Raw genomic sequence first — 60,948 nt, 5'->3', positions numbered from 1 at the left:
GGCAAGGGCTAGGAGAAGCTGCCGTAGTGAAATCCTTAAGTACTATGAACCACTTAAGTAACGTTGCTTAGACCTGCCTTTTGTGGAAACGTCCACAAGCCTCCCTTTTCTAAAACTGTTCTGTTTTAGAGTTACTGAGAGAGCAGTGGACTTAAATATTAAATTTTTTGGAGAAATAATTTTTTTTTAACTTTTTTAATGATTTTTTTTCACTTTTTTAATGATTTTCATTTATTTTCTTTCCATTTGCAAATAACTTTATAAAATAAATTAGTTTTAAATCAAATAAAATTAATTATAATTTTTTAATTGAAAAAAAAAAAAAAATAAATAAAATAATTGTATAAACTTACTTAAATTAGTTAACATGCTAAGTATTTAGTCTAAAAATATGTATCTATCAAAACTGGTTTCAATTAACAAAATTTTCAATTTCAAATATTTTTGAAAAAATTCTTTGCGCCAACTTAAAAATTAAAATACGTTCTTTGGTTTATTTAGCTGTGATGTAATCAATAAAATTTTGCATAAATATACAATTTTTAATAGTTACTTCTTTTTCTAAAATATTATTCAAGGCCAAATGTTGTGTTAGAAGTTCCAAATTTTCACAAAAGTGTACATATTTACAGTTATAACTATTTGTGTTCAAATTTTTATTATTTGAGCAAATTTTATTTTTATTTTTTACTGATAAATAAATAAATAAAGTAATGCATTTCTAATGATTTTTGTATTAATTTTAATTAATTAAGTATATACAATGTTTACATATACATATATGAGCTTATATAAAACAATTACAATAATAAATAGCTAGAAAATCAAAGACTTTTAACATTTGCATTTCACATTCACTGGCTAAATTAAAAAAATATATTTTCCTAACTGCTACAACTTAAACCACTTAACAATTATTTTCGAATGTCTGCACTTATGTATATATGTATTTATGTATATTTGTGTGTACAAAACTTTGGCTTAAGCGACTTAGTATTTCATCGGGCCAACTCAGACCACACAATACTTGACGTATGAACTACATAAAAGTAATTGTTGTTAACTATGATTTTTGTTTTTTTTTTTTTTTTAATTATTGATAAACTAATTTATAGAACACAATAAATATAACGCACACGTGAATAAAATGCATATATGATGAATTTCATATCAAAACCTATAAAAAAGGCATATTTTGAAACCGACGCCCTCATATTTTGATGAGTGTTACCAAGATCTTAAAAATTTGTATAAAAAGAAAGAAAAAAATACGCCATTTTAATTTTTGGATATGTTATATATATTAAATAGACCTTTCTAAAAAAATATATATTTTATTTTAAAACACTTGACCTTTGAAGTTTGTTTTTCAAGTTTAAAATTTTACATAATTTTTGATTAACTACAATTCTAAACATGTAACAAAAATTATTTGAAACACCGCGAAGAATTTTATAAGTAGAATTCTCACGATAAGTGAGAAAATATTTCACAAAAAGAATATTGCCATAATAAAGAAGACGTTAGAACAGAAAGAATTCCCCAGAGAATTGTTTAATAAACTTATTCACAACTTTTACGCAGGAGCCAAAAATGAAAACGTAGGTGAAAAAGTCAATAAATTATATAAGCCAGTATCGTATATTGCCGGATTGGCAGAAATAATGAAAAGTTCGAACCTATTTGACAGGGAAAAATACACAATAGCATTCACATACAACAATTCACTCCGACAAGTATTTAACAATATGAAGGACCCAATTCCAAAGTTAGAGAAATCTAATTTAATATATGAAATTCCATGTAACGGCGACGGATCCCACGTATGTGGAAAGGTATATGTGGGGACAACAAAACAAAAACTGAAGACAAGGGTTTCCGGTCACAGGTCCAATATCAAGCTAAGAAACAATTCGTCGGACAACAAGACTACCTTGTCATCTCATTGTGCTGACACTGGACATTACCCCGATTTCGAAAATGTTAGAATTCTCGATAAAGAAAAACACTACAATAAACGATATATTTTGGAGATGCTCCATATTATGAACACCCCTAATAGAATGAATTACAAGTCGGACGTAGACCAATGTGCCTACGCATATCGCAATTTAGTTTCAAAGCAGCAACAACACACAGGGCAAATCACAAAACGTTCATCGAGAGCGCCACAGCCCAGCAAATATCCCGCTGTGAACGAGATTGGGGACAACAACTAATGAAAGGGGGGGAGGATATTATGCACATTTTGCTTTGTTGCATTTTGTCCTGTTTTTTTAAAAATACTCTGTGTATGATTGTTGTTGTGTAATTTTGTTTACTTATACGGTTCCCTAAAATTTGTTTATACTTGCGGTACTCTAATTGTTTACTTTCCTTTTCCACCTTCTTCCTATTATTTTGTTAGAACACCTGATTAGTCGATCAGGCATTTCCATGCAAAAACAGTCGATCTAGTGTTATAAATGTATGTATGTATGTGATATAAATTATATACATATTTCTGTTTATTTTCTTTTCATGTTGTGTTTTTAAAAAAGTCTTGAAAATGACTTCAGATTGAAGTCGAAATATCGACCAAATAAATATATGAATACTAACACAGTAACACATTCCTCGAGCTCACAAAACGCTACATTGTTTAAAATTTTATTTTAGAAAAAATTTTTTACAGTGTATGTTTTCAAAAGCCGATCTGAATACCTTTTCAATGGTACCAAGATCTTTGAAATCGGTTGAGCCATTCCGTAGTTATGACATCTCAAAACTACCTATTACCGTCATTTTTCACAACCTTGACACCTTGCCACGCCCACAATTTTTAAAAAATGCAATTTATAAAAATGAGGTTGTGTTTGTATAGGTAAAGTGTACCTGTATGAAAAATGTCATCAAAATCTGAGGGGGTCGGATTCAAAGCATTCATCATATGTAACAATGTATGTGTGTCAATTATTAGTGCAGCTTAGTGTTGTCTTTAACTATAGTCATTATCTACAGAACCGTTACCTATGCGGCATAACCAATAAACTAGCAGTCTCTTGATAACATTGGACCTCTTGCGGCCCATAGGCGTGTCTTCAGCAACTACTGCTAGTAACTTCCATTTTGACAGGCGGTAAACTCTCTTCATGCCGACTCTCACGATGTCGACGCAAATCGACTTTACGTTGAAACGATTGATCGCAGAGGCCACAGCCGAAGGGTTTATAGCCAGTATGTTTGCGCATGTGCGTAATAAGGTTAGAGCTTTGACTGAAAGCTTTTAGGCAAACAGTGCATTTGTGTGGTTTTTCACCTGTAAAATAAAAAAGAAAAGAAAAAAGATTAAAATCAAATTCAATAAATTCAACGTAAATGCTTGTCGAATAAAAGTTATCAGTAATAGCTCTGTGGAAATGGGGTTGTATGCAATTGTGTATTCAAATTGACTTTTATATTAAGATATTGGGTCAATTAAAAATATTAATTACTATCTATGCATGCATATGCTGGTCGTTAAGGGAAATGCATAGTTCAAAAAATCGCTTGGATGCATTTTTCACCCTTCAAGGGTTGGCCAGTGCAACAAATGATTTTTACACTTTTGTGCAACAAAATCGCGCAATTAGTCAAATTAAATCAGATAACGAAGCTATACATTTATATAGACAAATATGTACATGGAAACTAGGGCTAATACGAAAGTGAGCTTATCGATACCGAAGTGGTAGTTGGATTTGGAAAATTTGATGCAAATGTATATGCATGTATGGGTGATATCTAATAAATTAATATAATTTTAAAGCAGTTGGTTATTGGGAAATATGTCTGTCGCAAGAGGTGACTAAACTCCATAGACCAAAAAGGTTCGACACGTTCATGTTAAACCAGTTTCGAGATCGTCGGGCTTCAACATTAAGGGTTTAATTTTTCTGAATGTACTGGATCAATATTCGGGAAAATACCATCTTTGTCGACAATTCTCCTCAAAACTTCCGGCGAGTGCCTTTATCGCTACAAGTAGGAAAATAATGTTAACAGACCCGACAGACGTTGTCTGACCAGACTTGCATATCTTTTAAATAATTTAAAGCACGGCGGTCACCGTAGTGTGGTGGTAGCGTGCTTCGCTTACCACACCGAAGATTCCGGGTACAAGCCCCGGGCAAAGCAACATCGAAAATTTAGTAAAAAAGTTATTCTAAGCGGAGTCGCCCTTCGGCAGTGATTTGACAAACACTCCGAGTGTATTTCTGCCATGAAAAGATTCTCAGTGAAAACTCGTCTGCCTTGCAGATGCCGTTCGGAGTCGGCATGAAACATGTAGGTCCCGTCACGCCAATTTGTGGGGAAAATTAAAAAGATCACGACGCAAATTGGAAGAAAAGCTCGGCCGAAAATCGCTTCGGCGGTATTCCCGCCTTGCATTTATTTCTTTATTAATTTTATAACTCACTCACGTGTTTGCTTCTAATGCCTGTCCACTTCCTTTATCATATTGCCCCTACTTCCTTTTTTTCTCCCTTTTCTTCACTTTATCCTCTCTTTCTTCATCTAAGTTTTTTCTCGCCTTCTTCGACATCATTGCCTTCTCTTTTCGTTTTACGCCTGCCCGTTTGACTCTCACACTCTCTCTCTTCTACCAAAATGCTCTACCTCCCCTCTATCTCAGCCTTTGGTCTCATCTCATCCTCATCCTTAATTTTATAGCTTCAATTCAAAATAATCGCTATCACAATCGAATTTAAAGGTTAATGTAATCGAAAGTTCCAACCTTTTCCGAATATTAAACCCCACAACATCTCTAACAGCAGTTGACTTAGATGTTCTTGTATTTGTAAACCTGCCACTACATAGCTGAGTGTTTTAATTGTTGGCAATATTGGTCGCTTGAGTGGAACGAGACAAGTCCTTTCACATACAAACGCTAGGGGGGAAGCAAGCTCATGATTGTAAGTGCACTAGTGCAATATTTATAGTGCAATTTTACAGGGTGTTAAATAAACTTGCTATATGACATGTTTGCTTTCCATCAAAGGCGATATCAAACTTTAGACTTTTTGATAAAATCAGACATAATTTGAGTATTTTTAAGAAAATTAATTTAGAATTGTGTAAGTGTGAATAGTCGCTACATTTTTTGCCTCAAGTTCTGTTATTTTTAAAATTTTGATGTAAACGGTTTTCCGTGAAAACTACTTCAAGCCTTAACTCAGCGACTCTGTTTTGTTAAACCTTTTTAAAACGCTCGCATTTAACATTTTTGATGTTACTTGTCTCAGTATATAAAACTGCAACCTTTGCTAAAGTAGGCCAGCAAATTAAGAACTACAACACAGCTTTCTGTTGTTAACAAAACACCCTGTAAATGTAAGTTGCCATTCAGTAGGTGTGATTGTTTCCTTTTAGTGCTGATTAAATGTGGTGATAGGAAAAACTTTAAGCCTTTTTTGTTACAAGCCATGTGTTTCTAAAGTGTTCGAAAAATGATAACGGCCAAAAACATTACGACTAAGAGTACCTACTTTACACTGCAACAACTGTGTTATGTTCATATATGCATATAACTGATTTTATATAGATGGCATGATTAAGAGCGAGTATCGTCGCGAGCATCGGCTTCTTGCGAGATTCTCGAATATGGAAATACTCGTAAGGCAAGGCGAACTTGTCGAGCTTAAGACATCTTCTCGAAAATAAGCTAGAAGAATGAATGCAGCGACTTAATTGAATGCAGTGACTTAATTGAATCATTAGAAGCTCGCAAGCTTTAACACTCAGAGAAAAACGGCTTTCTAAAATCCAGCACCACCGGACTCAATTCAAGCTTTTCATGGTCTTACTTTTTTGTTCTTGAAAAACGAATGACCTGTTCTCAAAACAACAACCTTGTTCTTTAACTGACAACCATTTCCTTGAAAAGAGAACGGCTGGTCTTAAAATATGAACAAATGTTCTATTAATGAGAACAATATTCTTAAATTAGGAACAATGTTCATAAATTAAGTTCAAGAAAAAAGAAACGGTATAATTCGTGTGTACTACAATGTTAAATACAGCATGTGGCACGAGCTAGCAATCAGTTGTAGTGGCCCAGCGGCTGTGATGTTGTGGTTGCGATCGTGTGGCGCGAGTTCGATCATCGTCAAACTCTGAAGTTTTTTAAAGCATTTTTTTTATATTTTATTTTTTAACTCTTAATTCTCGTTGAGTTCCATTCACATATGCACAGGTAATTCTCAATCTTGTTATCCAATGTTTTAAATATATATTCAGATTGCATCATCAAATAAGAAGAATTTCTCAATAAGAGAAAGATGAAAAAATGCATATTATACTTTTTTTTCTAATATTTTCGAATTTTAATAAGACCTGTTTTTGTTATTAATATTTTTTATTAATAACAAAAAAATTATTTATTAATAAAAAAATAAATAAATGGTACCTTCCCACTCCCACCAATGATCAAGCACAAATCGTTCTTGAATTGAAACCGAAAACTGTTAAATCGACCACAAATCGTTCTCGAAGCGTGCGAACGAAAAATCTTAAATCAAGCCCAAGTAGTGTTTGAAATGAGCACAGAAGGTTCACACATCAATAACAACGTGGTCATAAAATACGAACGGTGTGCTAGTAAAACCTGTTCTTAAAACAAGCCCATCGGTCACGAGTTAAGAAAAAACGTACTTAACAGACTTTTGTCAACGAATGTTCTTAATTTTGAACTTGTTTCGTTCGTTTTAGAATGATATTTTTTCTGAGTGAAGGATCTCGAATTTCTTGCTGGTGTTCTAGAAGAAATCGTAACCTCTTTTACGATTATTCTGCTTGAGAACAGCCAACATATAATAAATATTGACATACTTAGTTATTTAGGTATATATTCTTGTTCTTGTTTTTTTTTGTTATCTCAAAGTTTGAGCTCACCTGTATGTATGTATGTATGCTTCTTCATGTCAGATTTTTGATGGAATCGTTTTCCGCAGTAATGACAAGGATATGGCCGAGTATCACTGTGTATCAATAAATGTGTTGATAGTGTTGACGAACGTTTAAAAGATTTACCACACTGTTTGCACTGTAATCAAAATTTGCAAAATAAATTATTTATTAGGTATGAATAAGACTTTTCAGCTTTTGATTATATGCACTTCTCAAATTTAGAAAAATTAAAAAATAACAATAATTATCATTAGAAAAAAAAATTATTGTTCTGGCCTTAAGCTCGAATCGAACCTTGAATCATTTATCAATAGGCCGATAAAAACAAAAACAATTATATGCACTTAAGACATCTATTACGTGAGTCGATGAATTTTTTTCTAGATTTCATCGCTTCACGGAACACAAATTGCCCAGTCCCCTCCCCCTGATAACAATGTTTCCACATAATTGTGAAATATCTAAGATTTAAGGCGCAATAATCGTTATTATTTTGCTAAACATTGTTATTAAATAAAAAATATTTAATATTAAATACTATTATTCAATATTAATACAGAGGAAAGCTAAATAACTAAATAAATAAATAACTAAAAATGCTTGTTTATAAAGAAATCTCGTTTAACAATATTTGTGCCTAACTTAACAATGAAATGAACTAAATTTATACAGCTTGCTTAAATTTTATAAAAAGTAGGCGTTGCTTTTGAATTTCGCAAGACCCCCGTCGAGTGCCTCTAAACTAGAATTAACACAAGCATAGTCGAACTTAGACGAAAGTACTAGACTGTTTCGGTGCCCATATGGAATACAACATAAGTTCTATCAAAATGAGATATTTCCTTGAAATGGATACACCGCTGTCTGTTGAAACAAGAAGGATTATGTATGAAAAACACTTGTTCCGTTTACACGAGTTTAACTGTTATTTTCAGAGTTATAAACTAAAAGTTCTGATTTAATAATTTCTTTCGGACTAAAAAATTAAAACTATAGAAAATTTTTTCTGAAGCACTTTTATTATATAAGGAATAAAAGTTTGGGTCCCTGCTTAAAATCACTTAAGAAAGATGTATAGCGCTTTTCAAGACCAGATTAGACTAAAAAGCGAGTACGGCTGTATATACAAGGTTTACACAAAACGAATTTTCTTACAAATTCCTGCTAAACATTGTTATTAAATAAAAAATATTTAATATTAAATATTATTATTCAATATTAATACAGAGGAAAGCTAAGTAACTAAATAAATAAATAGCTAAAAATGCTTGTTTATAAAGAAATCTCGTTTAACAATATTTGTGCCTAACTTAACAATGAAATGAACTAAATTTATACAGCTTGCTTTAATTTTATAAAAAGTAGGCGTTGCTTTTGAATTTCGCAAGACCCCCGTAGAGTGCCTCTAAACTAGAATTAACACAAGCATAGTCGAACTTAGACGAAAGTACTAGACTGTTTCGGTGCCCATATGGAATACAACATAAGTTCTATCAAAATGAGATATTTCCTTGAAATGGATACACCGCTGTCTGTTGAAACAAGAAGGATTATGTATGAAAAACACTTGTTCCGTTTACACGAGTTTAACTGTTATTTTCAGAGTTATAAACTAAAAGTTCTGATTTAATAATTTCTTTCGGACTAAAAAATTAAAACTATAGAAAATTTTTTCTGAAGCACTTTTATTATATAAGGAATAAAAGTTTGGGTCCCTGCTTAAAATCACTTAAGAAAGATGTATAGCGCTTTTCAAGACCAGATTAGACTAAAAAGCGAGTACGGCTGTATATACAAGGTTTACACAAAACGAATTTTCTTACAAATTCCTGCTAAACATTGTTATTAAATAAAAAATATTTAATATTAAATATTATTATTCAATATTAATACAGAGGAAAGCTAAGTAACTAAATAAATAAATAGCTAAAAATGCTTGTTTATAAAGAAATCTCGTTTAACAATATTTGTGCCTAACTTAACAATGAAATGAACTAAATTTATACAGCTTGCTTAAATTTTATAAAAAGTAGGCGTTGCTTTTGAATTTCGTAAGACTCCCGGCTAGTGCCTCTAAACTAGAATTAACACAAGCATAGTCGAACTTAGACGAAAATACTAGACTGTTTCGGTGCCCATATGGAATACAAAATCTGGAGAATTTGTAAGAAAATCCGTTTTGTGTAATCCGTATTCGCTTTTTAGTCTAATCTGGTCCTGAGAAGCGCTATACATCTTTCTTAAGTGGTTTTAAGCAGGGACCCAAATTGTTATTCCTTATATAATAAAAGTGCTTCAGAAAATTGTTTTCTAGTTTTAATTTTTTAGGCCGAAAGAAATTATTAAATCAGAACTTTTAGTTTATAACTCTGAAAATAAAAGTTAAACTCGTGTAAACGGAACAAGTGTTTTTCATACAGAATCCTTCCTGTTTCAACAGACAGCGTTGTATCCATTTTCAAGGAAATATCTCAGTTTGATAGAACTTTATGTCGAAAAAACAGGTGCAAGTTTGCTATGAAAAGGTATAAGTTTGGAATTGTGAGAGTTGGTCTTAGTTTTTCCATGACAAATTTCTGGTAAAGTTTCCAAATTTTTTAAATGCCTGTAAGCGTTTCAAATCTAAACATTAAGAAGAATGTACTGGTAAAAAATTCGTTTCATTTGGATGAGCCGTTCCATAGTTTTAGGACCGGTATTTGATTTATTCTCAAAAAGTAAAAGTCCCTATTTAACATTTATTTTCCGACTTATAAAATAAAAGTCCAGGTTTTACTTTTATTACTTCCTTTGTATTAGGTCGGTTGAATGTTTGTCCGCTTTTCATACAAATCTTGCAATCGATTTTTAAGTAACTTCTCATTGAGCTACAAACGTGAAACTTTACACATAGGTTAGAACACCGTGACAATGCAACAAAAGGAAAAAAATTCGTTAGGTGGCTCACGGATCGAAATAATTAGATAAGAATTTGAAAATTTTCAAACCAGCTTTTAAGTAACTTCTCGAAGAGCTAGAGTTGAAATTCCAACTTAATTCAGAGGTCGATGACACGATACAAAAATATTCGGTAGGGGGCGCACGGGATGAGATATTTAGAAAAACCGTACGAAACGGAGGGAATTTTGGGATTGATTTTTAGGTAAGTTCTCACTGAACTACAACTGTAAAACTCCACAGATAGGATAAAACGCCGAGAAAATTTAAGAAAAGGAGAAAAATTCCGTTAGTTAAGAACTTTGAAATTGGTGTTTTGAGATCGAGTTTAAAGTAATTTCTCATTGAGCTACAACCATGAAACCTCAGAGAGAGGTTAAGACACCGTGACAAACGAAACAAAAGGAGAAAAAATCCGTTAGGTGGCGCACGGATCGAAAAAAATTAGATAATAATTTCGAAATTTTAAACCGGGTTTTAAGTAACTTCTGGATGAGCTAGAGGCTAAAAATTTGGAGCTTATTTCCGAGGTCGGTGGCAGCCGATGACACAATACAAAAAGTTTCGCTAGGGGACGCACGGTTTGAGATATTTAGAAAAATCGAACGAAACGGAGGGAATTTTGGGGGGTTGATTTTTATGTCGGTTCTCATTGAGCTACAAGCGTAAAACTTAACAGATAGGTTAAGACACCGAAAAAATGTAAGAAAAGGAGAAAATAAAAATAAAATAAAAACATTTTAAGCACTTCCTTTATATAAATGGACAAAAATCAGCGAAAAAATGTCTCCTTATATAAAGACATATTCTTGCTAAACATTGATTTTTAAATTTTCACATAGAAATTGCAAAAATATCCATGAGAAGCAAAAATATAAAGGTGGCGCGCAATTGATTGACTAATAAAATCTCCTTTCCTACCAACTTTTCAATCCAAGTAATGTGCGCTCCACTTTTATATTTCTATTTCTTATAAATATTTTTGCAATTTCTATGTCAAAATTTAAAAATTAAAGTTTAGCAAGAATATGTTTTTATATAAGGAGACATTTTTCGCTGATTTTTGTCCATTTATATAAAGGAAGTCCTTCAAATTTTAAAATTTTTTTTTATTATTTTTGGAAAAAGTTCGAAAATTAAAAAGGCTGAACGATTTGCAATAAAAATTCCATCGGCACCGCGGGATCCCATAAACTTTCACCTAGGACAATTGACCCAGACTTTTTCGACGGAAAAAAAATTACTATTATACTAAAATGAGTACCTGCTTTTAAGCTTTTGATGGTCGCTTTTGCATAGCAAGGTAAAACGTGAAGCATACTTTCAGAGACTGCAGCTGATTTAAATGAAAAAACTGTGTAAAGGCTTATTAGAGAATATATAAAAATCGTCTAAACCGAAATAATGGAATATTGAAAGAATAAAAGAAGATTAAAATTTAATGCCATTCTTCTACAAAGTTTTTTGATTCATTTTACGAAAATATGCACGTATTTTTGCTTACCCACCAGTGAAAACTATTTATGGGGCTTATTTGTACGGCTGTAGTACACATTTTTTAGAACAAAATCCAAAAAAAAAAAAAAATAAACATTTGTACAAATCTAAATATTGATACAAAGAACTGTTTTATTAATACAACGGGGTTTTATAGCACACAGAAATCAGTATTACATTAGAGTGGAAATTATTTGTTTGAAAAAATAAAGCAAGATTTCGCTTGGATGGAGTACAAGAATGGCGCTTGAAAAAATGTTGCATACTTAAAATGGAGAGACGGTTCTGCAATGGTCTTAAAGGTGTGATTTTTTCTCGAACTAATAGTTTATAGTACTTTAAGTACTTACGAAGGTACATATATGACAAAAAATTAAAAAAAATTGTCATCTTTACAATAAAAAAAAATATATATTTTTTTTTCAACTGCACTAACTTTATTAATTAAGAATTATTTAAAATCATACTAATGGCTTAAACAGATATAATACATCACTTACTTGGCGGTCAAGTGAGAAACTGACAACATAGTTGACTGTGTTTGTTTTGATAGTAAACGCCAGATAGGCTACGTATCAGTCGTCGCATCCTTTGCTTTTGCAAATTTTCAACTTTCTATACACTTTAACTACGTCACATATTATTTGTTTTTAAACGGTTTTATTTAGCTTGACTTGACAGGCTGGCTGGTCGGCACAAATTTTGTAATTGAAATTTAAATAACTTCCCGATAAGCTACATGCTTGCAACTTAGAATATAGTTCAGAACCCGATGACAATGCAATAATAAGAAAACAACTGCGATAGGTGGCGCATGGATCGAAATATTTAAAAAAATTGTATTTGTGGTCCGATTTGGCTCATATTTGGAATAAATATTACATACAGTCCGGTAGAAGTGGCATCAAAATATTTTGGAGTTGGAGGAGGGACAAGCATACGTGGCGCACAGACGAGTAAAGTCTTTGGAAGGATTATTTATTGAGGAATTATTTTGTAAATAATTGTCAGGAAAGAGTCCTTGTAATAATGAGTCACTAAATGAACTAAATAGAATGATAAATAATAGGCAATTAAAAAAGGACTAAAAACTTTTAAATAAAATAATTAAAAAAAATGTTTAAGTTAAACGGTTTTATTGAAAACAATACATACATGATGTAATAATAATACTAAAAGCTAGAAAATAATTAGGTAGGTCCTAGGTACTAGTCATCACACTCCTCATTAATCTAGGGCGTTGATCAGACAATTAAATAAAGGCGTTGGACGTGTCAAATTTCTATTGAAAATCATATATAAGATCAACTGACGCTTAGGGCCTCATTCTCTATTACGAAACGAACGTTCGTTTCGCTTCAGAGACAAATTGCTAGTGTATTTGCACGATGTTAAACGATGGCAACATATAAGCTGACATTTACTTTCGCCTACCTGTTTGACATAAGGTAAGAAACGCAAAGGCCGAACGAAAATTATAGAGAACACTCTTGCTAGATGAAATCGTTTGGAAGCGAATCGTTCGTCTGAGCTATCGTTTGCAATAAACAATGAAGCCCTTAATAAGGTTGTGCTGCGTTTCACATTTTTAGAAATTTCACGCACCCAACGCTTTTATTTAATTGTCTGATCAACGCACTAGATTAATAAGGAGTGTGATAACTAGCACCTAGGACCTACCTAATTATTTTCTAGCTTTTAGTATTATTATTACTTCATGTAAGTATAATTTTCAATAAAACCGTTTATCTAAAAAATTTTTATTTTAATTAAATTATATTTTTTCATGTACAATACGCGTCTGTGAAAAATTGGTGCTTGAAATTAAGTGATGCTTTAAGTTGACTTAATTTTTTTTTTTTTTTTTTGATAATGAAATCTATAATTTTACTGCTAAATAAAAGTATTTATGTCAGCCGTTATGTGTCCCATTTTACTGCCACGTACGTGCTGTCAGTGGGAAATTACGTGCATCGCGACGGATTGTATCTGCTTAAGCCATAATAACATGCACATGATTTTAAATAGTTTATTTTTAGTTTGTTTTTATTTGAAATGATGTGGGATTTTTTACGCAAATTCACCTTATTTTAGTTCGAATACGAAGTATATGCAAAACAGCTATGTAAACAGGCGAATAACGAACGAATGAAATATCAATATGAAATCACATAGAGATCATTTGCATTAATTTATATTTGCTTAAGTGTTGAGATGTGAACAATAAAGCAAGGAATATGTTTAATTGGATTAAATGAAGTAGAGTTTCATATGAACACACTCTTGTTATTTAGGTCTATTGTTTATAATCTCAAGTTGAAATAGAAATGATTTTTTCACTTTGAAATTAAGTATTATTAAGTGGAATGAATTGCAAATACAGCTGCATTAAATAAAACAGTATATAATAAAAAAGATTTTAAATAATGAAAAACTTTGCGCATCGGATCACTAAGTGATCTGTGTTAGCATATATCAGTACATTTACATAGCTACAGAAACAGGCACGATTTTTGTTTTTTCTAAATTAGCCGATATTTATTAATATGCGCAGTTTGTATAACTTGTTTCTGATTTTTAATACTGTTATATATAGTTTTTGTTAAACAGTGCAAAACAACAAAAATACTTCATCAAATTTCATAGCGCTCGGCGCAAAATCACTGTTCAAGCAGACCAAATTGCGCTGTCTTCTAAAATAATTGAAACATTGAAGCAATTTTTGTATCAATCCTAAAACGATCCTTATAGGCAAACGTCCAATTATTCAACTCGAATTCTACAATTTGATTCAAGAGCCGCTAAGAAAGCTTTATAGATATTATATTATATTTTAAAAGCCGAGATACACTCTGAAAAAAACCTACCTTAAATAAGGCAAACATTTCCTAAAGAAGTTTTTTTAAATAACGGAAAATTTCGATTCAATGAATGAGAATTTCTAATTTTTGTATACAACTTTTTATTACATTTTTTCAATCAAGGGTACACGATTGAAAATTTTCCACAATATTTATATGTACGGGTTAACTTAGTAAATAAGAGCGCTCAATCGCTTAATCCACAGCCGTGACAATTGCACAATCAAATTTATTTAAAAATTTTCTCCATCCTTATGCCCGATTTTTAGTACAAGTTCAACTCAGTTTGTCAGTTAAACTACGCTTATTCTACAGTTTTCAGTCTGCTTTAACTGAAGTTTAAGCTGAGCTTAAGCGACCGATATGACAGGCTTAAACTCTAGTTATGTGTGTTCTTTTGAAATGGCTCGAAAATACCCAACAAGAATTTGGGTTTGAGTACCATTAGAGCTCATGTTGATAACCAGACATACTTCTAAAATCTCAAGAGTTGTTTCGAACATTGGCTAAACTTGAGAATAATAAAGCAAAAAATGCTATTACTTAAGTTGAAAAAATTCAATTCCCAACTTGTGGCTCTCTAACTGGACTCAAATGTAAGTTTCCATACTACAGTATTTTCCGAAGATAATATAAAATATATATATTTTATTTCTAATTAATTAAGTTTCATTACTGCTATCAGTCAGATGTTTATTTCTTACAATAAACATCTGTTGGTTTTGGTGGTGTGGTACCGCCTTGGATATTTTTTTCAACTCCACCTCAAGTCGGTATCCAATGTAGGATATCAACTGGAACAAATGTTCACATTTCCAACACATTTCTTTCATTTGAGAACTATACATTTCCCAAAATTTCTCAAAGATTGGATTGGATGATAATAACGTTGGAGATCAACTCGAAAACTCTAAATTTTACAAAATTTCTCAACGGTTGAATAGTGATTGGAGATTGAAGTTAAATATCAACTCGAGAACTATCTGTTTTAAGAAAAATTAAATAATTATCTTGGATATCAACTCCGGAACTAGATATATACTTCGCTGTAGAAATATTTTGTCCATGTTTGTTGGGTAAACAAAATCGAGCTGTTGCCGTATGTACAAATTATCTAGATAATAAAAAACCAATGTTGCCGTACAAAAGAGCTTTCCCCATAGGCGGCCTTTTACTGTGACTGAAAACTGCTCAGTAGTTTAACTAAAGTTTAAATTTGACTAGAATTTAAGCAAACTTAGTTTAAGCTTAGCTTAACCAACTACTGAAAACCGGAAAAAGAATAATTTCAATTCTTTAACAAAATTACTTGTCCAGATTTAGAGAAGGATTTTTATGGCGAAAAATTTTATATTTATCCTTATTGTATTAACAATTTTCCTCGTTTTTAGGTAACTTTTTTGAGTGTAGCACGTTCTTGGAAAATATTTTATGATTTTTACTTTTAACATGCAATGACTGCGCTTCTCATTTAACAATTTCAGCAGCTTTTATATATGACATACATACATATTGTTCTATCTGTGACCTTAGCATGACCGTTCGATGCGATAAGTCTGAACAAAATGTATCATCCGATTATTAAGGACCACCATAAAGTATATCAACAGTTTCACATTAAAAAAAAATTCCGTCAAAATCTCAAATATTGTCGAAATCATATAGATTTGGTGTTTTTTTTTTTTTTTTTTTTTTTTTTAATTATTTACCGCTATCACGCGCTAAGAATAGCGTTCAATTTGGACAAAATATTCCATTCCAGTTAAATTTATATTTGTGTAGACCTTTGAAGCAAAAACTGTTACTAGCTCTTATTCTGAAACACGTTTACTTTTCATATTTGTTCTTTAGATATATGTATTTTAAATCAAACACTTTCTTTTTTTTCGCAGTACCCCCATCCATACAATGTAGGATTTATAAAAAAATTTACAAAAAAAAAAAAAAAAGAAAAAAATACCCATGTATCACGGCCCAGCAAATCAAATGTTTTAACAGCTTGTACCAAAGAATTGACTGCAATCGTTTATTTTTTATTTCAAGAAAACGAGGCAGAAAGACTGTAGACAGCTACACAAAAGGCCTCAAAAGTTATACATACAATAATCTCAGCAGCTTTTATGTTAGATATACTCCTATGTACTTAATTTTGAAGACCTCACGAAAATACAAATGATGTTATTTTGACTATACAGATGAATTGTATGTTAGGGTGGTCCTTTAAAATCAAAAGATATGCTAAAAGATTTTGTGAAAACTCAACTTCTTTTATATAATGATCAAGGTCGATAAAACTAAGCTCGCCGCTTTGTAAGTTTTGGTCTCGCTTGCAGACAGCTAAGATGTCTCATAAAAATTTCCAATCAGGAGTAACATTTAAATTTTTTAGCTGTGACCGTACCATGAGCGTGTAATGGGATGAGACTGTGAAAAATCGCTTGATTTTTTATTAAGGATCACCCTAATGTATATATACCCAGTAGAGATATACGCCGCCGATAAATGCCGCCGCCGCCGCCGATTTTGGTCGTTTTTCGCACGCCGCCGCCGAATGTCAAAAATATCGGCGCGGCGGCGTCGGCGACGTCCGGCGCGTTACTATGTTGTCTACTCGTTTAAGACTGTTTAGGCCATTTATTGTTCATGGCGAAAATTGGTCGGATATGGTCGAAAGTGCTATCAACGGATCCGCATCACTGCCAGTTATAAGAAACTAATTGCGAAATTTAACTATTTCTATCTTTTCAAAAGTTATTTAAAAAAAACTGGCGTTTTCGATGTCAGCTTAACACGGACTTTGTTTGCATCACCCAATTCACCAAGTTATTAAAACAAAACATGGAACGAAAAGTTATATAATAATATAATATATATAATGAACAATGAATTCAAATAAAATGACCTAAGGCGCACATGTTTTCAAATTGTCCTCAAGTTGTGAAAAAAAGCAAAATACCAAAAAAGGTGTCAATTTTTGTAAAAATTTTATTTTGCGATTGGCTGAAAGAATAAATGAAATCAGTGATGCAAAATCCTTTAGTAGGCTCTAGGGGCATAAACACTCCTTTGAAATGATTCTTACCTTCTCACTTGGGGTTATATTCCAACATCTGTTGTTTAGTTCTGAAACTTTAAAATAGCGTCTGAAATGTTAATTTTGATGTTCACACTTCATCCATCAACACCCAAGTCGCCCGGTTTGAGATTTCCTAAAGTTGGCGGCCCTATCCAAACCTAGTCCCTTGGAGTGAATCACATTGATTATATCCTATCAACCAAGTTTAAATATCACCTACACGTTACGGCTCCTTTTACAAATGTGAATACGTAGCCACATATATCTACCGGTTAGGCGGGATTCAAGGGGTTGTGTAGCGCAATATATAGCTTCTCCAACCCAATTGTCAACCTCACCTTCGAGCGGCGAATCCCGTTTCACTAACAGACGAGGCTCTGGCGACCCCAAGCTCCTCATGGAACTTGGGGGTGGAGAGGGAGGGATGGCCTGAAGGTTTAATGTGGCCATATAAATCGTTCCCGAGATGGTCGGGCGAGCACCTTAATGGTGTTGTGTTGCCGGAGCGTATCGGATCTGAATCCGACAAAGGACCATCACATCGATAACACTCCCCAAAGCCTTCGGGGAGTAACGTAATCGCTACAACAACAACAACAACAACCGGGTTAGGTTCGCAAGAACACTCAAAGTGGTGAAGCAAAAGCTTTCCCAAGACAGTCGAACTAAAGACCGTGTGTGCTACTAACCTAACGTAGTGAACAGTCGATCTTGTCTGAAAACTGAAGCTACGCGGTCATCCATAATAAGCTCTTATATCATAAGGCCGGAAAACAGCAGTTTACATCTTTCAACTTCAATCGGGTCGACTTTCATTCTAAAATATCGTTTGTGTTTGCGTCTGCAACGCCTGCAAACTTTGGACTACATTTAAACAAATTTTTCCAGGGTCCTTGTAAAATTTTAATTATGTGGATGCGCCGAGGATTATACGATTTTCACCCATTACGCAATCACATCCACTTAGACTGCTTATGATTTCGAGCGCGGCATCTTTGGCCGAATAGTCACTCCCTAACATTTCAAGGTGTTTCTCTGGTGTAGCTCGGCAGCATAGCGCGAAAAAACATCCGTTGGAAAGGCTTCTGAGCTACACCTAGAGCTTCTAGGAAAGTGACGTCGACGAAGGTATGAGTTCGAAGTCGCAGTCCTATAGCTTCTGTGCTGGCATATGGTGTGAGGGTCAGAGGCGTGGTAGCGACTGGTGGTCGGGATTGCTACTGTTGGCACATCGGGAATTGTAGCTCTTAAAAACAGCGGAAACAACTGGAGGCGCCCTGTGCCACGAGAGTTATGATTATTAAAAGACCATTAATGGCAACTGTAAGTCGCCTTTGTGCGTGACCGCCAAGGAGCCACAAATGATTTAAAGAAATTGTGTTCGCGACGATTATTAGGAGTTAACCCTAAGTGAAACTATGCTTTGCACGAGATATACAGACAAAAGTGTGACTATTTTATGTATTTCTATTTCTTTTCAGCAGACGCAGAAGTACAAATACAAAAGACCGCGGTTAGGTTGGAAGCCTCTCTGGAGTAAGGAAACGAGGAACAATCCCTCCGTAAGGAGCCGCCGATCAAGTGATCGGTGTAAACCCTCACATACCCAGAACCAAGTTAAAAACTATTTCGTCAAATTCAAATCATTTAGATTTGGTATTTTTTGTAATTATTTACCCCAAACGCGCTATATGTACTTTATAGTTTAAAAAAAATCCATACCACATAAGTCTATTTAACAGTCGATCTTTGAACCTTAAGCTGGTATTTTCTCGCATTTCGAAACATATTTACTTTTATTGTTTATGTTTAACATATTTTTTAAATCAAACACTATCTTTTCGATATACCCCTCACTCATAAAACGTAGAGTATAAAAAGGTAAAACCAACAAAAAAAATATATATACCGATATTTCTGAATCCGTTATACCACATCGTCAACATTAACATTAATGAAAAATCAGGCACAGAAAATCGAATGTTTAAACAGTTTGGAACAAAGTTACTCTGTCAAAATGATTAATTTTACTTCTTACATGCTTGTAATGTATATGTATAATGTAACTATATTATACCGAACTGAAATTTTAAGAAAAATTTCAATTGGAACTGTTTCGGGACTATGTTCGGAATAATTTCGTGACTGTATCTAGACTATGCCAGAAATATTTCGGCATTACGTTGCTGATGTTTTTGTGGATTTTCCACGACATGACTTCAGCATTGCGTACGAGACATGTCAGGACTTTCCCCGAAACATTTTTATATTGTTTTCAGAACTAAATAAAGATTATTTCAAGAATATTTATGGGGCTGTTCGTGAAACAATGTTCCTATCAGGGATTGAATCCTACCTTTTCTTGCAATAATAATTGAGGAAGTACAATTTTCCAGACTAATATCTGTATGTATGTATGTCAAGTTTCTTCTAATTTTGTTAGCCGTTCTTTCGCAGTTGAGTCATAAAAGCAAACATCAAAACATTTCAACCACCAGGCTTCCAAATTTTGAAATGAATAATATGTATTCTTCATATGGATTTTTTTTCTAAACTCTTTTCGAAAAGTAAGCAGTTTTTAGAATAACTACAGGATTAATTTTTGATTATGTTCAGGATAATTTTGGATCCATTTCCAGTTAATTTAAAGATTATCTATGCATAATTTAAAAGTTTTGATTGGATTATTTTGGGGAATTCCAGGTCAAAAAAAGGTAGTCCCAAATTCATCGGGTCAGTTTGGGACTGGGTATCGTTTCGGTACTCATTTTTCGTATTGTTTTTTGAACAAATTTCGCAGTCATTTCGTTACTTTTTAGGTCTAATTTCATTATAATCTGGGACTATATTTTAAGATTATTTCGTAAACATCTATGAATTAAGGGTTTATTTCCTGATTACTTCGCGATTGTTTGCGTAACCATTTGAGTACTGTTTCAATATAATATTCTGAGCTGTTTCGGTACTGTTTTAAGGAACATATGGGGGCTACATCGGAATCGCTTTGGACTTGATTTTTATCACGCGATCAGAGCTGCGCGTAAAGATATCTTAATAGTTTACTGCTCAAGTTCCGCAAACTTAATGTAATAAATTTTTTTGTAGACAACTATTTGTCGCCAATACTTTGTGTCATGGGAACTCAGCTAGAAAACTAGGAAGACATTACTTTCATGCTTCAATTTAACGTATGGAAACCCTATTTTTAAGAATACATATTTTTTTGGAATGGTCTAATGTTTGTTCTTAATGTATATGTTATTCTTGTAGTTGTCTTTGCTTTAGTTGTCAAGAAATGTCAATAGACACAAGTGTTTGCTACATTTTGTTTGTTGCAATCGCACGTGTAGTTGAATTGCTTATTTGCTGCTTCAGCCTATGCAGAAGCGGGATTTTTCGAAGACAAGGCCTTAGAACTAGGCGACAGACTTCGTTTGTTTAAGCGCTACTGTATATAAATGTTTTTTGTATGGAAATATTAAATTGAATACGAATATGCATATAGATGTTGATGTTGATGTACATTGAACTATGTTGTTGTAGGTACATACATATTTTGTTGACTTATGTATGATATTTCACTAGCGCTGGCTCTTCAACGCATTTAGAGCGTCTATTTGAGTAAATTTAGCTGGAATTTATTTATTACTTATTAAACAAGTGTCTCCTTTGTATATCCGCCAACATTATACTATTGACGAATATGCGCTTTTGTTGTTGGAATCTGTGAGTGACTTGTAAACAATATAACTGTTTAGCTAATTAGCCACCATTGTTGAGGAGGCATAATGCAAACGCGTTGAATACATAGATAAGATGCGATATGCTTGATGGCAGGGGCTTAAGGTTAGGAAGTGAAAACGGAAGTTGAATTCGCCAACAGATGCCTTCTTGAATTTGAAATGAGTTGGGAAAGACCCATGGTCTTGGTGTTAAAATGAGTCAAAACTGACTCAGTCGTGATATTGTGGTTCATATAAATACATGCTCGACAACAACCGACTGGCCTTAGTGCAATGAGCTGCGAAATTTCGTTTTTTCGTTTGAGAAAAAAGTGTGCCAGCCATAAGGCACAAGTTAGTAACTTAAGTGAAAAAAGCCTCAGCGGCCACCCACTGGTCTTACAAGCGTTGTAACAACAGATGTAACACTTTTTAGTACTGGCAAACTGTTACGAGAAAAAAATGCATGCAGCCGATGCACATTGTCGATATGTGTATAAACATATTTTTTCAGTTCTCAATAAAAATCCTTATAAGCCCCGTACTCTCATGTGGTCAAAAAAAAAATTGGCTGTTAAATGCCACACGACCATCTGCTGCACCTTGAGAGTGCAGCAAACACATACGTTGTATGAATGTAAGGGGGAAAGCGAGAGAAATTGAGAATATATGAAAAATGTGGCAAAAAACGTACTACGTCACTGTATGGACGAAACCCTTCAAGCCATATCAGGTTACAACAAAAAAATTAGTTTGATAATAATAAAAATATTTTGATCAATTTTGAGTGTACACACACTCACACACATCGATATACAAATAATCGTCTCACAAATTTGTCGCATGTGTCGCATGATTTTCTTCGCTTGAGCGTTGGGTAAACCTGCACAATATTTGCAAATTGATACCCTAAATTGCCTTTAGGTGATCGTACGTGGTTAATGTGACTGAACGGTACGCACGTTCGTCTTGAAAATAGTGTTTAATCAGCGGTGAAAACAATATGACTAAATGTTACGTGTAGTTATGAGAGCAAACAGGGTTGCAAAATTGTGTCTTAGGTTTGGCAAAACAAATATTTAAAAGCGATGATGTTGCAATGACGTCTTAAAGATTTAAGTCACCCAGCGAAAGCAATCGAAGAAGCTGTTTAGAAGCTTGAATTAAGTGGAGCACATTTTTATAGGGTTTAATTAAAATTTCAAGCTGAATCCAAAGTCAGAGTAAATAAAGCAGATAAGTGGCAAGATATATTCATTATTTTATTGGGGGAATGGTCAGTTGATATCTTATAAGCATGAGCCTCTTTTGGGACTTCCCGATTGAGTGAGTACTGCTAGTACTTTCAGATAGGGTTACATATTTACGGATTCGTTTAGGCTGGAAACTGTGCTAGAGGTGAAATGTGTAGGATAGAGCTGAAAAGGTCTTGGTTGCCTTGTACTGCTTCAGAGAGGTCATTGGTGGGAGTTGGGGATGGTCGTATACTGTGTTTATGCAATGGTAATCAAACCAATTCTACCCCATGGGGTGCTGATTTAATAGAATGCTTTGAATACGTCGAGCATCACAAGAATGTTAGCGGAGAGCTCTGGTTGGTATCAGCGCCGCTTTACCAGGGCTCCTACCAATTTTGACGTTATCGTATACAATACAGACTATTGGGTGCCTGCAACTGCCACCGTGCAAGCTTCAACTCAGCGGTAGTCACGATACAGGGCCGAGGAGTATACTACTGACGGTGGACAGTTAATTGGTGCACGGGTTCTGGGTTCCCAGACATGGCAGTACCCCGGATGAGGACAGCTCGGAGTTGCCCTCGGGTATTTCCATAGATGGTCAGCTTAAAAAAACGCTGGGTGGCTACTACCTCTTGTAGAGCTTGCGAGGGCGAGTATTGCTCATAAAGTCCGATGTTTTAACATACAGGTGTGTGAAACGAGAGCACAAGGATTGAAGTACAAACCAAAAATAAATAAATGTAAGGCGCGATAACCTCCGAAGAGATTGTAGTTTTCATTAATTTTAATTGTCTTGCGTTTTACCTTTTTCTACCAACTATGAGACATCCCCAACGAATTCACCGAAATAAAAGTTTGAAATATTTAGTGTATCGCACAATACAATGTATTTATACAATTTTATTAAATTTAATATGTTTTGCAGGTATGCTGCTCGCACTATCTCAAAAAAATGTAGGTCTTTTTCTTTCAGCTCCAAAATTATAATGACCGAGCCATTCACGCACTGGGTTGCATTCGCCCGTTTACGCGACATCAGCTGTTGTATGTTTGATGTGATGAATTTGAACTTAGGGTGCCATTACAAGATCTAAGGCCGAGCTTCTCTTCCAATTTGTGTTGTGCTCCTCTTGATTTTCCCTACAAATTGACCGGACGGGACCTACATGTTTTATGCCGACTCCGAACGGCATCTGCAAGGCCGATGAGTTTTCACTGAGAGCTTTTCATGGCAGAAATACACCCGGAGCGCTTGCCAAATGCTGCCGAGGGGCGACCCCGCTTAGAAAAATTTTCTTCTAATTGAGAAACCTTATTTATAAAATTTTGATGTTGCTTTGCCCGGGGTGTGAACCCAGGGCATACGGTGTGGTAGGCGGAGCATGCTACCATCACACCACAGTGGCCGCCAGTACAATTTGAAGTACACATAGAACAAATAATTTTGGGCTTCGCCGGCTTCTTTTCAACAACAACCGATACGAACTAGTTATTATTTTATTATCGGCTTTTTATCGATAACGAAATTTTATTCTGAAGTTGTTTTTGAGCCTGTTTCATAAAAAATCGATGAGTCGTCGATAACAAAAAAAAAAGTTGGTAACACTTCGATAAGAAATCGATAATATTTCGATATAAAATCGAAAAACTAATGGCATATCGATAACTTTTTGATAACTTATCGATAATTTTTTTGACAGATAATCAGTAAATTATCGATACATTTTTAACAAAATCGATAACAAACCATTATTGTTGATAGAAAATTTATAATACTTCGATAACTCATCTTTACCGCGTCGATGAAACACCTACATATGTAGAACAAACCGATAACTCATCAATAAGAAATGTATAACACGCCCATCACCAGTCATTGATAATAACTGCCACCTTCCTAATCTTTTCCTCCTTTTTCTTTTCCTTTCTTATCTTTTGCATTGAATACACTGCCAACTAAATGGAATTTAGCTCTAACCAGTCTGTGTGTTCGAAATGCTCTATTTTAGGTTAAGATGCACTTTTTCTCAGAATTTATTCACTTAATGGTCTACTTTGGTTTTACTTCGAGAGCGTCCTATTATTTTCACCATTTCATTTCCACCAAATTTCTCATAAGTATACAGTCAAAATAGAGTTTTTGAATGAAAATAGATATCTTTTATCTAAAAAACGAGTCCCGAGATATTGGATGAACCTGGTTTTCCCGTACATCAAAGCAGTGAATATCTGTCTTGAAAATTTTTCCATCTCTCTTATAATACCGTACTAGACACGAACTCATAACCAATACATGGAAAAATATTCCTTAAGAAATGATGAGCAGATGTGATAGGTCAGGGGTGGCTTTCCGTAATTCGATATCGATCAAGAACGAGTATAAAATAATCGTTTTCGCTTTCCGTAACACAAATTGTCGACGCGTCGTATCGAACGTTCGATACAAACTGTTCAATACCAAATTAGGTGTCGAATTGCCCTTTTGAAATTTGTAATTTAATGCTTTGGTGATTATTTAGAGAATTATGTTTTCTTCAGTGATTAAGAAACAAACGCTATTTATAAAATAAAATTTTTTGGTAGCTCAAAAAAGCTCTCTAAACATCCTTTGAAATCTGCAAACGAAAGAGATCATACCAAGATACGGGAACTAAAATGGCATCATCGAGCGTTCGATATCGACTTGAAGTATCGAATCAACGAGTGACGACTATCGAATTACGGAAAGCCACCCAAGATTTCTTGTCGACCATTGTAATAGATTAATAATTCAAAACACTATTTAACTGTGGTCATATTTTAACTCAGTTCATCTTTATTTATATGTGATCCGGTCTATGAAAAGGTGGCTTATGACTCAAAAATATGTTTCCACTTTTTTTCTGGTTTCGATAGTTTTTGAGACTCTCTTTCACGTGGTGAAAACTAGAAAGTCCTAATTTGCTTAGAAGTGTACTAAAAATGTAGAGAAAGAAGAGCACAATTGGTTCCTTCGATGCCATTTTGGTGGCTTGTGAAGCATCCTCAGATTTTTTTGGTAGCATTTTTCGATGGCAATGGAGCCAAAATATCGGTCAGAAACTGGTTTGTGCTTTGCCTTTTGGGCATGACTGTTCATAATGCAAAAGAAAAACTACTAAGAAACTGAAGAAATGCATTGTTTAACTTTAACAGCTGTTTCTCGTAATTTCTTTTTTGAGTCATAAGCCACCTTTTCATAGGCCGGGTCACATATATATTATCCTATCAGCCAAATGCTTGTCACTTGTCCTGTCAAGAAATATGCATAAAAACTTGTTTGCTTACGTAAAAGCTCTTTTGTAAACCCTTCTGATTTAGCAAAACTTCTAATCGCTTTATTAAATAGTCCGCGCTGCCAGAGTGGAAGCATTTACTAATCATAATTACTACAAATAAATAATTAAGACCACAATTAACATGCAACAACAAATATAAAAGAAGGTAACTTAATAAATTGTATACATAACTAAACCGTCGTTTGATGGTGTGAAGAGCGCAAGGGGGAATATTGCAGGGACACACGCAAAGTGCACAAATTAAGTAAATTGAATATTAACATAAAACTCAAGCACTGCAAGGATCGTAAAAAACACAACAAAAACTATATGAAAGAAAACTAATAAAACGAGTGCATAAAAAACAAAAAGTGGCGCGTGTGAGGTGTGGGGTGTTGGAAATGAATCGAAATAATTGAATAAGCGCTACTAAAGCGAGTAAATCAATCAATTTATACACAAACCAGTGTGAGGGTCAATTATTTTAGGCAAGTAAATTATTTGTTTGCATAGCTTTACGAGTATCATAGATTCACTTGATTAAAGCAAATACACTTGGTATGTAGGCCAACGTTACAAAAGGGTTCCAAGCACAAACTCTTCTCACAAAATATTTTAGTTATCTATTATACAAAATTTCTCATTATTTCAAATCACTAACAAATTCATTTCATTTTTCTATATCGTGACAAAAATCGTAGCAAACAAAAATTATTTATTTTGATATTTATGTTCACGATAAAAATTAAGTTGAACTGCTGTTAGTATTGGCAAAATTGAAAAGTAATTAAGTTGAACATACACAAATATAAATGGAGTATAAAGAAACCCAAGCACAATTGGAAAATCGATGCCTTTTAGGCAAATTAATCGAGCTTTAATTCCGAGCTGCAAAGTAGAAATGCAATAAATACTCAATATTTGTGGTGTTTTTTTTTTTTTTTGATGGTTGGGGAGAAAGTGAGGGTAACTTAGTTAAGTGCCGCTATGCGTGTTAATTGGACAATATTTTTTAGTTTTTTATTTTTATTTTTTTCATAATAAAATGTGAACACCAGGGATCGTAGCGTAACGTGGTTTTTTGCTCAAAAAGTAAAAATTTTATTTTTTTTTAAATCTAACAGTTTAAGGCTTATGGGCGCATTCGTGGGATAATTTCGTACTAACAACTCTCAGTATCAAGACAGTAATTATTAACAAATCTGATTCAAAATTTATTGTTTCCAGTACGTTTTGCCTCTTTAAACTATGTTAAAAATATTATCACATAAACTGATAGCGATGGTCGCTTGAACCAAATAAAATTTTTAAGCGAGAGTAAAAATTACAATAAAAAGATGATAAAAAAATTTTAAGGATTACCTTTATATAAATGAACAAAAAATAGAAGGCAATTTTTCCTTTAATACAGACATAGTCTTATTGAATTTTGACTAAAAAACTTTAACAATAGCTCTTGTAAAAAAATTTGGGATTTAAAACCATAAAGGTGGAACGCAATCTTTCAATTTAAATAACCATCTATTTGGGATTAACTAATTGATTATTTAGAATTTAAACACGCGATTTACTTTTATAATTTTAAATCCCAAAATTCCGTTACAAGAGCTCTTGTTAAAGTTTTTTAGTCAAAATTCAACAAGACTATGTCTGTATTAAAGGAAAAATTGCCTTCTATTTTTTGGTCCATTTATATAAAGGTAGTCCTTAAAATTTTTTGATCATCTTTTTGTTTTCAATTTTTTAGTACTGCCTACAAGAAGGCAATTGCAACTTTAATTGGTAATTTAAGTAATTCCTAAGTGAAAATTCTTATCTTTATTTATTTGTTCAAAATAGCAAGATTTAAAAGAATAAGTGGAAGTTTCGCTAACAACACTGGCGAAAACAACAGAATTCCACCTCGCATCATAACAAGAGAATTCCACCTCGTTTGTCAGCTACTTAATTTGCACAGCTGAAAATCGTGGTGCAATTCGCATACGCCTGAAAGTCTAAAAGAATCGTGGTGAAAGTCGCGTACGCCTAAAAGTATGCAAGGACGTGCATTGAGTTGGGCCTTCAACGAGTTGGAGTTCTACAACGCCTGCAACACTCAGGAGGCTAGCCATGAAGGTATGTCCTAACCTTCTATGTAGTTCGACTTGTGCGTTACGTAGCTAAAATTTTTTGATCAAACATTGCACTGTCACCGAGTTTTAAACTATATTTCAGGTTTCAAGTCTCTAGATATCCAGGAAGTTAGCTAAAAATCGATTGCAAAATTCCCAATTTAAAACTAGTTTCCTCAATATCTCGATCCATGCGCCACCTAGCGGATAAAATATTGCATTGTCACCGGGTTCTGACTTACGGCCCAAGTTTCATGTCTCTAGCTCATTGGGAAGTTACTCGAAAATCGATCGCCAGATTCCCCCCGTTTTTAAAGGATTTTGAGTTATCTTGACTAGCGCGCCACCTAGCAGAACTTTGTTTTCTATAAGTTGTATTGTCACCAGGCCTCTAACTAAGTGCCAAGTTTCAAGTCTCTAGATTACCGGGAAGTTAGTTATAAATGGATTGAAAGATTCCAGATTATTATTTGTTTTCTAACTATCTCGATCCGCGTGCCACCTAGCGGAATTTTTTTGATAGAATATTGCATTGTCACCGGGTCCTGGATAAGGGCTCCAGTTTCATATCTCCAGCTCACCGGGAAGTTACTCAAAACTCGATTACAAGATTCCCTGCATTTTTTCAGGGATTTTCATTTATCTCGATTCATCTACCACCTGGCGGCATTTTGTGTTACACGAATTGTAGTGCCATCGACTCGCAAACTATGTGCTAAGTTTAAAGTCTCTGGATCACCGAGAAGTTAGTTAAAAGTCGATCGCAAAATTTCCATTTTAAAATTAATTTTCTGTATATCTCGATCCGTGCGCCACCCAGCGGATTTTTTTTTTCAATTGCATTGTAATGTCTCCCAGATCTGAACTATGTTCTAAGTATAAAGTGTCTAGCTCAACGGGAAGTTACCGAAAAAGACTTTTCCGTGGGTCAAAAATTCGTATGAAAATGAGGGGACAAGCATGAATGCGACTTAATATAAAGGTAAAAAAAATATATCGCTAGAACAAATAATTGCACTGAAGATGATATTACGCCTAACTCGATTTTGTTTCCAAACAAAATTTTACAACGTATGACGGAAATTTTGTTAAATCAACAGAGCATAAGTGTGTAGGTGTATTCCTTATGTAAATGGCATTAGGCCTTCAAAAAGACTTTAACAGATTCAATTTGTAGTCAATATTTTCAATCCCTGCTTAGTACGTTAGTCCTAGTGGTACCCCCAAGGGATGTGAAAATGGCTAGGTTAGTACCAGTCCTTTATAACAGTATTTTGCATTAGCAGAGTGGCCTTTTAGGCAGTCGCGTTCAGCTTAATAGCACAGTTTTATTTTTAAACAGAAAGCAGTTGTGATTGCGGCCTAAAAGTAAAAGTGAGTGAGCTATTTGCCTGAACACAACTGTATTTAAAATGATTGGCTAAAATTTAGCTTTGAAAATCATGCAATTAGTCGGTCGTTATGGTATTTGTTTTTTAGCTCTAGTAGAACTGGACCCAAGTATTGTTTATCTTAGGTTTGAGTTCGAATAGGCAACATTTCGTATTTTATGAGAACATTATGAAGTACTGCGCGTTCCTTTGAAGCTTTTGGATTCGACGGTGCTAGGTCGGAGAGTATGAGAAGTTTGAAACAACCTTATTTAGATTTAGAATTTACGGTTGTCTCCGCATGTCCTAACTTTATTTGAAATTTATATTACTATGTGATATAGGCCAAGTTCAACTGTCATCAATCATTTCTTCTACGCGATAACTGTCGGCAGGAAGAAACCCCACCTGCGGGCATCGATAGGAGCACTTTGTAAGTGTGATGGGAGCATAATCTCCAAACTATTTGCCACACAGTTTAGTTTTTAAGTTACTATTTCCATACATGTGTTACGGTTGGTTCAGAGGAACGTTTCGGACTATAAAACTCTGAACTCTCTTCTGCGAGGTATGCTGTATGCAGCCATCGTGGCCTTTTTGTCCAAATATTTTAGTTGTAAATATATCTAGTCTTCCACGTACACTTTTTAGTTCTATACAATGTGTCAGATCTAGAAGCAGTAAGTGGGATAGGTGCCAGAAAGCTTCTAGCATTTGCAGAGAGTACGGAGTTATTTTATAAAATAGGTCCTGGCTTTTGATACGGGGTTTCAGTATGGTTGTTAAACAAACTTCTGGTATCACTACGAACTCATTCACTCGATGAGAGGGCCTCATGCACCGGCCAGTGCAACCTAACCTAACGTACAATTGGTTGAGAAGCTTGATTTTCCCTGCACACAGCCTTTCATTCTCTACCCCTCTCATTACTTCCTGTACATCTTTTACGTGATAAAATTTTCTCATTTCTTAATTTTAACCGAAAATGTCTACTTGAGTCAACCTCAACACGCTCACATACATATTTCTTTATGTGCATATGTACAACCAAACATTTACCTGAAAGTTACGTATCCCCCGCTTCTCTTCACCTTCACTGCTGCAAGCATACGAACGATTTTGAACATCTGCTGCACTAATGATCGCCGTTGAATCCGGATGCTGATATTGTTGTTGTGCAACATAATGCTGCAACTGCTGTTGGTGTTGATCATGCGCGGATATTGAATTATTTGGTGAATAACGGATTCTGTCGTCCATCATATCCACATCTTCTTCCGTTTTTTGTTGTTCCGCAGCATCATCGTAGCTATCATAGCTGCCACCCCTTACCAAATTGCCGGAATTCTTGCTTAACATGGAATTCTCATTATTATTATTATTGTTGTTGCTATGCACAAAAGCATCCGCGCGATTTTGCAGCTCCTTAAGACGTGCTTGCAACATTTCAAAATTATTACCCGTCGCCAAACCGGCCATAAAGGCGGTACGATGCGCATAGATTTGTTGTTGTGCTGCCGCCTCCAAATCCAAATTGGCCGTTTTCAGTTCCTGTGCACGAGCCGCGGCTGCAATAGCGGCAGCATTAAATTGCGTAGCCAACGCTGTCGTGGAAGATAGTGGCGATTGTAATGACGCATTACCGGCACCACTAACACCAGCACCAGCGCCAATCGAACGACGCGGATAACAAGCACGTCGTTCATATTTGAATTTACGCACTATTGGATCGATCGCGTATGCGTTGCTATAATCCACGTTCCCTGCGGTTTCATTCGGCTCAATTTTTTCGCACATGCTAGCGGGCGACCAAATGATTGAGTTTTGCGAGCGTCGCTTCGTTGGCGACAATGAATCCAATTTGTTAAAGTGATGCGCTTGATCATTGGTACTCGGTGTGAAGTTGGCGGTATCTCTGTGGTTGGATACACGCAATGGTGGGGGTGGTGTGCTCGCTGCATTGGGGATGCTTGTAATTTGTTCGACATCATTGCTCTCAATCTTGTAAACAGGACTGATGTGCGCTACTGACTTTTTCATGGAAGGCGTGCGCTTGAGCGATAAATTGAGTGGCATATCATCAGCATTGCTGGAATCTGATAGTGGAGCATGCGCATTTTCCTGATCCTTTTCTGGTGTAAGCGTATAGTCACGACTATTGGCAAACGAGGCAGGTGAGTTGGGTGTTGTTGGGGTGGCAGGCGTGCCGAGCGCTGTGGTGGTTGAGGAGAGCAGAAACTGTGGCCACAAGACGCTGGAGTAGAAAAATGAATTGTACGGAAAGGGTAGATCTGTGGAGTAAAAAAAGTTGATACTTTTTAAGTTAATTTCGCAAAGAGAGGAAAATAATTGAGCTCTTTTTAGATCTTCATTTTATTATTATGCAATTAAACAATTAGAATAATCAATTGCTCAATTAATCGACTACCCGATTACTCAAAGTAATAATGAATTACAGCGTATTGTAGTTAATAAATCTCAAAATAAACTACTAAATGTGCCATAAATGAGATTAGTCACTTTCTCTGAAATTTTGATTAATCAAAAGCGCAATTATGAAATTATTTTCATTGCGATTAAAAATGATTACTAGATTTAACTTATATTTCGAGTTATCAAAATTGATAATTAGTCGACAAATTGATTAATGTAAATTTTGGGTAACTAATTAAATGTGTCGTCTAATTAAAATAGTATTAAATTTCACGGAAAGAGAGATTGTTAAATCTCGAAATTGTTTGTGAGAATCGTGTTCTCTGCTAGTTTGATTCTAAGCTGTTCAAAGACTTAAAAAATTTGTCTATAGTATATAATGTTTACATTTGTGGGGAATTCCAAATTCAATATTTAATGATATGGGGGATATTGACATCAATTCATTATCAGCTTGACTGCTTTAAAATGGGTTTTATACAGTGTAGGCCCCTAGCAAGTTAAACAAAGGTGACTCAATACTAGTTTATGATAAATTTTTCTAAAACATGTATATATTTCACAACTTACTATTCAATTTCTGCGCTGATGCCATAACCGAGTTAAAAGCGGAGGCATTTTGTATCCAATTTTTCGTTGACCCGAGATTTACGTCAATTGCCGTAGAATTGGCGTAGGCGGCCAACGATGGGGATTGTGTTGGTTTTTGTGAATGCGGCGTAAGCGGTGGGGAAAGATGATTCATTTTGCTTGATGTGTGTTGCAAGATTTGTTTATTTTTTAATTAAACGTTTTTTGGTTTATTTATTTTAATTAGCAACATTGACTGAATTAATTGATAATTTGCACAGCTGCGTCGATTTTTCGTTACTAGGCAAAATAACAAATTTCTTTTGTAAACGACTTATTTTTAAACACAAATTTTTCTTTAGCAGAATAAAAAATAAAAAAAAAACTGTTATTGTTTATAATCAACTCACTTTCAGACGCAGCTCAGCACATGGCCATACACTTTGAGCACAGTCAAAAGAGTTAAGAATTTTTTTATTTTAGCACTTGTTTTTTTAAATATTTTCAAAAAAATTCACATTAATTTTTAAAAAACACCTTCTATACACTTTTTAACATTATTCGCATATAAAATTTTGCATTAAGAAAATTTCGATATTCACTTGAACACACGTCCGTGTTGCACGGTGCTTGGCACCTGACTGAATATCCGTTCGTTGTCTACTTACGACCATACCAGCAGAGCCCAATCGCGTACTCAGTTATTTGAAGTGTTTTCAAACTCGGCTGAGACTCACACTGGTGTTGGTAAGAATCGGTGTTAGCTGGTTGCTTTTCTGACGCTGATTATGTGCCAGTTGTTGGCTCAAACACAACCTTGCCTGATTGTTCTTGCATTCGTTGCTATTGTTGCTGGTTGTATTTGTGTTGATGGTGGTGACTTTGGTTATTGGCTTTGTAGGGATGTCATTTACTGTGCATGTATTCCTACACACTTACGGTGGTGACTTAAGGCTCGAGTGGTTGATTTTTCAAGCTTAAAAAAATCGTAGCAAAGCAAATTGTAGCACACGACAAAACAACAACAACAATTGAAATAATAATGTTAGCCCTACAATGCATACGGCGTGAATCAAAACGGCATTGCAGCTCGTCTGCAAGGGCTGTGCAGTTATATTATTAAATTTTTGTTGTTGTTGTTGTTATTAGATTGTTGCATCGCCGTCTGTTAGCCGCTAGTGACTGCGCAGTTAAAGTTTTCACCTTTTCATCTCATTTTCGTTGCGATTTGACTTTGAGGGCGCGCAGATCCTGTTGTATTACGGTCGCGTCCTGTTGCAGGGGTCATCACAAGACGCACAGTTATCTGACGCAATTGCTGTTTAAATTTGTGTTGCTTGCACATACATAGGTACTCGTATGTATGCATGTTTTGTACATATGTAATTCATGAAATCTTTTTGTTTTTGTTGCTGATTTTATATGCAGCACGCGCTTACTACAACTAATTGGTATATAGTTTGATGGCGTATTGGTTTTCTTGTTGTTGCTGCTGCCGTTGGTGCGAGCAGCCTCAACGGTAACCGTTTTTATTTTTTATTTTTTTTTTTTTTTTTTTTGTATTTGTATATCTTTTATTTGTTCACTGCATTGCTTGCAACAACTGACACATGGCTGTTGCGCACCTTCGTGTACTTAAGCGTTCGTTTGTCGCTTTCAAAGTGGGTAGGCTAAGTGCACACCCCCACTTACGTTCATGTTCATTTATTGTGTTGCTGATTGTGTTGATTTCCCTGAATTCATTGTAATAAACAGGCATGTATGTTTCTTTGTGTGTACATACACATAAACTGCGCACTTTTCCCGCATTTGATGCTGACTAAGCCCACTAATTTCTTTTCAATCATTAAACATTTTGGGCTTACATTTTCGTTATTTCTCCCTGCAGTAATTGTAGGAGCAAACGACGCATACATATATGTGCGGACTTCCGGGCTCCATGGTCCCGCGCTGATGAGCTTCGAAAAAGCCGGAGTTTTGGCGCAAGTATGCAGAACATACTATCCACATAATATAACGATGGTTCCAAACTAACGGAGGGGGTTCGGATTTACTGTATACTGTGTTGGTCCAGAAATAAAAAGAGCCTACAAGCTGCCAGATAACTGCAATGTATTGCATTGTATACGTAAAGAAAGCAACAGAAGTTCTTGAGGAAGCATGCTTAAGCTGCAGTCGCGTCAATATATATACTGATAGACAGACGGCTGTTAAGCAATAATCTCAAACAGTACTTCACCGACAAGTGCCTTGGAATGCAAAGAAGCATTGGAGAGACTTCGCTCAGGCCGGACCATACATCTATATTGGGTGTCTGGTTATAAACAGATAAGGCCGATGAGTTGGCAAAGGAGGATGCACGACCCAATTCGTTTAGGAGACATCAAAAGGAGACAGCAGTTGCATATGAGCAATCAAGCAGCAGAGGCGTGGACTGAAGCACCATGCTGCAAAATTTCCTAGATCATGTGCAAATCCTACGACGTTAGATTCTCCAAGTTTCTCCTCTCTCTAAAGAGACAAGATTTAAGGCTCACTATGGGCATGCTAATTTAATACTGCCTTCTGGCGTCACATGCTTATGTTGATGCTACTTTGCCTGATATAGATCTGGTGCAAGCACCACTAAGGTACTAGCTCGATCATCTCGGGAACATTGAACCCTCTAGGCCATCCCGGCCCCACCTCCTAATTCCATGAGGAACATGGTGTCGTCAGAGCCTCGCCTGCTAAATATGTGTATAATACACTCATATTTATAACAGGATTCGCTTCACGGAAGTGAGGTCAACAATTGGGTTGAGGAAGCGATTATCAACCCCTTGAATCTCCTTATGATATAAACAAGGCCGCGTCAGTAACATCAGATGTAGGAAGTGTGAGCTAGAGGAAGAAACGCTTGAGCACGTTTTGTGTCCATGAACTGCGCGTGCGAAGTCAAGGCTGCATCTACTAGGGGCGGTAGTTTCAAAATCTCGAGGCCGAAATTAAGCTAATTCCGAGAAAACTGAGGACGTAGTTATTCTATAACATAAGTCCTTGTATCTAACTGGTGTATTTCCGTTTGGTCGTAAAAAAAATTCTGGTTATACTGCGAACACATTCAGTCTATGTGAGGTCTTTATTGACCGCCAAGTTCAACCTAATCTAGAGTAGCTGTTAGGAAAAATAGCAGGTTTAGGCTTCTTTTCAAATATGTGTCGTGCTCCTTTTATTGTTCCGCTGTTTAGGTGGGACGGGACCTACAATTTGTATGCCGACTCCAAACGGTACTGGCAACGCCAAAGAATCTTCAGTGAGAAGCTTTCCATGGAAATCACTGCCGAGACGCGACCCCGCTTAGAAACACTTTTTTTCGATGTAGCTTTGCCCGGGGCTTAAACCCAGGACTTTCAGTGTAGTAGGCGGGGAACGCTCCCACCACAACATGGCTGCCGAGCCATGTACCCATAAGTACTTTGCAGCGCTTATTCGCAAATTTTACTGAGATCGGATTGCTTGCTGGAACAGCTGGGCGATTTAGTTTTAATTGCTACATACGATCTTTTAACGTTTCTATCTCGGCATCAATTTTGTCCTCGAGTTGTAAAATTTTTGCATTCTGCTACTCCAGTTTCGCAAAGAGCTGCGCTGTTCCGAAATTTGTGCCGACATTTCAGATATACGTGTCTCCTGCGATTCCAGTTGGGATGAAATATTTGTGGATATTTGTGATGACATTTCTGTTATGCGTCTTTCCTGGGTTTCCATTTTTGTTGATATCTGTGATAACAAAGCTAATATCGCATTAGTCTCGCCGCTGGCGACTGGACTCGGACTTCCGTTCTTCGCTTCCAATTTTGTTAATGTCTCGTCCCCATCAGGATGAAAGACATACTCGTACACATTAATTCCTTCCGGCTCCACAACCTCTCGTAGCCGTGCTTAAAGTTCGGTCTTATTGCCGGTTGTATTCAAACCACGGTTCTCCAACTCCTTTTTCAATTCCTGGATGTTCAATTCACTTAACTTTGCCATGTCCAAGTTGTATTTTAAATCTTCGGAATTTATTCAACAATTTCTCTTCTGACACCACTTGTAACGAATTTTGGGAAATTGCGCTTATCTGAAACGTTCTGCTAACGTTCGAATCGCTAAACTGTTGAATAAATCACTCCAATATTCAGTATTACAAACTGGTCTTTATTTAGATTACCTTGCTACTCCCAATTCACAATTACTTATACTTCACAACGAATAAATAGCGTGCTCAAATCAAAACTGATTAGTTATTACTCAGCTTGCGCTGCTTTTATACTCTCGTGTTCCTCGTTCACCCATTTCTCCTAAGGTCTAGTAATTTCGCGAACAATTCTAGCTCATGCTTGGTTAGTTACCAGCTATATTATTTAGTAGCAGCTTAGTGATGCTAATATTTGTCACACTATAATATTTTTATTTTTATACTATGATGATTCATCTAAATTCATATCATGCTTTATAAAACAAACAAACCAGAAATAAACGAATTTTTTTTAACGCTTTTCTAAATAAAACAAATAAAACAGATGTACTTCAATTGCGATTGTATTAATTGTTTTCATGGTTTCGATAGCTGCTTTTAAACGTAATACTTAATAAAAATAATAAATAATTTATTCTAATGAGGTTTGCAAAGGGGCTTTTTAAATGAATATAAACAAGCCACCTGCTTCACCCGTGTGACTTGAATAGAAAAATTTCCGAATTAATAAAATATATATCCAAAATGCTTAGAGCGTTGTGTAGGAGCACAATTGCCAAGTAAACTCAAATGATTACAATGCCTATAAAAAATAGTCGAATTTATGCTGGTAGGACACATTTGAATGACTTGTAACGTATTTTTCGGTAGCAAAACAAATTGAGAAGAATTGAGTAGTGAAGCAGCAAATTTAACGAGTTTTTACCGCGGAAAGGATACTTTGCATTTCCGTGACATTTTCGCGCCAGTTTTTCCTTAACATGTGCAAGAATGTTTATAAGGAAGTGAATATCTCTTAAAAACATTGTACAAGTAAATAAACGGTCTCTTAGCATGTGTGGCTTACATATTATTTTTTTTTGGCCAAGTTAGTAGGGTAGGAAAAGATCTGCAGCCCTCATACTTATGTACATATCTGCATAAGTACTACATTATTACTTAAAAATTCTAACAAAAATAGGCGGGTGCCAGACACACTTCCTTAGCGCACTTTCCCTGCTACTTGGCATTCTTCCTACCGCAAATGACATGCGCACACGCACACACACACACACAAGGAAGATGTTGCACCAAAGCAATTTTCATTTTATCACTGGCCAATGTGAAGTGTGCCTGCAATTACAAACAATTTTTTTTTATTGCTTTATCGCTAAAAACTATGCACCTACCTATCTAGTTGGCGGAAAAAGCGCGCACTCTGTTACACATGAGGGGTCATTGAGATAAATCAGGGACCGTAACAGTTATATATATTATATATTTTAAAAATCGTTTTTTATACTCAGTTGAGCAGAGCTCACAGAGTATATTAACTTTGATTGAATAACGGTTGGTTGTACAGGTATAAAGGAATCGAGATAGATATAGACTTCCATATATCAAAATCATCAGTATCGAAAAAAATTCGATTGAACCATATCCGTCCGTCCGTCTGCCCGTTAACACGATAACTTGAGTAAATTTTGAGGTATCTTGATGAAATTTGGTATGTAGGTTCCTGGGTGCCCATCTCAGATCGTTGTTTAAAATAAACGATATCGGACAATAACCACGCCCACTTTTTCGATATCGAAAATTTCAAAAAATCGAAAAAGTGCGATAATTCATTACCAAGTACGGATTAAGCAATGAAACTTGGTAGCTGAGTTGAGCTTATGACGCAGAATAGAAAATTAGTAAAATTTTGGACAATGGGCGTTGCACCGCCCACTTTTAAAAGAAGGTAATTTAGAAGTTTTGCAAGCTGTAATTTGGCAGTCGTTGAAGATATCATGATGAAATTTGGCACGAACGTTACTCTTATTACTATATGTCTGCTTAATAAAAATTAGCAAAATCTGAGAACGGCCACGCCCACTTTTTAAAAAAAAATTATTTTAATTCAAATTTTAAAAGAAAAGTTAATATCTTTAGAGTATATAAGTAAATTATGTCAACATTCAACCCCAGCAATGATATGGTGCAACAAAATACAAAAATAAAAGAAAATTTCAAAATGGGCGTGGCTCCACCCTTTTTCATTTAATTTGTCTAGGATACTTTTAATGCCATAAGTTGAACAAAAATTTACCAATCCTCGTGAAATTTGGTAGAGGCTTAGATTCTAGGACGATAACTGTTTTCTGTGAAAAAGGGCGAAATCGGTTGAAGCCACGCCCAGTTTTTATACACAGTCGACCGTCTGCCCTTCCGCTCGGCCGTTAACACAATAACTTGAGCAAAAATCGTTATATCTTTATTAAACTCAGTTCACGTACTTATCTGAACTCACTTTGTATTGGTATAAAAAATGGTCGAAATCCGACTATGACACGCCCACTTTTTCGATATCGAAAATTACGAAAAATGAAAAAAATGCCATAATAATATACCAAATACGAAAAAAGGGATGAAACATGGTGATTGGATTGGTTTATTGACGCAAAATTTAACTTTAGAAAAAAACTTTGTAAAACGGGTGTGACACCTACCATATTAAGTAGAAGAAAATGAAAAAGTTCTGCAGGGCGAAATCAAAAGCCCCGTGGAATCTTGGAAGGAATACTGTTACGTGGTATTACATATATAAATAAATTAGCGGTACCCGACAGATGATGTTCTGGATCACCCTGGTCCACATTTTGGTCGATATCTCGAAAACGCCTTCACATATACAACTAAGTGCCACTCCCTTTTAAAACCCTCATTAATACCTTTAATTTGATACCCATATCGTACAAACACATTCTAGAGTCACCCCTGGTCCACTTTTATGGCGATATCCCGAAATGACGTCCACCTATAGAACTATGGCCCACTCCCTCATAAAATACTCTTTAATGCCTTTCATTTGATACACATGTCATAAAAACACATTCCAGGTTTACCCTAGGTTCTTTTTACAACATGGTGATTTTCCCTTACTTTGTCTCCACAGCTCTCAACTGAGTATGTAATGTTCGGTTACATCCGAACTTAGCCTTCCTTACTTGTTAATAATTATTTTTGTTTTAGCGTTATTTTCGGTTTTTCGCTTTTTTTACTTTTATAAATTATATAAAAATAAAATAAATGTAAGGCGAAGAGATTTTACGCTTCTCTTCCAATTTGCGTCGGGCTACTTTTTAAATTTTTCCTACAAATTGGCGCCACGGGACCTATTTGTTTTATGCCGACTCATAACGGCATCTGCAAGGCAGATGAGTTTTCACTGAGAGCTATTCATGGCAGAAATACACTCGGAGTGCTTGCCAAACACTGCTGAGGGGCGACCCCGCTTAGACAAATTTTCTTTTAATTGAAAAAATTTGTTTCTAAAACTTGGATGTTACTTTGTGCTAATAATAGTTATTACATATTTTCAAAGCAAAATAAAAGGCCCTAAAATTAATTATTACTTTCTGAGCGAAATAAAAAAATTAAGATTTTTAGAGCAAAATAAAAACCCCAAAACTTAATCCTTTATTTTGGAAAACAAAAAGATTAACAAATAAAATTAATTTTTAAGGTACAATGAAAATTCAAAAAAAACATTAATATTTTTTAAGCGTAGTAAAATGTTCTAAAAAATTTTTATTATTTTCTGAGCGAACTAAAAAAGTTTTAATAAAAAAAAATAAAAATAAATTAGAGCGAAACAAAGCGATTAAGAACAATCATTGTTTAGGCCGGAATAAAAAATTACAAAAATAATTATTATTTTTCGAGCGAAGTCAAAAGATAAAATTAAAAAAATCAAATTATTGTTTATAGAGCGGAATAAAAAACACAGAAAAAAATTAAAAATATTAACAAAAAATAAAATCAATTAATTTCCTGTATAATAAGAAATCCGGACCCATCTGTTATTGGGAACGTATTGGTGTAGTTCCTAAGTAGCAGAGATATACACCGCCGATAAACGCCGCCGCCGCCGATTTTCGTCGTTTTTTGCACGCCGCCGCCGAATGTCAATAATATCGGTGCGGCGGCGGCGGCGCGGTGCTACATTATCTACTCATTTAAGACTGTCTAGGCCATTTATTGTTCATGTCGAAACTTGGATGGATATGATGGAAAATGGTATCAAGGGATGCGCATCATTGCCAGTTATAAGAATCCAATTGCGAAATGTAACCTTTTCTACCCGTTCAAAAGTAATTTAAATAAAATAATAAAAAAAATTTGAAGGTAAACGGTTTTATTGAAAACAATACTGACATTACGTAATAATAACACTAAAAGCTAGAAAATAATTCGGTGGGTCCTAGGTACTAGTCATCACACTCCTCACCAATCTATAAAATATGAGGCGTAGCATAATCTTATTAAGGTTCAGTTGGTTTTTCTTATAACTATCAATAGAAATTTGACGCGTCCAGCGATGTTATTTAATTGTCTGATCAACGGCCTAGATTGAGCAGGGCCGCAGAGAACCGAGCCATACATTTTTCAATTCACATTTTCAGTTTCAGTTTCATATAAAATAATATTTACTGGAGCACTTACATAAATGAAATATTAGATTTCATTGTTTGATTGCTTACATTAACTTTTTCTAAATATGTACTTTTTAAGAGCTTGAATCAGCCATGGAAAACCTTTCGTACTTTTTGATCTGCGTATATGGAAATTACCAATTCAAAACTAATACTGCGAGCAAGGCTGAACTCCAACGCCAATGTTCCAAGGCTTGTCAAGCGATTTTCGCTCATAGTAGAACGTAAAAAATTTTTCACGCGAGACAATAGACTAAAAGAACGCTACCCTGCAGCCACACTGACTGGAAGTGTGCAAAATATTCTTAATGCTATGCAGATGTTAGGAAATAATACTCCCATCTTCAAGTCATGAAATTTGTTCAGAAGTTGAAATAGTGGCAGCGAACCACATCCCATATTTGCTAAGTAGATGGCTTTGAGATGAATGATTTCATCTATCAGATCCGTCGAAATATCAATGCAATAAATCGTGCAGAATGCCACTGCCTCTTCTCTGAGCTCTTCTTCCGTCAGATCCTGATACTTCCACAAAAAACCAAATTTGATCGCAATGTTATTTACGGCTTCAAATTGAGTTTCCGAATCACACTCAGGTGATTCGCCAGGTAATTCATTGAAGTGGCGGTTTCTTATCTTCCTTCTTTTCTCTGCGAAGGCATTCACAACTCCTATACTCCCTGCCAGAACCTTACATTCTTGAAGTATGATCGACCATTGATCTCTGAACTTCTTCAACTCATCAATGACCTATGTAAGCTTATCCACGGCATACTCATATATTTGCACAAATTTGTGCTTCGCAAAACAAGTCAAGTGTACTAATTTTTCAAATTAACGCTCTAGTTTATTATCAGCCTGTATTTACAGATGTCGCTGGCTTTTTACAAAAATGAAAAAGCAATACGACCAAACCGATAGGGGCATAGTTATAGTCGAAATAAAATGTGATTTTAAGTTAGTTGAAGTATTTTTGCCAGATAGCGCTTATAAAATTGTGTCAAAAACGTTTATCTAACTTAAAATCACATTTTATTTCGACTATGACTATGCCCCAGAGTATTTGATTGGATGCTTATGATTTTAGTTTAGTGATTTTCAATTTTAAAACAATTTTTTGTAGCAACAAAATATGTATGTATCTATGAAATCCTAGTTAGAGTACTGTCAATACTGCTTTGCCTTGCCGGGCCCCCAAAAACCTTCCGGGCCCCAGGGCAATTGCCCTGGCTTCCCCCCCCCTCTCCACGGCCCTGGATTGATGAGGAGTGTGATGACTAGTATCTAGGATCTAGTTAATTAAATTTCAACCGTTTAAAAAGACATCCAGGATATTTGTAAAATTTAAATTATGTAGGATTATACTATTTTCGCCCATGAGTTACGCAATATTATCCACTTGGACTGCTTATGATTTCGAGAGCGGCATCCTTGGCCGAATAGTTACTCCCTAGCGTTTCAAGGTGTTTCTCTGGTAGTGCTCGGCAGTATAGCGCGACAAAAAAAAAATTCGTTAGAAAGTCTGCGGAGCTATACATAGAGCTTCTAGTGACATTCACGGAGGTATGACTTCGAAGTCGCAGTCCTATAGCTTCTGTGCTGGCATGTTGTATGTGGGCCAGGAGGCGTGGTAGCGACTGTTGGTGGACAGGATTGCTACTGTTCGCACTTCGGGAATTATAGCTCTTAAAACAGCCGAAAAAACTAGATGCCCCCTTTGGCGCGATTAACAATAGGCCAGCGTTGGTGCTGATCGTTAAAACTGTGCCATGAGAGCCATCAGTACTAAAAGACCATTAATAGCAACCGTAAGTCGCCTTTGTGCGTGACCAGCAAGGAGTCACAAATAATTTAAAGAAATCGTGTCGATAACTTGTATTAGGAGTTAGACCAGAACATTTCCTTCGGTGAAACTACGCTTTGTACGAGACATACAGACAAAAGTGTGTCTACTTTAAGTACTTAAATTTTTTTCGGCAGACACAGCAGTACCAGTCCCTTAGACCGGGGCTAGGTTCGAAGCCTCCCTGGAGTAAGTGAATGAAGGACAGGCTCTCCGCAAGTAGCTACTCTTGAAATTTTTTGAACGATCCGCGAGACCTTGAGGCAAAAACCCCGGATTTTTTCGAAATCGCCAAAACGTTGATTCCTTAAATACATACAAACCAAACCATTCCTAAATATTATTTTTTTAAACAGAAAAAAGCTTTTTAAAGAACACCAGCGTACCCGGCGCGCCGCTCACGCCGCCGCCGCCTGTATATGATAGAATCTACGCCGCCGCCACCGATAAAGTGATCGGCGTAAACCTCTACTAAGTAGGTGGTATAACCCCATCAGTATGTTTTTCCGTTACAATTTTGTTATTCAGTTATTTGCAGTCCCTGGTTAAAACAAATTCGTAGATAAGTGCTTATACCCATGTACCTACTTAGATAGTATTTGGGTACTCAAGCATTTGCATGTTTATATTTTGTGTGAGCAAAGGCATTTTTAGTGCTAAGCCAATGGGGGGTGATTGCGGTAGTGCCAACAAAAAGAAGTTTGACGAATGTCAGTGTTAGGGGTTAGCGAAGCGCTGACACACGCACATACACACCTACATACAATTTTCCAGCACGTGCGATCACACGAGTTGCTGGCGATAAGCTACCATCGTAATTTTGTAACGGACTCACCGTATGCTGCCGCCACCACCATCACCACTACCACCAAAGCGCTACTTCAGCAATCCAATTGTTAATAAATTAGTCAAGCGTCAACTTAACATCAGTCAATGGACAAGAGAAAAGAGCGCCAAATATGACAGACACAATTAGATAGCGATTAAATAAAGCAATAGGGAGCGAGCAATATCTCGTAGCATAAATGAAAAACTAATGAAATATCTAATGGCGTTCACGTTAGGTCATTTGCTTTGCATCTTTTTGTTTTACACATCTACATTCAAATACACATATTTGCGCATTCAACTGATTTCCTTTTGTATTTATTAGTTATAAATATCCATTTACATTTACTCAGCGATTTACGTCACCCACACTAATGAAGCAATTGTATGGATCTTCGCCGCCATCGTCAGCTTTTGATTAGTAAATAACACAACAAACGACAAAAATCATACAATAACGGCAAATAAATACGGGTATCGTCTTTTCATATAAATTACACAAACAAAATTCCATCACACTTTGGTTTTAACCGCATGCTCTGCGCGTGCTTGCTCACTTCGCGTAAATTGCTTTTGTTGTTAGTTTTACCATCGATTTGTTGTTGCTACCATTGTGTTTTGCTGTTCGCTGATTGGTTGTTGAGCTGGTATGGCGGGGCGTTGACTTCTCACACTTTGTAAGTGAACTGTAAATTCATTTATGGTTTGTTGTTTGTTGTTTTTTTGCTTTGGCTTATTCACCATAGCTAAGCATAAAGCGTGGTGTGATATGATGAGTCAGATGCTCAGTTTTTCATTGTTCTTGTTTTGCTTGAGTTGTTTGCTTTCGTGTGAATGTGAAGTTAGTGATTTGTAAATTATGAATTATGCGTGTGCTGATGATGTCCCAGTTATCGCAAGTGGCAGATGTCTGCCAACAATCAGCTTTCTGATGGATCAAACGCTTCGGTATATGTATGCCTGAGCATATGAAGTCGGGCTAGCAGCCAACGCAGAAAGATTGATCTAGTATTGCTTACTAGGAAATATAAGGTCTCGAATTGGGCCAGGCCTGTGATGAGAGGGGAGAGAGAAGTGCAACTCAAAATGTGTATGAATGCTACTAGATAGCAAATTGTCGCTGAAACTCCATATGGAAGAGTGGGAGAAGAAAGCCTTCGCGACACTGTAAGCATGAAAGAGGATCCTAGATCGCCTACTCCTCACGTTACTAAGGGGTCTTTGTTTGGTGGACAGTCACTCAAAAAACTATTTATACTAAAACCCAGAGAGGTTATGCAAATTATCAATGACTTTTAAAGTTTCCCGTTAACATCATTGCATGCCATTCATTGCACGGCTGGAAGAAGCATGCTTAATAGACTGGGTCGATTTATTAACCAATATAGCGCCATCGATTTTTCGATAGGATTTGGGCTCAGGAAAAAAAGTTCCACTACGCATACCCAAAAAAAATTTTTTTCGAGGCTGCGTAAAAAAATGGCGAAAGGGTTAATTTTTCGACCAAAACACTTCCCAGGCTCGAATTTACTCTTTTTTCCTGAGCCCAAATCCAATCGAAAAATCGATGGCGCGATACCGGTTAACTTTCATCCATACATATCGACCCCAGTTAATAATTTTTTTTTTGCGGAAGGGTTGAAAAATGCCTAATGCACCATAATTGCTGCCATCGCAGCAACCGTGTGTCCATAGACTAAAAAACAGCCCCGTTTTGAAACCGTCGCTCACCACGGTACCACTTTCGCATTACTTCAGGGTGGTGTTCTGCGTTTTCTAACTCCGTGGTACACATTGGGCAAAGAGGATCTTCTCTATCCTACGCTTCCATAAATACTCTTTGAAACCGCCGTGCTTCCGCTCATTCCATTAAGCTACGTTCCAAACTAGCGTGAAGGTCGAACGCCCTTACTCGAGGCATCCCACCATTCTTGCCACTTAGCTATTGTTTGTGTTCTTGCTCTTTTCTTGGCTCCTTCAGATGGTCGCTCGATATTAGCGTTACACAGATCGGCCATTTCGCTTGCTAGTAAGTCCACTGGGATTTTCCGGGTTTGAACCAGGCAGCCATTAAAGCAATAATCTCACACGGCACTTCATCAAGAAATGTCCTGGAATGCAAACAAGTATTAGAGAGACTTCGTTCAAACTTGTCTGTTCATCTATACTGGGTTTGCAGTCATAAAGGGATAGAAGATACTAAAAACACAGATGAGTTTACATAGGAGGGTGCAGCGCTCGATTAATCTATGGCAGACGCTCGTGAGAAATCAAAAGTAGAAAAGGAGTTGCGTACGGACAATCAACAAGAAAATAGGTATCATGTACAACTCCTACGATATAAGACTCAACAAGTTGCTCATATCTCCAAAGATGAGTGAAGACTTGAGGCTCATGATGGGCGTATCAACTGGACACTGCCTCTTGATTATAAATTAGGCCTACATAGTAACAGCAGATGTAGAAAGTATGGGCTGTAGAAAGAAACGGTGGAGCACGTGTTGTGCTAGTGTCCTACGCTCGCGAGGTCAAGGCTCCAGCTACTAGGTTCGTAGACTTCGAGGCAGCAATTAAGCTGGTTTCAGGAAACTTCTAGTATTTGCAAAGATGACGCAGTTTTTTATTACGAATGTGTGTCCTGATACATAATTGGCGGTCAAACAAATTCTGGAGACACCGTGACCAGTCTATTTGAGGTTTTTATTAACCTGCCAGTTCAACCTAACCTAACTTTTAAAGCAATTGCTTACTTTTTGATTCACACGTATCGAATGGGTATTTTATTCGTTTTAATAAAAAAATATTCACAATTTAACTAAAAGCAATATTTTTGTTATAAATTTTTAATGTAAATTGAAAAATTTCCTGAAAAAGCTGTGTCCATAAAATTTTTTATAAATACACTGAAAAATATTACACCTGGAAGCATAAGTTTTAAGCTTACAGCCACCAATTTACTAAAACAAAACACAAAAAATATTACCTAGTTAATTTGCAAAAACAAAAATGATACAATTTCAACAAATTATTTTTTGTTGAAATATTTTTTTTTTTCAAATTTCAAAACCAAAGCTCCTTTCTTCAGATTGGCTGAAGGAAAGGTTTAAAAAGGTTTTAGGAAGCCAAAATATGTCAAAATTTTTGCAAATCGTTGGGGCTGAGTTTGCGTGTAAATTTAGATCAGTAGTGAGAGAGAGAGAGCTAAGAATGGCCGGTTTGCATGGCCTTAAGCGCCAAAGGATGCTTTCCGGGGTGGCATACCGTAATAAATCAAAACATCGATCAAAATATTCAGGAAAAGCAAAAAACTGATTGGCTTCCCTATATGAGCCAGCGGAGTTTTAATTTAAATATTTAATAGTATGTACGGATCAGTGGGTATGGAGCTGGAAAAGCCCGGTGGTCTATATGACTTCAAAATTTCAGATTTTTGTTTTAGCTCCCTATTCACCTAGGTGTTCCATATACCGAATGATGAAAATGGAGTCAATTTGTGTGTATAGATTTTTCCCATTTGGATTACAGTGTACTCTGTCCTAACGGACACCTCTCTTAAGCGGACACCTCTCATAAACGGACAATTTTTTCAGTACCAACAAAATCCTTAAGCATTTTTTAAGTTTTTCCCTTTTGAGCGGACAACCCTCCCATAACAGGACGCGGACACTTGCTTTTTACCCCAAAAGGCTTTTTAATTTCACATAACCGGACAGCTTACAACACTTTTTTTTATTTACTCTTTACCATATTCGTACAGCTGTTGCTTATTCACTAATACGTGCATGGATGTAGGGGAATCCCCTAAATACGAAGAACCTGTTTTCAATACAGTAAAAAACATAAAAATGTATGTACCTATTGCATACACGTAGTTAGTATCTTCTTGTGTGTGTACGAACGTGAATCGTAATGCCTAAAGTAGTGTTGAGTATTAAAGACAAAGTTAATGTCATTGAAATTCATAAGAAAGAAAAACTAAGTGTACGTGAGTTGGCAAAGAAATGTAAGATCAGTAAAACGCAAGCTGCTAGCATTATCAAAAACAAAGATCAAATTTTAAGTTTGTGGGACACTGACGTCAACCCGGAGAGAAAAAGGAGTCTGCTGAAGCCTACAGACCTTAATATTGATAAATTGTACTACGAATGGTTTGCGAAGGCTCGAAATAAGAGCATTCCTCTGTCAGGCACACTTATAAGGAGCAAAGCTAAAGAAATTGCAGTGAGACTCAATTACGACGATTTTAGTGCATCATCCGGTTGGCTTGGATGGCATCTGATTTGATGACAGATTTTCCCATGCAGTTCGATAGAAAAATGCAACTTCAAAAACGAAACCTTGTGTTATTTCTAGATAATGCAGCTTCCTATCCTCGCGATCTAAAACTGAAGAATGTTAAAGTAATTTTTCTACCAGCAAATACAGCAGCATTTTGTCAGCCGCTTGATCAAGGTGTTATAACAAACTTTAAATTTATATAAAAATCGTTGTTTTTTAAACGTATTTCCGTACGGATGGAAGCTTCAAATTCTGCTTTGGAATTATCAAAATCAATAAATTTTTTAGACGTTGTTTATTTTATACACAAGGCGTCGGCACAAGGGAGTCCACAGACAATACAAAATTGTTTTATTAAAGCTGGGTTTGTGAAAACCGATTTGCCCAATGATGAAAGCTGGTGGACTGCAGTAGATGAGCTTCCTTTATCAGCACTTGCCCAGTTCTCGAGAGTTATTAATTGAGTTCGAAATCCAAATTGACGTGGAGGACTATATTAATTTAGATAATCAAATCTCTATTAATGATGAAGACGTGGAAAATATCAATACTGAAATGTTACCTGTTTTCCAAGAATCGGTGGCCATCTCGACTGAAGATGAAATAGAAAATGATATTGCTGACAAGATTACTTCTTATAAAGAGGCTTACTTAGCTATAAAAAAAACTAAAAGATTTTTCTTTAAATCACAGCGACCTTAGGGGTGTTGAACTGCTAACTGATATTCAACTACATCTTCAAGATATTGAAATTAAAGGAAAAACTCGCCAAGTGAAAATTTCTGAATTTTTTTTAATTATTTTGAAAATTTTGTACACAAAACTTTATTCTTTAATTTATGAACAAAGCTTTATGAACCTCCTAACTCAGTCTTATTTGTATGTATTGATATTCTTGTTTTGGAAATAAAACTGTTTAAACATTCATCAATAATACTTTTCTCATAAGCGGACAAATTTGGCAGTCTCTTAGGTGTCCGTTTAAGAGAGAGTACACTGTATATGTATATGGGCTGATTTAGTTATGTCTAGATTATGTATTTTGTGATTCTGTAGTCGGGATTATGTTAGTTGATATTTTCCAAAAGGACTAGCCATATCCCAAACCTTATGGGAGCGCTATTGCAGCAATAAAAAAAAGAACAACTTGGGTTCGCCTTCCTAGACAATACAGGGTACATCTTCGAATGTATTAGGACGTGACCCGGTACTGTATAACACAGCTGCTGAATTTAATAATATATAACGGCTGGCTAAGTCTGAAATCTATAAAGATGCGATAAACACTTTTTTAACTTTCAACTGCAGAATGCCGCGAGCTGAGCTAAACCAACACCAATCAACTCCCGCAATGAACTAAAATTCAAGATTCCGCCAACTTGTAGTAGCACATCACATATTGATTGTTAAACTCGGCCTAATTTATACTTTGCTTTTGATAAAAGCTTTATTAATATTATGACGAAACTTTCTACGTATTTACCAAATTTAACTGCTGCTGATGATGTTGCTTACTTTGCATTGATGTCTGTATTTGAATTGTTATCTAAATATTTTGCCGAAACGTGCGAAGAAAATATAAACAAAATCATTGGTAAATATGTCCTACAAAGAACGTATGAAGTAGCCAATTGTATATAAACCAAACAAACTATTAAAATTCGATTGTTACCATTTTAAACTCGTGAACTTTAAACAATCAGGACTTGTTGTAGTCGTCGCATCTCACATTAGTTCACGTGAACCAATTCTCTCAAATTACGCGAAAGCATGTAAACAATTTTTATAAAACGTTAGAGAAAACTTTGTTGAATTTCAAATATGTTTGAATGTATGTAGCCACACAACAAATGCCGAACGAAGCAGACACATATCGCACCGAAATTAACGCCTCACCATAAATGGTAACAAATAAGTCACTGAATATCGCATTTAATTACAGCAGACAACATGGCAACGACGGACTAATAATATCAGCTAAAGATAAAAAGTGCAGAGATCCTTAAACGGGAAAGGTACTTTTGATTCGTACACACACATGCGCACACCCACTTAGACGAGAATATGAATCTATTCGAAGCAATCTTAAGGCCCCGTCGCACAATATTTTTGTAGCAAATGAGTAGATTTTATGTTAGAGCGGGTAAATTTTTTTATATCAGGAATATAGCAAAAGCGTAATCCACCGATGATTCTAAGAAAAATTTTTGAAGACACCATAGCTGTAAGTCGGATTTCGAGTCCCCGACTTTTGCAAAATAGATATTTTGCCATATGAATGTAGGATTTGTATAGGAAAAATATCATATTGGGCTTACTTTAAAGGTATTTTATGTACATTTCAGAATCTGTATTAATATCTATAGTGTGTTTATATTTTAGTAGAGATATCAGGCTTAAATTATGAGAAATTAGCCTAAAATGAACTTTTAACTACTATATTATCATTTTTAGCAAATTTCTTATGGAAATTTTTTTTCTTTACAGCTTTTTGTATTTAAAATTTAAGTGGATAAACCAAATCCTTCTACATCATCTGAATACACTTTCTCATATATACTTGAACACGATATGATTGCATTTGGTTTCAAGTGAATTAAATAATCTAAATTTACCGTCTAGTCGTGACATTTTAAAGTTTCCTACTAAAACGAATTCGAAAAAATAAAAACTGTCTAAATGAACTTATTTTAGCTGTAAAGAAAAAAAATTTTTTCCATAAGAAATTTTGTTAAAAATGATAATATAGTAGTTAAAAGTTCATTTTAGGTTAATTTCTCATAATTTAAGTCTCATATCTCTACTTAAATTGAAAAACACTATAGATATTAATACATATTCTGAAATGTACGTAAAATACCTTTAAACTAAGCTCAATATCGTACTTTTCCTATAAATCTATCAGCAGCTATGAAGATTTTTTGGCCAAACCCTACATTCATATGGCAAAATATCTATGTTGCAAAAGTCGGGGACTCGAAATCGGACTTACAGCTATGGTTTCTTCAACAATTTTTCTTACAATGATATCTCGATTACGATTTTGCTGTACTCTTGATGAAAAACTATCCATGCGTACAATTTGACCCGTACTATTTTATGTATTTGCATGGAGAACGATAGATAGCGCAACACCAGCGCCATCTGACATACAAAAGTAGCCAACTCTCAACTTTCGTTGCAGGCAAAGCATAAGAAGAAGAATTTTACATTTGTTTTGGCTATGGGTGCTCTCAGACTTGGCAAGTGTAATTATTTTTCTCACTCGTTGGTACTTTTCTAACGGATGGAAGACAAAATATATTAGTAATTATTTGTCTTATATAATGAGATTGTTTATAGCAGTGTTTCGGGGAATTTTTTTGAATGAATGGCCAAGCTGAAATAAGTTTCAACTAGTAAGTCTAAAGTTATTTTATACTTACAAACGCAATAACTTTCGCGATTGTGAAAACGTTCGCTTTTGCATCAAAATTCATGAACATGAGAAATTGCATTGTGACGCGGCTATAAGCTACTTGGAGCTCTACTAAATGGCAGCCAGCCGCCACCTACAGCCTGGCAAACAACAAATAATTACCAACAAATGGGCAGTGACAAAAGAGTGTTGCCAGATTTGTGTACGACGCAGGCGCTACGTGTGGTCGTGTTAGCAATTCGTAACAACGATTATTTAGTTGCAAATTTATTCTTGTTATTTTAGATTGCTGGACGCATTTGCGATGCAGTTTGGCTCAGTAAATAGCTGGTGAGCGCGCGCGCGTGTAAGGCGCCACCAACAAACACACCAATTGCGCAAAAAGTCAACAGGAGGTGTGCAGAAAATTCTCTACATTACTAACAGCAATGTGAATAGTACTAACAACAACAACAAGAAAAATGCCACAACACTATATGCGAAGGGAGTTGCATTCAATTTAACAGTAAGACCAGTAGCGGGGTCAATTGTCAACAACAAATGTTGTTGTTGCTTCCCTCGCCTCTGAAAACACAGGGTCGCTGCGTTGCTCTTTAGACAGCTGTTTGAGGCAGTCAATTTATATACTTACGTACAGTTCAAGCCACGTTTTCAAGAAAAACTTAAGTTGCAGTCGTTGCTTGTTAAGTTAGAGAAAATGGCGCGCAGTAGGAATCGCTTGTTGTGGTATTACTTCTACTTCGTATTTACAAAATTTGTTGCTGCGTCTCGTTTTGCTGCAATCTCGAAACTTATACGCAATTAATATCAAATAAAATTGAAATAAATTCACTTTGAAATGCAAATTATTGCGATTTGTTTTCGACCCGTCGGCTTCCCAACAGCAATCAGCAGGCTGTCCAACGTTAGCCAAATACTCGAGGCACACGTACATACGTATGTACATGCGGAGGGCCTATCTTCAATGCCACATTGTCCAATTTCTTCAGCAGCTACTGTTTATGCCATACAAATTTACTGATTTCAATCATAAGAACGCACTCCTTGTGGAGTGCTTGGATTTTGCAGTCAATCGCATGAAGGCGCGCTCCAAGCAGCTGGGCGGCTCAAACGCAACTCTAGAGTTGGTAGGTATCAGCGCGTAATATCTAGTCCAGCCGGAACCAGCACTGCATGTGGTCTATGAACGCCTTATAGTCGCGTCTCCTATACATATATCGACTTTCGTAGTTTTTTTTTTCTGTCGCTTCATGATGCCTAACTTCGTATGTAACCTCAGCTGTGTCTCTAATCGCGTTTGTTGCATTGAAAAAACAATAATTTTATCAAAATTTATTTATTTTTAGCAAATTTGCTTTGTTTTTTGTTTTTAAAGCCACGAAAAAAGATACGGAAATAGAAAAGCTAAGCTATGAGCAGCTACTCGCGTAACTTTACCCCTTAATCCGCTAATATTGGATATGCGTCACGCAGATTCATCGCATAAATGTATACACAGTTCTGTCCATTAATATATGACCCATCTACTTTTTTTACATTTACAACAAACTTATGATCCTATTTTGTCGTAAGCATGCTCCGGTGTTTATTCTAAGCAGAAAATTGAAAAAACGAAGTAACCCAGCTAACCGCAAAGTGATACGAATGGCAACTTATTTGGCAACAACTTGAAATGATGTCTTAGAAGAGACCTAGCGATAGCATGATTGTTGTGGTGCCAGCCCGTTAACCCTTAATGCAGAAGAGATCATTTCAGAATTTTCGCCGATACCACCTATCGTTAAATAAAAATAAATGTAAGGTGCGATAACCACCGAAGAGATCTAAGGCCGAGCTTCTCTTCCAATTTGCGTCGTGCTCCTCTTGATTTTCCCTACAAATTGGCCGAACGGGACCTACATGTTTTATGCCGACTCCAAACGGCATCTGCAAGGCAGATGAGTTTTCACCGAGAGCTTTTCATGGCAGAAATACACCCGGAGCGCTTGCCAAACACTGCCGAGGGGCGAACCCGCTTAGAAAAATTTTCTTCTAATTGAAAAACCTTATTTCTAAAATTTTGATGTTGCTTTGCCCGGGGTGCGAACCCAGGGCATACGGTGTGATAGGCGGAGCACGCTACCATTACACCACGGTGGCCGCCACCTATCGTTAACTATAAAAAAACTATAAATAAGGTCAGGCCACAAGAAGTTTGTTCACATCGTGTTTGAAGTCTCCATTTGGCTTAGTATGAATAGGTTGAATAGGTTAGCATTTTATCTGCAATAGTATGCAGAAAGGCCAAAGGAGCGCTTGACAAATTGCACTTTCTTCTAAAATAGGTGCAACTTAATGACCATCATTAATGGAAATTCTATAACCGATAACCTGTCGATTACAAATCAGTAATATGCCGATATCAAATGGAATGCACTCCGATAAGAAATCTTTAACTTCTCTATAAATAATCGGTAATTCATCGACAACCTTTATTGTCGATAGTAAATTTATAAAACCTCTCTAACAAGCCGAAAAGTGGGCTTCACCTGGTCGGTAACATAGCGATAACAAACCGAAAACTCGTCGAAAACGAATTGATAATATTCCGCTGGGTTCGTTTCCGAATTTTAATTTTTCTTTTTCTTTACCCCCATACCCAGAGATATCACTTTTTCTTAGTCTATAGACGCTTGCGAAGCCATGTGAGAAGAAGTGAACACCGATGTACTGACAAATGATGACGCATCAATATTTTAGAGCTATGTCTCATGTTTTTTTATCCTGCTTAACGAGACGAAATGAAAAGGATGGTTGTTGTTGCTGTTGTAGCGATAAGGACACTCCCCGAAGGTTTAAGAGGGTGTTATCGATATTGATGGTCCTTTGCCGGATGCAGATGTGGTACGTTCCGGTAACAAGCACCATTAAGGTACTAGCCCGACTATTTCGGGAAATATTTAGTATGCCCACATGACATCTAGGCCATCCCGCGCTCCCACCCCTAGATTGATGAGGAAATTAGGATCGCTTGAGCCTGGACTGTTAAAGAAATAGGATTCGCCACGGGTAAGTGAGGTTGACAATTTTGTTGGAGAAACTATAAATTGCGCTGACAACCCCTTGAATCAATTTGGTATTTTAGTCGGATTTTACGACAGGCATACTTGCCGTGTGTATCTTCTAAGTCTACTGATCAGCCGGGGGGGGGGGGGGGGGGGGGGGGGGATCCAAGGGCTTTCATCATAACTGTTCTGTGTGAAAAGTTTTATTAACTTCTTTTACTTCATGCATCGGGATACGCTTTAATATACACACTGTAAAAATTTTAGTTTACTTTTAATACCAATTTGGCATTTATATATAACAATGCCAGAAAGTATAATATTAAAACCGTGCTGGTTTTATCACAGACAGGGAAATTCATTCAAAGATTCTCTCTGAAAAACAAACCATGGGATTAATTGCTATACATTTCATGTTTTTAAAATAAAACTAAAATGGTTTTGGATCTATCCGTGTACCGAAATAGATTTAATAATAACTGGAATTAAAGTTAAGCCAAAATAGAATTGGATGTAGTACATTATTGGTATTAAAATAAACCCATAATTGGTATTTTAACGCCAGAGAGGCATTGAATCCAACGCAAAATTGTACCGGATTTAATACTTTTTTGGTATTAAAAAAAGCACATAAATGTTATTTTAATGCTAAAATGGCACTGAATCCAAACCAAAAATTTAATTGAATTTAGTAAATTTTTGGTATTAAAACAAACCGGGAGTTTTTTTAAACGTACAGTGGTCAACAAAATTATAAGCCCATACATAGTCCTCTTCAAGTAAAATTTAGAAGAAATTCAACCAAAATCTTTAAAATTTGATATTTATTAAAATGAATATTATTTTGAAGAGTGCTGAAAATAAAAACCCAGTTTAATTATTTAAATAGAAATGCATGCCACTGTAAATTCTGTTATTGCGGTGTTGAGCTGCAAAAAAAATAAATTTGTTATTTGTGTTCATTAAGAATAAAAACATTGATTGCAAATTACGTTTTCAACAGACACGAACCTATCGACAGACTTTTGGAATTTTGTTTTTTTTTGGCCACGTCCATTTGCAGTAAATGGCAGCAGCTTTAAAAAAATCAAATCAGGTAGAACTTCAGAGGACCAATCAGTAAAGTTTCCCAAATTAGATCCCCCACTCGCATCAATGAAAATGTTTTCCACACAACTTTCATACTTTTCACAGTTTTCTAAAAAACCTTTCGAAATCGCTTCTCCATATCGAAGATTAAAATCAAAATCAATCTACAACAAATAATCATTATTATTAAATGTATGCAAGTATGTGGTATAATTCTTTATACATTACCAGTGACGAATCATATAAAAATATTGGGAAATATTCGAAAACGTTAACTGCAGTTGCAATAAATTTTTGTCTTGCTTTTAATGTTTCTCGGAATTTCTAAATATTGTAGAATAAATCCTGAAATGATTTTTAAGGTTCATAAGAACGTTTTAGCGCAGTATTAAGAGTCTTATTGTGTACTTACAATTCTCCAAACTTGCTGTTAGTAACCTTATAAACTGGAAAAATACGTATCACTGATTCAGCTAGTGCAATTTTTTCCTCACGCTTGGGGTAATTTCCACAATGCTTTCGTAAAAAGTTGGTACACTAGCACACTAAGGAACGTCGGGAGTTATCACTTAATTCGTTAGTTTTTTTGTATTCAGAGAGATAGTTTTGCAACTCCTGGTGAATACTCTACCATTAAAATAAACTTTGGCATTTCTTCTTATACTTACCTCGTGATTTAAACTCTTAGCAACTGATGATCCCTTCTTTTGCAAATTTTCATTTATTTCCAATAAAAACCAGCTACAGCTTTTATATTGGCAATTAATTTCTTGGAAATCGTCCCCAAAAATTTCGGCTCCATCGCGGTCTCTCAATGTTATTGCACAATCGATATTAATGTTTAATTGCTCAACAACTGGCTAGAAATACAATTTACTTTTGCAAAATTTCATTAATTATTTACATTACTTACTTGCTACAATTGCTTCGTTCGTCGAGAACTCACGACTTTCAGGATTTGCGATTTTAATGAAACGCACTTGTTCCTCGTGTTTAATTTTCAGAAACATCGTGCACATGACGCTTTCCCAATGGTCGGACAAGTGATACTGGTTTTACTCTTAAGCTAATAGTACTAATGTGCAGAGTGCAATGAATATAACTGGGAGTAAGAGAATTTCTTAATACTTTTTTGGTTTCGTTTTAAAACCAAAAATACTTAAAATATCGGAGCATCTTAATGCCTTTCTGATCTCAAATTAAAACTAAAAAGTATTAAAGTTTGGGAGTGAGAGCACGTCTTAATGCTTTCCTGGTTTTAATTTTAAGCCAGTAGTACTAATGAGCCGAGTAACATTAATATAATTGAGAGTGAGAGAATTTCTTAATACTTTTTTGGTTTTGTTTTTAAACCAATGATACTTAAAATATTAGAGAGCGACATTTAATATTCTTTTGGCCTTAGATTAAAACTGCAAAGTATTAATATTTTTAAAACGCGACAATCAGCATTGATTAAAGTTTTGTTTCAAAACCATATTGGATTAAAATTTATTTCAATAATATTTCATGGTCTGAAAATAAAACTTTTTAAAATTAAAACACAAATTTAATACTGAAAATGTTTAAGTTCAATAGCAATTGGTATTAAAAGTAAGACTCCAATTTTTACTGTGCATATATATGTAAATATCTCGCAGCATTCTTCGTCAGTCCCAATCAAATGCGCAGCACTGTATATATTTATGTTGCATTACTTTTGTATGTATTTGTGCGCTCTTTTCTCCTTCAAAATGCTTCCATTGATGCAACTCACATTTTGACCAAATCGACTCGTATTTTGTGTTGGTAAAAATTGGCAACAGTTGTTTGTTACCTTAAATTAAAAGCCAATTGTCAACGAAAAGTTTACTCCCTCGCTTTTGCTTCCTTGCTTCTCTCCTTCAATTGCTGTGTTTCTGTGTCTTATTGAGCATTCAAGCGCTTGATAAGCCAATGTGGTCAAAGAGCTGCTGACGTTGTAGCGGCAACAGTTGGCCAGCAATGGATTTGCGATTTGCCGCTACCTTTATTAACCGTTTTTTTTTTCTTAAGGCACATCTATCGTTTATTCGTTAATACAATTCTCTGCTTCATCGGTATGGTTTTTGTTTACTTTGGTCTAGGAAGGTCCTTCGATGGTCGTCAATTGATAGCCAGATTTGTGCAATTATCAATTTAATAATTGCAAACAATCTTCACGACACATTTTTGTTGTATTCATTTGCGTCTATATGTGTGTGCATATTGGGTTCGCATTGCAATGACTCTTGAAGTAGGAAGCAAAGGAATGTCTGCCATCTGCCATCTGCTGCGTCGTTTGCTTGGAAGGTACAACGTTTAGCTACTTTGCGGCACAAATTTTGCGGATCTTTTGTGGAAGACCAGTAGCTGCAATTCACTAATAAATTTATGAATTTGATTTTATTTGATTATACGAGCGATATGGAATGTCTTGTATTATGTGAAGAATATTGCACAAGTAAAGCGAAAAATAAAAACAAATCGGTAACGACTCTAGGAGGATATAGAAAGCTATATGATGAAATGAAACTGTTGTGATTCGGATGTGGGGTTTTAGAAGAATGCTTAGCAGATTATACTAACTTTCACCGTTGCTGAAATTGGAAGAAAAGCTGATGATAAGCTTACTCTTAAGAAAGTACTGGGAGAGGTGCATGGGTTTGTTCAAAAGTATAATTGCAATTGAAACTAAGCCACCTTCTGGCGTACAAAAACCAGCTGTAACCGTTGTCATCATACTTATTCTGTGAGAGAATTCACTATGTCCTATTAGTAATGTTTCGCCCCATTTAATAGGGGCGGCCACTCACCTTCTATCATCGCCGTCATCTAACCCGAGTCTACGGAAACTTGCAGTTTCAACAGGGTGGGACTATAGGCATGCGGCTTAGAAGCATTGGTTTCACATTACAAATTTGATGATGGTTTAATGATGATGTCATGACACAGCCCGCCCGCAGCATAATACTATCGAGTTCGATGTCCAATAGTTGTAACATCTGCTTCTTCTACGACATGAATATTAGGTGATCGTGGACTTTGTTTGAATTTCACGAGTCAGCCAGAGTAATGTTTGTGTACTACTAAAATATTTTCACTAACATATCAAAACTGATTCTTTACTCTGACTCACTGTGTATATATACCCTATGATACTATTCGACTTAGCATAATAATCCTGTGGCGAATATTGACATCACAGTGTTTTAGTAAATAATCGCAACAGCAAAACTTACCAAGCAGCGACACTTATGTACTAGGCAACGTAAAGATGTATCATACACACACATGTAGTCATCAGCTGAAGTAGTTACTCACACATACACACGCAAATGGCTAGTAGAAAAGCATAAACTACAAATATACATGTATATAGCTGGTAACGAAGCATGAGATACAATTGTTCTCGAACTGTGCGCGAAATGACTAGACCTTAGGAGAAATGGGTGAACGAGAAATCCGAGAGTATAGAAGCAGCGCAAGCTGAGGAATCAGTATTCAGTTTGATTTAAACACGCTTTTGCGAAGTACGTGATATCGAAGTATAATTGTACTACTCCCAAAGTAGACTAAATAAAGCCTATATTGCAATACTGAATATTGGAGTTATTTATTCGACAGTTTAGCGATACGAATGCTAGCAGAAGGTGCAAAACAATCAGAATTCGTTACAATATTTAGTGCCTAGACCATTTAGATCGAAGTTCAGGGAGAAGTGTTTTTAAATCGCTATAATTTTGTGCCTTTTTGACTTAGACCACCTTTTTTTGGTATATGGGCCATATAGATGACAGACCAAGTAATTTTGAAATGAGTGACAGTTGCGACTCCCCTAGGCCTCTTATTTTCCCAGGAAGCAGTTCGTTATAGATTTATCCAGTCAAATAATATATGTGGTATGCATGTTATGGATGTACGTAGATCGAGGTCTAAGCGATTTTGGAAAATTTAAATTATGTTTATCCTTACCTTAAAATTATTTGGCAACCACTTCACGATCCTTCAAGTATTGTCCTCGCGATGAATTTGGATAATTCTCGATCACCCCCACATTTTGCGACTGTTTCCGGTGTCGTTTGGATTCTAAATCTTTATAATATCTAGTGAGTTTCAATGTTATTTGAGGATCATTTTGCGATTTGGAGGGAATCGTTTCGGTATTTTTTCAATTCTTGAGTATTTCAAGATAATTTTGGGACTATTGCTGCATTAATTAGGGATTGTTTAAAGGGCACAATTTGGGACTATTTCTGTATCATATCAGGACTAATTTCAGTATATTATTAATATTTTTCGTTACAGATTCGGGACTATTTCATTTCGCTACTATCGATAGATCATATCGGATCAGCATTCGGATTAATTTTTAAACCTCTTTGGATAGGGTTTTTTTTTTTTTGTTGATGATTTAGACCTTTTAAGGTTGTTTTCTAGTGGTTATGGAAGAGACACATATAGGAGAGAACTTCTCGATGAACAGGAGTTTTCTGGAATAGTTTTCAGGGCTCACAACGAACTTTTAAGTAAGTACGATAGAAGTCAAGATGCAGTCGGGTTTAAAAACGGTCCAAAGATATACTTACGATTCATTTTTTGCCATTGCTTTACTCTATTCACTCATCCCTTAAAATTACCAAAGCAAAATCTGCTTCCTGCATTAGAAATTTTGACTCATTACCTGTCATTTAACGATCAAAGCTGCAACGGATCATCATTATTTCATTCATCAAATTTGTATAGTAAAAGTCATTAAAATACTTTCGCTTATAAGTCCATGCAAACCAGACAGCAGCGCAAAAACAACACCAGAGTAGTATGCACTCCACCAACGCTGTCGCTACAAAACAAAAAAAAAATTCGACTGTTATACAACGGTCGCTATTTAAACTGTAGAGTCTATCCTTGATCCTTGTACGTTGAAGCGCAGGCGTCAGTTGTGCTAAGCAGCACCAAAATAAAAACAGGATCAGCCATAGTAAGAAGAAGAAGAAGGAGCAAGAAATGCGCATTGCACACCAACAACGCACTGAGCACAACATATGTCGCTCCTCTGGGGGGAAGTTGCAATGAAAACCGAAATAAATTGTGTGTACAAAAATGTAAAATTTTCAAACTTGTAAATGTGCGCGTGTGAGTGTTTGTCATGACATTAAAATCCTTGTTTATTAACAGTTAACGCGTGTCTACCTAATAGTTATTTTTTCCCCCTAAAATACATACGCTTTACTCCTTCATATTGCATAAATATGTACGTATGTAGATCTGTGTGTGTGTGTTTCAGTGTTGCTTTATTCAACTTCGCACCCACCTGATCTTAAAACGGAACTGTAATTTGATCGAACTTAGCAGATATTAGATGTCTATCTGCACTCTTTCCTGCAACTGCCGTGGTCGTGGACGGTGGAAATTGCAGCTTCCTCTCTTTAATAAAAAAATTCATAAATATTTCGAAGCAAAACAAAGCTTTAAATTCATTTACACTTTTTTGTGTGGCCAACAAGCAAACCTACAAACATATTGAGATTGGATTTTTTCGGCTGACCCCAGGCGCTGCGCTGGTTATTCACCTTTTTCATTTTAGATCACAGTTTGATTCTTTGCTAGTCATCAAGCACCGGCTGTTTGATGACCGAAGTCAATTGCTCTGTTTGTCTCGCTCGCCTTCTTGACTCTCTGCAGTTAAATATTTTTTGCCATTGTTTTCGAAGGATCAGTTTCAAGCGTC

At 35.6% G+C, this 60,948-nt stretch overlaps 1 protein-coding gene across 1 annotated transcript; it reads right to left on the bottom strand.

Annotated features, from left to right (window-relative positions):
* Positions 1–497: 497 nt before the first annotated feature.
* On the bottom strand, positions 498–32,665 carry sens (senseless). Its single transcript, XM_067757225.1, has 5 exons — positions 32,452–32,665; positions 32,042–32,341; positions 30,098–31,329; positions 6,913–7,063; positions 498–3,298 (listed from the first exon to the last, which is right to left on the bottom strand). The coding sequence occupies exons 2-5, from the start codon at positions 32,214–32,216 to the stop codon at positions 3,081–3,083; spliced, it is 1,776 nt and encodes a 591-aa protein (XP_067613326.1). The 5' UTR covers positions 32,217–32,341; positions 32,452–32,665; the 3' UTR covers positions 498–3,080.
* Between the last annotated feature and the right edge of the window lie 28,283 nt (positions 32,666–60,948).

Source organism: Eurosta solidaginis, chromosome 5 (assembly GCF_040869045.1).
Source record: "Eurosta solidaginis isolate ZX-2024a chromosome 5, ASM4086904v1, whole genome shotgun sequence".
Taxonomy (NCBI): Eukaryota; Metazoa; Arthropoda; class Insecta; order Diptera; family Tephritidae; genus Eurosta; species Eurosta solidaginis.
This window is presented reverse-complemented; position numbering and strand designations above follow the sequence as displayed.

Coding starts and splice junctions, on each gene's coding strand:
- sens (XM_067757225.1), bottom strand. CDS start 32,216: ATGAATCATCTTTCCCCACCGCTTACGCCGCATTCACAAAAACCAACA. Junction 31,330..32,041: donor ATCAGCGCAGAAATTGAATA/GTAAGTTGTGAA, acceptor TTTACTCCACAG/ATCTACCCTTTCCGTACAAT. Junction 3,299..6,912: donor GCATACATACATACATACAG/GTGAGCTCAAAC, acceptor TTTATTTTACAG/GTGAAAAACCACACAAATGC.